At 43.8% G+C, this 72,089-nt stretch overlaps 1 protein-coding gene across 2 annotated transcripts; it reads right to left on the bottom strand.

Annotated features, from left to right (window-relative positions):
* Positions 1 to 35,930: 35,930 nt before the first annotated feature.
* LOC148022840 (glutamate receptor 3.4-like) lies at positions 35,931 to 68,405 on the bottom strand. Of its 2 annotated transcripts, none has more exons than XM_087695766.1 (5): positions 67,861 to 68,398; positions 38,255 to 38,526; positions 37,944 to 37,975; positions 37,310 to 37,698; positions 35,931 to 36,756 (listed from the first exon to the last, which is right to left on the bottom strand). In XM_087695766.1, exons 1-5 carry the CDS (start codon positions 68,362 to 68,364, stop codon positions 36,391 to 36,393), a joined length of 1,563 nt encoding a protein of 520 aa, XP_087551892.1. In that variant the 5' UTR covers positions 68,365 to 68,398; the 3' UTR covers positions 35,931 to 36,390. The 2 variants fall into 2 exon arrangements, with proteins under 2 accessions (XP_087551892.1, XP_087551893.1); XM_087695767.1 differs by lacking the exon at positions 35,931 to 36,756 and adding an exon at positions 36,763 to 37,125 and having other exon boundaries at positions 67,861 to 68,405.
* Between the last annotated feature and the right edge of the window lie 3,684 nt (positions 68,406 to 72,089).

Genomic DNA, 72,089 nt, shown 5'->3' with positions numbered 1-72,089 from the left:
CCTGGCCCCACATCACTGCTCCGCCCCCGGCGGCTGCCTCTTCACCCCCGACAAGAGTGCCATGGGACTGGCACCCATCTCGGAGGGGGGTAATGTTAACCCCAAGCCGAAAAGAAGGAAAGGCGAATGAAAAAGCAGAAGAAGATGGAAAAGGAGCAAGGACACGCAGGCGGACTCCACAACCAAGTCGGGGCCAAAAGCATAGTTTTAAATAAAAGGTGAAAGGTGAGAAGGATCAAAGCTTGCACACGAGCTATGGCGGGAGAGCAAGAGCAAGAAAGAGAGAGACAAGAAATGGGAACTCCAACAGTCACAATGTGTGACCGGGCCTTCCTTTATTTACTAGTCACTAAAAAATGAATGTAAAGAATAAAGTGACGTGACGGGCGCCCGCCACCTGCAGTGTGCAGTGGCGGGTACTGTCAATGTAGTAATACACGGGGCGGCATGGCGGAGGCGCCTTTACCCCAACAACCTCCCACTTAAAGGCGAATCTGCCCCAGTGAGAGACAAAAGAAAAGAAAAAGATAGTACAACTGTACATAGGTACAAGGGATGAGGAAAGGCAACATCTCATCCAACGCCCATCAATCTCCTGAGGAAGGCAAAGCGCTCAGTAGTGAGGCTTTTCGTGAGTAGATCTGCAGGATTCTCGTCAGTGGAGATCTTGACAAGGTCAACAGATGTGTCCTCCACGACACCACGTATGAAGTGATACCTCACCTCAATGTGTTTTGTCTTCGCATGGAAGACCAGATTCTTAGCCAACTGAATGGCACTCATAGAATCCGAATGCAGTGTAGGTATAGCATCAATCCCAAGGTCAGCAACTAGACGGCCTATGCCTTGCTCAAAAGAAGTGGGTTCTGGTTCCTGTATCACTTTGACCATATATGCATAGTGAATGGCTGTAAATCCATCATATTTCAGCCTACCCACAGGATACCTAGCTCTGGTAGACCTGCGCAAAGTAGGTTCACTCCTAGGTGCTCTCAAAACATCCCTGGTCTTCCTTACTCCAGGTGTAACAATAGAAGGAATACCCAACTCATCATCAATGCTCTGTTCTGAGCCACTGGATTCACCATCCACATAAGAGTGACCTGCATTCACATCAAACATGGGCTGATCTACCTTCTCTTTTCCTTTTCGTGATACCTGCATACCACTATCTGCATTACTTTGAGAAGATTCTCCTGATCTCAATCTGCCTGTCCATGGCGAAGAATGTGAACCACTGCTAGAGGACGCTCCAGGTTCACTAATATCTTGTGACTGCTGCTGTGAATTCTATGCAGCATTACCATTTTGTGCATCTACATTATCAATCACATTTACTGGTTTATACCAGCTACTCATCTCATCAAAAACATCTCTGCTCACTGTAAACTTACGAGTAGAAGGGTTATAGCATCTATACCCTTTCTGCTGTAAAGAGTAACCAATAAAGATGCACTTCTCAGCTTTTGGATCCAACTTGGATCTCAACTCATCTGGCACATGAACATAGGCAATGCAACCAAAAATTTTCAAATGAGAAATATCTGGTTTCCTACCAGTATATCTCTCCTCTGGAGTCATGCCATGTATTGCTACAGTGGGAGTCATGTTCATTATGTAGACTGTTGTAGCAACTGCCTCAGTCCAGTAAAAATCTGACAGGTCTTTTTCATTGAGCATGGCACGAGATACCTCTCCAATATGCATGTTTTTTCTTTCTGCAATTCCATTTTTCTGTGGGGTATGACTACATAAATATTGTTGCTTTACGCCATGCTCCTGCAAGAATCTTGCAAACTCATTTGAGAGGCACTCTCCCCCTCCATCTGACCTTAGGCATTTTATTTGCAGGCCTATTTCTTTTTCAACCATAGCTTTAAGAGTTTTGAAATGCCCAAAAACTTCACTTTTTTTTCATAAAATACACCCAAAATTTTCTGCTATATCAATAAAAGTGACAAAATAATGACAGCCTCCAAGAGATGCAGCTTTAGTAGTCCACACATCAGAGTGGATTAATTCCAATGGCTTCTTACTCTCTTGAACATGTCTAGGAAATGGTTTCCTTGCCTGTTTTCCAAACTGACAGGCTTCACATACCTTATGCATTTCTGCAACCTTGAATTTTGGCAATCCTGCAACAATATTTTGGGCCTGCATTGATTTAAGTCACTGTACATTAACATGACCAATGCGTTTATGCCAGATATCAATATCTGCAACTACACCGGTCCCATGTGCAAACATTACTGCACTCAATTCAGGCATGTCTGCATCTAATGTAAACATTATGCCATTCTTTTTTCCTTTTGCTATCAAGCGACCTTTATTTTTAATATCCTCAACAAAGCATCCATGGGAATTAAATCTGACCTACAAGCCCTGCTCAACCATTTGACCAACAGAAACCAGGTTCTTGGTGATATTCGGAACATGAAATACATCCGACAGGTATTTCTTTTTTCCATCCTGCATAGACAAAGGAATATTTTCAATCTGCACAATAGGATGTGCAGTATCATCACCAGTCTCCACAAATCCTGGTTTTTCCATTTTCCTTGCATCCTCCATCCATTCTGCATGACCTGTCATGTGGTTTGATGCACCTGAGTCAACATACCACACATCATTGCTTTCTTCTACACTTGTCACAGAATTGGTCATGTGCTGCACCATAAAAAAATGCTCATTTCTATCATCACCCTGTCTACTAGAAGATGCATAATTCCCTTATTGCAATTTTCCATTCATGATGTCATTCTGCTTTTTATAGCAGTCTTTAGCCATATGACCCATTTTACCACAGTAGTAGCATTCAACATTGCTGTTTGCATTTTGGCCTCTTTGCCATCCACCATGATCTCTTTGGCTCCCCCTGCCTCTAGAGTTACCATGTCCTCCTCCATAAGACTGGTTTTCTTGAGTTTGCTGCATATTCTGATTTCTACCACGGCCTCCAGATCGGCCTCCTCTACCTCTGCCTCTACCTCTTCCAGCATTTGAGTAGAAGACAGTTTCTTTTGAAGTTCCTCCTGAAGAAGATGCACCACCATTTCTCTGTTCCTCAGAAATTAGAAGAGCAATCAACTCCTCAAAATCAGGAAATCTTTCACGGACGGAAATGGATGTTCGGAACTGTGCATAATCCTTTCCTAGACCATTCAAGGTCACAGAAACTAAATCATCATCTTCCACTGGCGACCCAATGGAAGCAAGTGCATCTGCAATCTTCTTCACCTTCATGTGGTAGTCATTGATGCTCATATTTTCTCTTTGCACATTGTGCAACTCTTGCTTGAGCTGCATTTTCCTGGCTTGCGTAAGTGTGCTATACATTTTTGACAAAGTATCCCATGCCTCCTTTGGCGTACTTGCATCTTGAATATGCACAATCATAGAGTCTGAAATGCTGATAGACAGCGAGTACATAACTTTCCTGGCTCTCTCATGCCATGCTTTAAATGCCTGCATTTGCTGTTGATTGGGAACATCAGGAAGAACTGGTTCTTCTTCATTTCCTGCAACGAATTCCCAATATCCTTTTCCCATAAGGAAATTCGTCATTCTAAACTTCCATGCTTGGAAGTTGTTCTTGTCAAGCTTTTCAGTGACAATCTGTGAAAGAGAATCAGACACCATTACAGAACACTGCAAAAAATTCTATCACTGCAAAGAACACAGCTTCAACCTTACAAGGGCAAATCTGCAAAACTGACGAAAGTGGTATTTGACCACACAGTCACTTCCTAGTGACGATTTTGCATCAACAGGCAACAAGGATGATTCTGTAACTCCCAATGTCTATGGGCACAAGCATACGATGCAATTTTTATAGTAACTTTTCACCGACCTGTAGAACAGTGGTCGCACAGCATAAAACAGGGCATTTTCCTGAGTGCGTGCAGAAAACTTCCGCCTCCAAAATAGGCCCTGAAATGACCTCAAATCAAAAAAACAGGGTCACTGTGGGCTAAAGCCCTCGCCCCAGCATATACTATCCTCTTGCTTCACCGCGAAGGGCGTCTCAACCTGAGACAATGCACTCTTGCACTTTCTGGCTGTGCTACCTGCTGCAAAGACTTGCTCCCAAAAACAGAAAAGATGAAAGCAACACTGGTCCTCTTACCAGAACACCGCGAACTTGGTTTGCTTTCTTGAGCTCCTTACCACGAACAAGGCTCTGATACCATGTCAAGATTGTGGGAGAGAAGGAAGGAGTCTCACTTGTAGCTTTCTTGCTTGCACAATGGGGGAATACACACAAAGATGGAGGCTGAAAACAGTTTTTCTCTTCTTAGTTGTGTAAGCTAAAAAGAACTCTCGTACAAAAGAAATAAAAGAACCCTATATATGGGTCTCAAACCAAACTCAACTAACTAAGGTGGCATACTAACTGAGCCACGAACTAGAGTAGATAAGGATAGCTGTCATCTAGCTATTATTCATGGGCAGTGTACCAACCGCATCTACAGCTAACAAGTCGGTGACATAAATGCACAACGGTCACCCTAGCGTATCACGAGTAGAGCTCGATATCTCAACAGTGCCAAGGTAGGGGAATACCCATATCCGAAGCGCCAACTAGAGGCCATAGAGAAAGTGAAGGACTGGGTCAAAGAGGCCCAAGAGCACTTAAGGGATGCTAAGCCCATCCTAGATGACGAGATCGATGATCTTCCCAGCATAAGCACGCCAGTCTCACCCCCTTAACAAAAGTCAAGAGATGCGACCACACCACAAGCAACATGGCTTAGGCCAAGCCTTGATGCTGCAGGCCTGCAAATCAGTCACGGCCATTGGCCACGACAACTCGGTTTAGAAGAGAGACGAGCAGCCAACAACCTCCTTACCACGCTAGTGACCACCCTTGTGACGTTAAGCCTGGGAGACCTACTTAAGCAGCATCCCACCCTATGGCAAGACCTGAAGCAGTGGGTTGAGGGGTCACAAGAACAAGCTGTTGATCTGCACGACCATGATGCAGAAACACAAATATCGAGTCTAATGCTGCACTCTGTGCCAAAACTTGCACGTTAATGCTTTTTGGGAAGGCACCAAGATGTATGTAGTATTACCGGTCCTAGCCCTAGGTGACACAATGAGAAAGGGGATTGTAGACACGGGAGCTGGGGTTAGTGTGCTGAGCCACGCAGTACTTCAAACTTGGGAAAACCCACCTATCGAGACCGCTCAGTTTAATGTCACATTAGCAAACGACATGAGAGTGAAGCCATTCGAAGCACTTAAAAATTGGCCAGTGAAAAAATCGCAGGTGTCTAGTTCTCTGTCGACTTTATAGTCATGAAGGGAGTGGACTACGATATGCGCAATGCCAAATTTATCGAAGATTGGGATAACGGCTTGATCTTCCTAGGCAACAGAACGGAAGCTGTGAGGGTAGAGATGGACACTTGGAAGACCTCACCAGTCGACTTGGATGCCATCTCTGCGATGCTCAAAGGTAACGCTCAAGTCAAGAAGTCTTATGGGCCCTTGACCAAGTATGTCCCATGCCCAGAGGATGAGCGAGATTGGATGCATGTCCTTGCTACAATCAACCTGCCGTTCTCAGATCATGAGGCATATGAGCAAGCCATCAAGATGATGGGCAAGTCTAACGGCATGCCCTCCGTACCAGTTTGCATGATGGCAGGAACCCTTCGTGGGAGACCTAAGCCTGCCACCTTCCAAGTGCCAAACAACAAAAGAGAACTCCAGGAGATTTTGAAATACTTAACGGACAAGCTAGCTGACAATCCAGTAGCAAACTTCAAACCACTCCAGGATCTCTTAGACGAATCCAAGTGACAATGGACCAGGGTGCATGACTTAAACCTCATGTACAACTGGGCCCTAGTCCCTGATCAACGACAAGAGATATACCAAGCCCTAGGAGATGAGAAATCTGACACAGAGGACTCTAATGATGAGTACGAAGACTGCCAATCCTTCAATGACGAAAGTGAGGTGAGATAGATACCATAGAATACGACACTGAGGGACATGAAATAGAACAAATACGGGCAGGGTTCAAACCACAGAAAAAGAGTGTCTTCAGGATAAAGCGAGGAGTCATAAGCATGGATTGTGATCGCGCCTGATTAGAACACATAGGAGCCATAGACTTTGAGCAAGCAGGCCTAGCCCAACCCGGAACGACACCAGTGCTTAGGACAGAATCACCATTTGAATTGCGACCACTAGGGGAGACCACCTCTTCTAGCAAAGACAAGGAGTTCGACTCTAAGTGGGAGATAAGTTCAGATAGTGACCCAGAAATACCTAGGCCACCCAAGACAAGGGGGACCTACCCGTCCACCTGAGGCGCAGAAGATTGAAGTAGAAAAGGGCGAAACAATCCAGGGATATATGAACAGACGAACAGCGAAAACTGCGGGACCTCCCTAAAAGATTTACAAAATTCAAGAAAGGAGATAGGGTAGTGATCCTATTGGGTGCCAAACGGCAAGGGCAAACCAGCGAACCAATCAAGAGACCAGCCAGGTGAACCTAGCCCAGGAAGGGGAGACACCCCGACCAGCCTTCATTGCCGATGACTTGACTGAGGAAGAAGAAACGAGTCTTGTCACTCTCTTGCGAGAGTACATAGACGTATTCACTTGGTCCTTGGAAGAGCTCAAAGGGATAGATCCGAGTATAGTGACTCATAATATACCCATGACACCAGACGCAACGCCGGTGAAGCAACGACCGTACCTTATGAATCCAAAACACGCTCATACTATCAAGGAAGAGATTGATATGCTGATGAGAGCGGGATTCATTTACGAAATTGAGCACACAGACTGGGTATCACCCATAGTCATTGTGATGAAGAAAAATGAAAAAATCAGAGTGTGCATCAATTACAAGAAGGTGAACGCTGCTACTAAGAGGGACAATTACCCATTGCCATACACCAAGAACATGCTTGAAAGAGTGGCGGGGAAGGAGGCCTACAGTTTTTTGGATGGCTTCTCAAGATACAATCAGGTGCAAGTGCATCCTACTGACAGGAATAAGACTGCCTTCACCACTGAGTGGGGCGTCTTTGCTTACATAGTCATGCCTTTCGGGTTGACTAATGCCCCTGCCACTTTCCAATGCCTCATGTGCACCATATTTAAAGACATGCTTCGCAAAGAATTGGAAGTCTTTGTCGATGACCTCTACGTTCACTCGACCTGGATGGAACACTTAGACAAACTCCAAGAAGTCTTTGAGCGGTGTCGTCTATAACATCTCTCCTTGAACCCCTTAAAATGCCAATTTTGGGTGAAGCATGGATGCATCCTAGGCCACGTGGTGTCGAAGAACGGCATTGCCACTAACTTCTCGAAAGTTAGGGTTATTGTTGACCTTTCACCCCCAATCAACTATAAGGGAGTCCAATGCTTCTTAGGCCATACAGGATACTATCAGCGGTTTGTGCTGAATTACGTGTTGATGGCCAGACCTTTATACAAGCTGCTGATTTTCTTTGAATTGACTAAAGCATACCAACGAGCATATGAAGAGTTGAAAAAGGCTCTAACCACAGCACCAATTCTACGAGCCCCAAATTGGACCATTACCTTCCACGTGCATATCGATGCTTCTAAATTTGCTGTGGGGGCAGTGTTCTACCAACCTGTCAAACACAACCTAAACTATCCAATGAGCTTTGCTAGCAGACAACTCACTGAGACGGAAATGAACTACTCGACGAGACAGAAAGAGAGGGCTTGGCCATGGTGTTTGCTGTGAAGAAGTTCTGGCATTATCTATTGGCTATACCCTTTACCTTTTTTGTGGACCATCAAGCCTTGCTATATCTAGTGAATAAACCTTGCGCTACAGGACGCATAGCTTGGTGGCTCCTTCTGCTTTTGGAGTTTGACCTCTCCGTGGTTGTACGGAAGGGAAAATAGCACTACATGGCTGACCATATGTCATGCATCCCCATAGGAGAAGCCGCTAGAGAATGCATTGTCGATGAATTGCCAGACGCCCATCTCTTTAACCTTTCCAGTAAGAGAGATTTATTCAAGGCCGATCTAACGCCATATTGGGCAATGACATAGTCCAAGTGCTTGAGCACGGACTACCTGAGCGACCGATAGAGAAGGCAAGACTTAGGTGACTCATTCTCAAGATCCAACCCTACCAGTTGATAGCATGCCAGCTATATTGCCTAGGGCAAGATGGATTGTTGCGCAGATGCGTATGCGAGCATGAGATGCACAACGTGCTCTTAGAGGCACACAGCAGAATTGCTGGTGGACACTTTAGCCGAGACACGATAGCCCGCAAGGTGCTGCAGTCTCAACTATGGTGGCCAACGTTGTTTCGTGATGCAGCACGATTTGTTAAGCATTGTGACAAGCGTCAATGGACAAAGGTCTCGATTCGCAAGGATCAAATGGAGTTGACCCTAATCATTGCACGACAATCCTTCAAAAATGAGAAATTGACTTCATAGGACCCATCAATCCCGCTGCACAGTATTCGCAAGCCAAATACATCATTATGGCCACAGATTACCTAACGAAATGGGCAGAGGTGAGAGCAACATGAAAAAACGATGCTCGAACGACTGCCAAGTTCTTATGGGAGCACGAAATCTCACGATTCGGTTGCCCCATCGAACTAGTCAGTGACCAGGACACACACTTCATCAATGAAGTAATAGCGCATCTCCTATCCACCTTCTTAATTATCCATCGGAAATCCTCTCCATACTACCCTCAAGCAAATGGCCATGCAGAATCCATGAATAAGATTCTTGTCAACGTCTTGACCAAGATAGTCTCTGCCTCGCGAAGTGACTAGGATAACAAGCTAATGGCAGCCTTGTGGGCTTACTGCACAGCTTATAAAATGGTTGTCGGCCAGACCCCCTTTAAGTTGACCTACCGAACCGAAGCAATTCTCCCTGTAGAATTCTTCGTGCCTAGCCTGAGAATAGCACTTCAGGAACGATGGAAAGGAAAGGAGGCATGGATGCAACACCTAGTTGAACTCAAACGCCTAGTTGAACTCGAATGCCTCTCGGAGACTCGCCTTCTAGCCACTCATGAGCTCATATGTGAGAAGGCACGATGCAAGAGCTAGTTTGACAAGCACGTCAAGCAGCGCAACTTCGAACAGGATGACTTAGTGCTCCTATACTCAGGTAAGGGGCATAAGCAAAAAATGGACTTTAGAGGTCTTGGACCTTTCAAAGTTCGTGCAATCAACCAAACGGGCAACGTCGAGCTTGAGATTCTAGATGGTGAGGGAATAGGCTTCTTCAATGGCAGTTGTGTCAAGAAGTACTACCCTCCCACACATCCTCTGCATGAGCCACCAATGTTGGAACCTCCTGTCAAAGTACGAGTAGCCACAATCACTGAAATCGATGATGAGGATGAGAAAGCCGTAGAGCCCGCATACCTGCACATCAGGGTCACTGCCAAGTGAACATGCGCCTTCAATGCCTTGATCGACAAGGGAGCAGACTTCAATGTCTTGACTCACGATCATTGGACCCAACTTGGCATACCACCATTACAATCCACTAATGCCAAATCAAGCCCATATGGGGGCCGCTCATACGCACTTCTCAGCAAGTAAAGAGTTGCTATTTCTAACGAGTCTGAGACTGTACCAATGATCTTCTACGTGTTGCCAAACGCCAAAGACGTAGGCACAGAGTCGCTGCTAGGGCGAACCTTTAAAAAGCAAACTCATTGCAACGTTGATTATGAGTTGCAACGCATCCACCTCTCCATAGGCAGTGTTCTCATTGTTACAGCTTTTAGCAAGGGTTGCGTAACCTCATCACAGTCCGCAAGGCCACCGGTAGAAGTATTAGCAGCCAAATCTAAGGAGAGGGGTAATGCTCATCCACCACCCACCAATTCTCAAGAGCCATTGCTCATAGCAGCAAAAGCTAAGGCCCAACAGCCTAGGTTTTAATGGAAGCCTAAACATCCGCAACCGCCGTCTAGGAGTCGACACACACATCCTCATAAGACCCGAAACTCTAAACCTAGGAAACCAAGGCGCAATCATAGAAATTGAGGCATGATCAAGCAAAGATGGGTCCCTAAAGCTCTCTTGCACGCGCAGGGCTACTATGAGGGAAATGCTTGGATATGGATCCCTAAATCCCACACGACCAAAGGCACCACTCATACGCCACCCTCAAGCTTGATCACCCCAAGTCCCATGGAACCTCAAAACCATAAGCTGCAGAACTTTCCAAACCCACATCCATCAAGCTCATCTACACACATGCCCAAGAGAGTCGAACAAGCCTACCGGCCCAAACGACAGACATCATCACATGAGTCATCACCTGCTAGAGCCAATCCGACTACTCTGATCCATTTTGAAGGTAGCAGTCCATCGAACGTCGCTGCTACTTTCCCGGCCCTAATCCAAGAGGTCCAACTGCAATCTCAAGAACACCTGCAACCGCAACTATTCATTGTCAAAGGCTCTAGTGCTATCAAACCCCAACCACCAGCACGTCTTAAACCCTCCTATGAGCAAAAATCATTTTTGACACTGGTCTCAGATCTAGTCGAAGATACGGGAGATGACGTGGTTGATTGCATTAGATGACTAGATGCCACTTTCAGAGAGCTAGCTCTGAGCTACGACCGCTTGGACTTAGGCCTGTTGCCCGAACCCTTTGCAACCGAAGTTCATATGATGCCTTGTTCTTGGGAGACTTTTAAACTTGCCTTCACAAAAGCAGCTAACTCCACTGCTGAATTGCTCAACAGCGAGATCTCCAAAGAGCAAGCCCTCAAATAGTGCCTCATCACGTCATATGATCAGCAAACCACTTCTGCCATCACACACTGACCAGGAAATTGCAAAATTATCAAAACTTACTGATACTGAATCCCCGTTCTTGAGGCACTGGTACACTCTTAGGTTGCAATGGGAAATTGAAGGATGCCAAGTCATGACAAATGCTAAGCAGTGCTGCGCAATCAAAACAGCGGAGTACAACCCCACTTACATCGCACCGACCTCGTATAGAGTGTTAACCACTCTTCGTGGCCGAACCATGGAAGAGCATATCAAAGGACACTCTTACGTCGATCGCCTATTGGCTGAGGAAGAGTTACATATTGCTAGCCGCATCGCTTCTGGTGACTTTCTATAACAGATGTTCTCACTTACATTACACACGTGGGCATTAGACCTTTTGATCTAGACCGTGAAGCTCAGTTAGAGTACAACCCCAATTTCTACACTTGGTTCCTACGCCGGTAACTCCTAGACCCATTACAGAATGCCCTTGACCTCCTAACCTTCAATCTTAGGAAAGGATTCTTTGAGCTGGAAGGGGAGGGGGGTGAGGTGAATCAAATTAAAACCAAGGAAAACCAAGGAAAATCAAGCAAAATGCATAAACACGTAAACAACAAACGAGGTAGGAAAAATGGCACGAGAACTCTGAAATAAAGGGAAAAAAGTTAAAGTCTGAAGGGAAGATTCTACATTGGATTGGATTTTAATGCTTTCATTCAATAAACATATAGAGTCTTTCTTTTCCAGCAAATTATGACTTTTTCAGCAAATTATTATTTTCAAAGCACTAATGGAAACTTGGGATCATGACAGGAAAAAAAGATGTCGCAACAAGACCGCGCCCACCAACTTCCGTTCACAGAGGAGGAAAACCCTTGAAAACCACGCCTATAACCAGCTCAAGTTCCGAACCATTCATAACATAGAGGGTGTGGTGGCCAAGGAGGAAGTGGCCAAGAGAGTCATCGAGCAGTGCAACCTCACCAAGTACCTTGAGAAATTTGCGCAAGAGCCTGACCACAGGAAGTGTGTGGAGTTTCTCAAGACATACGACCCTGACCAAGAGTGCGGCACCGTGACGGTGGGAAGGGGAGAAAATGCTAAATAGCTGCAGGTTCACTTAAACCCAGCCTTGGTGGAGAAGGCATTGGGATTGGAGCCGAAGATAGAGAAAAAGCATAAGAGGAATGTTTATGCCATGCTGAAAATGAAAAGGGAGGATGTGCTAACTAATGAAGACATCAGCATCCAGGACATTCCTGATACGAAAGCCAGACTACAAGTGAAGCTAGTGCATGCGCTTTTCTCCATCCAGCGCTATAACTCCTTAATGCATGGAATCAGCATGCCTATGCTATAGAATGTAGCAGCTCACATCATGGATGAAGTCGACTGGAATGGATATATACGCAAAACCATTGACCAGGCAGCTAAAGCACTAGCTTTAGAAAGTACACCAACAGGTGGGGAGTCCCCAGCTTCCAAGGCCACAGAAAGAAAGAAGGCCTCGTCCAAGACCTCATTCATTGGCTATGGAAGCATTTTGACTGCACTCATCCAGGAGGCAGTGAAGGAGACACAAGGTATAGAAGAAGGAGAATGAGAAATGCCTGACAGGTCACCCCCTCACCAGGACCAAGAGAGGTCCAGTGATAGGACCGAGAATGATGAGGAAGGGCAGGAATAAGAAGAACAATCGGGGAAAAAGCAGGCCAAGAAACCCAAGAAGAAGACGGCACAAAAGAAAAAGAAGCAGGATGAAGGCGGCAAGAAGGAGAAAGAGGATTTGGAGATGGCAAAAAGAGAAACCCTCAAGGAGACCGAGGAGAGAGAGAAGAAGAAGAAACAGGAAAGGAAAAGGAAGAAGTCAATAAGGCTAAAAAGGTGTCGAAACAGGAGGCCGAGGAGAGGAAAAGGAAAGAAAATGAAGAAAAAGAGAAATTGGAGGAAGAGTGCAGGAAAACTGAAGAAGAAAGGCAAAGAAGAGCTACTAAGGAAGAAAGGCAAAGAAGAGCTACTAAGGAAGAAGAGGAACTGAGAAGGAAGGAGGAGGAGGACTTGGCCGAAGCTACATGCCGGTCAATCGAGCAGCAGAGTAGGGCCGATGATCTGGGAGCCTTGAGCCCGCTGGGGGAAGAAGGGCCTGGTTCCAGCACGCACGTACCAGAAATCACACCGCCCGATGTCTTTGAAGGCAAAGGCAAGGCCCTTATCCACCCTATCCCCTACCCTCATGGTGCCTCCCACCGAACCAACCACCCTCACCCCTAGCATCCCCACCAGTGCAGATGTCTCCAACTTCGTGGCATGGATGTAGTATTTTATTAATAAATAAATGGCCCAGGGAAAGTGCATGGAGACCACGGCCACGGGGCAAAAGAGACCAGCCACAAATGCTAAGTTGAGATAGAACCAAAAATGTCAGAAAGTGGAGGCCTCGGCCACTCCAATCCACACAACAATGATGCTACCAGCTAATTACGACGAGTACGTCGCCGAGCTACTCTCCCAACTGGAGAAGGCTAAGGAGTAAAAGAAGATAGCTGTGGCTGAGTTGGTGGTAGAAAATGTTGAGATATCGAGCTCCACTCGTGATACGCCAGGGTGACCGTTGTGTATTTATGTCACCGACTTGTCAGTTGTTGTAGACGCGGTTGGTACACCGCCCATGAATAATAGCTACATGATAGCTATCCTTATCTACTCTAGTTCGTGGCTCAGTTAGTATGCCACCTTAGTTAGTTGAGTTTGATTTGAGACCCATATATAGGGTTCTTCTATTTCTTTGTATGAGAGTTCTTTTGGCTTACACAACTAAGAAGAGGAAAACTGTTTTCAGCCTCCACCCTTGTGTGTATTCCCCCATTGTGCAAGCAAGAAAGCTACAAGTGAGACTCCTTCCTTCTCTCCCACAATCTTGACATGGTATCAGAGCCTTGTTCATGGTAAGGAGCTCAAGAAAGCAAGCCAAGCTCGCGGTGTTATGGTAAGAGGAGCAGTGTTGCTTTCATTTTTTGTTTTGGGAGCAGATCTCTGCAGGTAGCACAGCCGAAAATTGCAGGAGTGCATTGTCTCAGGTTGAGACGCCCTTCGCGGTGAAGCAAGAGGGCAGTATATGCTGAGAGAATGGGCTTTAGCCCTTGGCGACCCTGTTTTTTTTATTTGAGGCCATTTCGGGGCCTGTTTTGAAGGCGGAAGTTTTCTGCACGCACTCAGGAAAATGCCTTGTTTTATGCTGTGCGACCACAGTTCTACAAGTTGGTGAAAAGTTATTGTAGAAATTGCATCGTATGCTTGTGCGCAGAGACATTGGGAGTTTCAGAATCATCCTTGGTTCCTGTTTATGCAAAATCGTCACTAGGAAGTGACTGTGTGGTCAAATACCACTTTCGCCAGTTTTGCAGATTTGCCCTTGTGAGGGTGAAGCTGAGTTTTTGCAGTGACAGAATTTTTCGCAGTGTTCTGTAATGGCGTCTGATTCTCTTTCACAGATTGTAACTGAAAAGCTTGACAAGAACAACTTCCAGGCATGGAAGTTTAGAATGACGAATTTCCTTATGGGAAAAGGATATTGGGAATTTGTTGCAGGAAATGAAGAAGAACCAGTTCTTCCTGATGTTCCCAATCAACAGCAAATGCAGGCATTCAAAGCATGGCATGAGAGAGCCAGGAAAGTTATGTATTGGCTGTCTATCAGCATTTCAGACTCTATGATTGTGCATATTCAGGATGCAAGTACGCCAAAGGAGGCATGGGGTACTCTGTCAAAGATGTATAGCACAAATACGCAAGCCAGGAAAATGCAGCTCAAGCAAGAGTTGCACAATGTGCAAAGAGAAAATATGAGCATCAATGACTACCACATGAAGGTGAAGAAGATTGCAGATGCACTTGCTTCCATTGGGTCGCCAGTGGAAGATGATGATTTAGTTTCTGTGACCTTGAATGGTCTAGGAAAGGATTATGCACAGTTTCGGACATCCATTTCAGTTCGTGAAAGATTTCCTGATTTTGAGGAGTTGATTGCTCTTCTAATTTCTGAGGAGCAGAGAAATGGTGGTGCATCTTCTTCAGGAGGAACTTCAAAAGAAACTGTCTTCTACTCAAATGCTGGAAGAGGTAGAGGCAGAGGTAGAGGAGGCCGATTTGGAGGCCGTGGTAGAAATCAGAATATGCAGCAAACTCAAGAAAACCAGTCCTATGGAGGAGGACGTGGTAACTCTAGAGGCAGGGGGAGCCAAAGAGGTCGTGGTGGATGGCAAAGAGGCCAAAATGCAAACAGTAATGTTGAATGCTACTATTGTGGTAAAATGGGTCATATGGCTAAAGACTGCTATAAAAAGCAGAATGACATCATGAATGGAAAACTGCAACAAGGAAATTATGCATCTTCTAGTAGACAGGGTGATGACAGAAATGAGCATTTGTTTATGGTGCAGCACATGAACAATTCTATGACAAGTGCAGAAGAAAGCAACAATGTGTGGTATGTTGACTCAGGTGCATCAAACCACATGACAGGTCATGCAGAATGGATGGAGGATACAAGGAAAATGGAAAAACCAAGATTTGTGGAGACTGGTGATGATACTGCACATCCGATTGTGCAGATTGGAAAAATTCCTTTGTCTATGCAGGATGGGAAAAAGAAATATCTGTCCGATGTATTTCATGTTCCGAATATCACCAAGAATCTGGTTTCTGTTGGTCAAATGGTTGAACAGGGCTTGCAGGTCAAATTTAATCCTCATGGATGCTTTGTTGAGGATATGAAAAATAAAGGTCGCTTGATAGCAAAAGGAAAGAAGAAGGGCAGAATGTTTACGTTGGATGCAGACATGTCTGAATTGAGTGCAGCAATGTTTGCACATGGGACCGGTGTAGTTGCAGATATTGATATCTGGCATAAACGCATTGGTCATGTTAATGTACAGCGACTTAAATCAATGCAGGCCCAAAATATTGTTGTAGGATTGCCTAGATTCAAGGTTGCAGAAATGCATAAGGTATGTGAAGCCTGTCAGTTTGGAAAACAGGCAAGGAAACCATTTCCTAGACATGTTCAAGAGAGTAAGAAGCCATTGGAATTAATCCACTCTGATGTGTGGACTACTAAAGCTGCATCTCTTGGAGGCTGTCATTATTTTGTTACTTTTATTGATGACTATAGCAAAAAAGTTTGGGTGTATTTTATGAAAAAGAAAAGTGAAGTTTTTGGGCATTTTAAAACTCTTAAAGCTATGGTTGAAAAAGAAACAGGCCTGCAAATAAAATGCCTAAGGTCAGATGGAGAGGGAGAGTACGTCTCAAATGAGTTTGCAAGGTTCTTGCAGGAGCATGGCATAAAGCAGCAATATTCATGCAATCATACCCCACAGCAAAATGGAATTGCAGAAAGAAAAAACAGACATATTGGAGAGGTATCTCGTACCATGCTCAATGAAAAAGACCTGCCAGATTTTTATTGGGCTAAAGCAGTTGCTACAGCAGTCTACATAATGAACAGGACTCCCACTGCAGCAATACATGAAATGACTCCAGAGGAGAGGTATACTGGTAGGAAACCAGATATTTCTCATTTGAAAATTTTTGGTTGCATTGCCTATGGACATGTGCCAGATGAGTTGAGATCCAAGTTGGATCCAAAAGCTGAGAAGTGCATCTTTATTGGTTACTCTCTGCAGCAAAAAGGGTATAGATGCTATAACCCTTCTACTCGTAAGTTTACAGTGAGCAGAGATGTTGTTTTTGATGAGATGAGTAGCTGGTATAAACCAGTAAATGTGATTGATGATGTAGACGCACAAAATGGTAATGCTGCACAAAATTCACAGCAGCAGTCACAAAATATTAGTGGACCTGGAGCGTCCTCTAGCAGTGGTTCACATTCTTCGCCATGGACAGGAAGATTGAGATCAGGAGAATCTTCTCAAAGTAATGGAGATAGTGGTATGCAGGTATCACGAAAAGGAAAAGAGAAGGTTGATCAGCCCATGTTTGATGTGAATGCAGGTCACTCTTATGTGGATGGTGAATCCAGTGGCTCAGAACAGAGCATTGATGATGAGTTGGGTATTCCTTCTATTGTTACACCTGGAGTAAGGAAGACCAGGGATGTTTTGAGAGCACCTGGGAGTGAACCCACTTTGCGCAGGTCTACCAGAGTTAGGTATCCTGTGGATAGGCTGAAATATGATGGATTTATAGCCATTCACTATGCATATATGGTCAAGGTGATACAGGAACCAGAACCCACTTCTTTTGAGCAAGCCATGGGAAAAGAAAAATGGGAGAAAGCCATGGATGAAGAAATGGATGCCTTGGAAGCAAATGCTACATGGGAATTGGTACCTTTGCCTAAAGGTAAGAATGCAATTGGCTGTAAGTGGGTTTATAAGGTGAAGCACAATGCAGATGGTTCTGTGAACAGATACAAGGCAAGATTAGTAGTCAAGGGGTATGCACAAACATATGGCATTGACTATGAAGAAACATTCAGTCCGGTTGCAAGGATGGCAACTGTAAGAGAAGTCATTGCTATGGCTGCATCAAAGGGATGGTCTTTACATCAGATGGATGTAAAGAATGCCTTCTTGCATGGTGATTTGCAAGAAGAGGTCTATATGGAGCAGCCACCAGGTTATGTGCATGCTGTTCATCCTGAGTTTGTTTGCAGGTTGAAGAAAGCTTTGTATGGCTTGAAGCAAGCACCTAGAGCATGGTCTGACAAGATAGGACAGTATCTTGTCACTATTGGCTTTCAGATTTCCAAGGCAGATTTCTCACTTTATGTGAGAAAAACAGAGAAAGGTATTATGCTACTTGTCATTTATGTTGATGATTTGATTATGACAGGTGACAGTGATGAAGATATCCTTCATGTGAAAATGCTATTGAAGCAGAAGTTTGAGATGAAGGATTTGGGAGAGCTGTGTTATTTCTTGGGCATTGAGGTGATTAGATCACCAAGTGGGATACAGCTCTTGCAGAGGCAGTATGGATTGGACATGCTGTCCAAATATGGGATGACAGGCTGTAAGCCTATTTCAGTTCCTTTGGAGCAGAATGTGAAGCTGAGCGCAGATGCAGGTGAGCTTCTGGAAGACCCTACTATGTACAGACGCATAGTAGGAAGCTTGATTTATATGACTATTACCAGGCCAGATTTGAGCTATGCTGTTGGATTGGTAAGTCAGTTTATGCAGGCTCCAAGGAAATCGCATTTAGATGCGGCTAGATGCATACTCAGGTATGTGAAGTCCACATTACAGTATGGACTATTTTATGAGACTGGGGTTCAGATACAGCTGCATGGATACACTGATGCTGATTGGGCTGGTAGTATTTCTAATAGACGATCTACCAGTGGATATGTGTTCTCTTTTGGAGTGCTGCAGTCACTTGGAGCAGCAAGAAACAGCCTACAGTTGCCTTGTCGAGCACAGAGGCTGAGTACAGGGGTGCAGCAATGGCTGCATGTGAGGTAGCTTGGTTGCATAAGCTACTTTATGATATGCATCAGTCTACAGATGGGCCAGTTGTCATTTATTGTGACAACATGAGTAGTATACACTTGGCAAATAACCCAGTCTATCATGCTAGAACAAAGCACATTGAGGTGCATTATCACTATGTGCGGGAGAGGGTTTTACTAGGTCTTATTGATCTAGTTTATGTCAGCACAGAGGATCAGGTAGCTGACATATTTACGAAGGCATTGGGCGCAGAGAAGCTGTGCAAGTTCAGAGACCTACTTGGTGTGCAGGAATTGGGATTGAGCTCGAGGGGGAGTGTTGAGATATCGAGCTCCACTCGTGATACGCCAGGGTGACCGTTGTGTATTTATGTCACCGACTTGTCAGTTGTTGCAGACGTGGTTGGTACACCGCCCATAAATAATAGCTACATGATAGCTATCCTTATCTACTCTAGTTTGTGGCTCAGTTAGTATGCCACCTTAGTTAGTTGAGTTTGGTTTGAGACCCATATATAGGGTTCTTCTATTTCTTTGTATGAGAGTTCTTTTGGCTTACACAACTAAGAATAGGAAAACTGTTTTCAGCCTCCACCCTTGTGTGTATTCCCCCATTGTGCAAGCAAGAAAGCTACAAGTGAGACTCCTTCCTTCTCTCCCACAATCTTGACAAAAAAGGAGTCGGTAGCTGCATTCCAGCTCGAAAATACCCGCATAATAGCCATGCAATAAAGAGAGATCTCTGATCTCAAACAGGAATTGAAGACCAAGGAGGACATGGAGGAGAGCTATAACCAGTGAGACTGGAGGATGAAAATCAGGAATTGATGCAGATGCAGAGAGTATAAGCTCCTTCTGATGCAACATGGGGAATTGGAGGCGAAAATTGTCAACATCGAGCTCCTTCTGATGCCACCCCAACCTATGGAGGTTAGACTGAGCCTAGAAGAGCAACGAAAGTACCTGCTACTGGCCGACCTAACCCCCCAGGAAATTGACGCAATGGGCTTTGAAGAATGAGCACAACAAGGAGACCGGCAGGGAGAGGAGGCTGAGTTTGAATTCCATATGGGGAGATTCAGAGAAGAGGTGATCCCACAACCCCCCTCACTGCATTCCCAAGAGCAACAACAGGTTGATCCATCTGCCAAGAGACAAGCCGCGCTCAGGGAAAGATGGAGAAAGTTAGTCGAAGAAACCAGGAAGCAACCAAGGGCCAAGCCAGTTGTGCAGTCGTCCGCACCTCTCCCACTGTGCCCTGATGACATTCCCACTAGATTCCACACAGAGATAGTAGTTTGGGAGCGGCAAGAAAGAGAAAAAGACCCATTCACCTTCAGCTTCCTCATGCCCAACAGCCTACGGAGGGTCTTACCGCTCAAGGTGATGAAGGAGGTGATCGCGATTGGTAGCCAACTAGGACAGAAGTGGCTGGAGGAAAGGGAGAAGACCCCCACTCTTTGGGAAATTGAAGAAGCTAATTTTTTGTAAAACAAAGTGTTTGAAGTACCACGTACCGTACAAGGATATAACTGCCAACCCCTATGGAGGAGGCAGGTGTGCGACATCACCATGCTCACCTGGATGGCTTTTTGCAACACTTTGCCCTACGAGAGGAACAATCCCACGTTCATGGCATACCCTCGTAGGGTAGGTGTGGATTTTGATGCCACCCTCCATGGGCGTTATGATTTTCCTATCATCTACAACTCTAATGTTGTCTCCTTTGAACATGCCCTCCTCTTCAACTCAGAAAGCTTGGATGACTCCATGATGCGTTTCCTCGCAGATTTCTCTTCATGCTCAGATCCAGCTTTCGTAACTACATGTAATTATCTTAGGTTACTTAAATTATTACTTAAGCAGGACCCGACTCCACAAGAACGTGGCCTATCTCCCCTCTTCTTTGACCCTAATGCCATCGACAGCTGTGCCATGGCGCGTCTGATGATGAGGGCTAGCCTCCTCCCGTCTTTTTGCCTAGCTCTTCTGGAAGACATGAACGATAGCCAGTTCACTAGATGCAATCATCCTTTCCTCTCCACCACCTCCCTCCATGCCCGCATGAATCTGAAAGGATACATGCAAAGCTATCAATTTTTGAGCAAATCCATCCGACCCCCTTCTTCGCCTAATTCCAGATGATGAGAATTAGGCACTGGCTATCATTGTACTGGTGTAATACTATTATTTTTAAAAAAAAATAAAAGAAAAAAGAAAAAAGAAAAAAGAAAGAAAAAGAAAAGCATGAAAGGAAAAGCAAGAAGAACATTACACACAGAATGGACAAAACAACTCACTTGCAGAAGCACTTAGCACCACAAAAAGCACGATCATTGCACCTAGGGGTCCTCAAGTTAGGCATGCCCAGTGGCTTCAATTGGCTGGCTCCGCTCCTAACCCCCTAGCCCTTTTTGCTCCCCCACTTCACGCTTAGGGCCCATCAAGGGCATGACATACCTAGGGAGGTAACACTCAGACCTATCACCCTAAGCTACTTGCACCGCACCTCCCTTTGCACGAATGGGGTCCTCAAGTGTGGGACATCACCCAGGCTAGCCTGTGGTTAAACCCAACCCCCCATCCCACCAGCACAAGCACAATGCACTACACAATAATGTAGACACCCCCCTTAGGTAGAGCACCGCACCTTTTCTTTTTAGGCATCACAAAGGCGACAAACCATCGACTTCGGAGGCCCCCGTCATCCACTTGCTATCCATTTGGCTTCTCCAACAAACATCATTACCAAGCTTCCACAAGCACCCGAGTTTACATGTGGCCCTACCCTCACACGACTACTTTGCCAACTGCCTATTAAACCCCAACAGCAGCCAAAAGTGCCATGGGACTGGCACCCGTCTCGGAGGGGGTTAATGTTAATCCCAAGTCAAGAAGACGGAAAAATGAATGAAAATGTGAAAAAATGATGGAAAAAGAGCAAAGACATGCAGGCGGCCTCTAAAGCTAAGCTAGGGCCAAAAGCGTAATTTTAAATGAAAGACGCCTCAAAAAACTCCAAAAACTCGTGTAAAAGAGCGCCAGGCTCCCTCCTGTGCCAAGTGTAAAATATTAGACGGGTGTAGACTAGAGGCATAAGGCTAGAAGAGGAAATAGAGAAAGGACCTTGCCACAACGGTCTATCATGTAAAAAAGGGATGGGTGCCCATGGGATTTTAGGGCTTGTATATAAAGTTCAAAAAGTGAATGGAAGCTCATTCTTTGGTGTGTGGCTAACAAGAGTTCTCTTCTTCTTCTTTTCTTCTTCTCTTCTTCTCTTCTCATTGCTTATGTGTGCTCTTGAGAGAGGGAGTGTGAGAGTGTGAGAGAGTGAGTGTGTGAGAGTGAGGGATCAAGAGGGTGAAGCTCTTCACCGTCTCCTCTTCTCTTCTTCTCTTCTCTTCTCTTCTCTTTTCTCGCACGTGCGGCTATGGTGGATGGAGCTTGGAGATGGAGGAGGCTTAAGGATTCTTGAGCTAGCATCTAGGATCGTCGAGCTACCGGTGTGTGCGAGAGAGAAGGCAACTCATATCGGCATCAAGGTAAGCTCACTACACTCGTAGGATCGACGGCGTGTCGGCTAGGTGAGAGATAGCCATTAGAGCTCGCTTGAAACACTTAAAACAATAAGCGGTCCGTGGGTCTTGGCGGTTGAGCGTGAGCTCCCTCTACACTCACACACTCATTTCCTCACACTCTCATACTCCCTCTCTCAAGCACACTCAAGTAAGCAAGAAGGAGAGAAGAAAAAAATAAGAATAGTCCACTTTAGCCACACATCAAAGAATGAGCTTTTCATTCACTTTTTGAGTTTATATACAAAACTCTAAATCCCTTTTGGGTGGTCATCTCCTTATCCCCCTTTTCTACATGGTCGGTCGTGGCCTAGGCCCTCTTTCCCATTGTCCTCCTATCTTACTAGCTTCCTTCCTACCGCCAATCTATCTTTACGATATTTGCACAGGAGGGAGCCTGGCACTCTTTTATAAAAGTTTTAGGGGTGCCTTGCATTTAAAAATACACTTTTGCCTTTGACTTAGCTTTTAAGGCCACCCTTGTACTTTCAATTGTTTTCCTTCCTACTTCCGTTGTGTCCAATTTCTTTCTGGGCTGCCTCTTTCAGCTCTCGACTTGCACTTTCCCACTTTTTCTATTTTTTTCTTGTTCTGAGGTTAACATTACCCCCTCCTAGATGAGTGCCAATCCCATGGCACTAATGGGTAGTAGTTGGAAGGTGGGATGGGTGTAGCCAGATGGCCTTCTTGAGTTGTGCGGGATGGTGTTTGATGGATCAGCCCTTGAAATTGAAGATGAAGTTGGGACGGTTCACTCCCCATGACGTTGAAGTGGGCAAAACCCATCCTTTGAAATTGAATATGGTATTGGAGGGATCCCTCCTCTCACCTTTCAAGGTTACTATGATGCAATCTTAACATGACTTTGCCCTATTCCCTTCAAGTTGTCGTATCCTTTCACTTATGTCCATTTAGACTTTACAATTTGCACAAGAGGAAACCTGGCACTCTTATGAAATGAATTACATTATGCCTCACACTTTCTTTGCGAGAGCCCTTGGAAGTTCTCCCTCATCCTTGAGAGAGCCTTGCTAGAATATGCGGTTCTTCCCCACATCCTTTTTTAGGACCTTGCTAAAATATTAGGTGCCCTCCTTCATCCTTGAGAGCACCTTGCTAGAATCTTTGGTGCTCTTCTTCATTCTTTCTGAGCTTTCTTTTCTCTCCACTTTTCCTGCCTGGGCAAAATGAGCTTCTTCATTCACTTTTTTGACTTGGGCTTCCTTGTTCTTCCTCTTCTTTGTTTTGACTGCATGGTGACATGTCGTGCAACAACAGTCGTGTAAGTCAATGATGATAGGGTTTTGTGGGGTTGAGAGTGATTTAAGTGGATGATGGGGCCTCCAAAGTTAGTGGGTCATAGCATTTGTATTTACCTGAAAAGAAAACTATGTGGTGCATTGTGCTTGTGCTAGTGGAACTGGGAGTTGGGTTAAACCATAGGTGAGTGTGACCTCTCGAGGTATGTCATGCCCTTGATGTGTCCTAAATATGATGTGGGGAATCAAAAGAGGGGCTAGGGGGTTAGGGCCGTGACCGAGGCCACTCGACGCGCCTAACTTGAGAACCCTTAGATGCAATGACTATGACCTACGCATATTTTTTTCTTTTGCATTACATAGTCATGACAAGAGCTAATCTTCATCATCCATATTGGGAGAGGACAGAGTTGGGGGCTTACGAGATTTACTAAGGAATTGCCAACTCTACATGTACCCTCTGAGATTCAAGTGTACTTGGAGAGTGGTGGTGGAAAGAAATGGATAATTGCAACTAGTGAAGCGGCTATCATTCATATCTTCCAGGAGGACCAAGAAAAATGAAGGAAGTAGAGTAGCTCCCATCTGTGACAAAACATGGATCTAGAGCATAGCGCTAACTATGAAGGATGGAAGTCGATAACAAGACTCATAGTGACATAGACAAGAAGACCAACTATTGCTCAAGTGAATTAGGTTCCAAGATGTAGGCTTGGACTCATAAACATAATCTTGAGTTGACCATGATAGAGACACAGAATGAAGTACAAAGTACAAAATAGCATTGCATTGAAAAGTGAACCAAGTACATGCCTTTATAGCTTTTCAGCTTCTCCACGTTCCTCATTGTGCATATGGGATTCACGCCATCTCTTCCTAGAGCATACATCATTTGTTATTTCTCAACACCCCCCTCAAATGATGAGTCCCTACACTTGCTGGCTTTTTCCCCCCCTACATGATAACATGGCCCGAGAGACTAGCTCATACGCAACCTAGTCAAGTTAAAGCTTGAGACTTTATATCTTTGGCAATGGTTTTTACAAAGCAAATCCACTATGGGAAAAAATTCCTTAGAAAAATTTGTCAGAGTTGTTGATGGTAACGAAAGCTTCTTCTTCTTCTTCTTCTTCTTCTTTTTCTTCTTCTTCTTCTTCTTCATTCGTGAATTGACTTTGGTGGTAGTCATTCTGCATCTATTGTGCTCTTTTCTTGTGGAAACATTCATTGGCAATATGACTAGTCTTACCACAATAATGACATGTTATCCGACTTTTGTTGTCGGTGTTGAATCCTCGACCTCTTCCTTTGGGTCCAACAACTCCCTTGGTGTATAAGAGATTTTCCCTTGAGCTAGTCTCTTTTACATCTTTCCTTTTAAATTTACTTTCTCCATCAAGCAATGAGTGCTCAATGCCTTTGAGTGAGAGACTGGGAACATTACTTAGTGTTGAAACAAGGTTCTCATACGGTTCATGATTAACACTGGCAAGTAGCACTATTATTTCCTCGTCCTCATCAATGTTCTTTTTAAGAGTTGCTAGCTGGGTTTTAAGGCTCTTGAACTTATTGATGTGTACAGTCATAGATGAATTGTCTTTTACATCCAACTTATAAAGCTGCATAAGTAATTTTACCTTTGAGTTCTTTGCTTGTGTACCAAAGATTTTGTCAAGTTATTCCCATGCCTCCTTTGCATCCCTGATGCTAGAGATGTGGTGTAATACATCATCTGATAGACCCCATGCAATAACACCTAGAGGATTTTTGTTCATCTTCTTCCATGCCTTTGTTTTAGGCTGGGTATTCTACAACATCTTCCTCTTTAGCATCATCTTCTTCAAAGAGATCCCAGAGGTCTTTCCTCATGAGATAATACATGGTTTTCTCTTTCCATGCATGAAAGCCTTCACCATTAAAATTTTCTATGTGCTCCAATTCAGTCATCTTAGAAGGAGGTCTTACCATGAGAACACTTGGGTAGTGTCTATCCTTTTACACAAAAATCGAGACTTACAAATGGATTTGATCAATAGAGCTTTATATCATTACACATGCTAAGAATAGGCTTTTGAGTAGTTGAGGTAAAATTAGTGAATGGCTTATTCATGAGTGAGCTAAATACACAAGTGCCAAGAGACACTCTTTGAGTATCAAGAGATACTATTGATGTTGAGTCTCCTTGTTGAGCTAGATGTTGTTGACTTGATTCTTTCAAATCTTCAAAAATCCTCAAAGACTTGTGCTCCTTGTTGATTAATTAGTGGCATTGAGTACATGAGAGTTTCAAAGGGTCCCTTGAGTCTTCCAACTAGCAAGGATAAGCAAATAAGGTGAGAAATGAAGCTTAGTCACTTTTTGGCTATGGTGGACTATGATTAGGGTTCTCAACCTGATTGGTTTTTTGTCTGTAGCAGCACGTACACAAAGTCAAATGATGAAAGATTTGATCGAGAGATGGCCCATATCATAAGCTTCAATTGCCCTATGCTTGCAAGGAGAATCATAGCCTATGCGCGTAGCAGCAGGGGTATGAACAAAGGTCGGCGCAATCTAGACAAATTCAACAAATTTTCATAATGTTGGAGGTATAGTGTACCAATGTCAACAAACAGAGGTGCCAAACAGAAGCTCCAGGAGTAGGAGAAGAAGTTTGCAGCAGAGATTGTAGTGAGATATTGCCTGTATTGGGAGATCCAAGGGCTCCAAGGTGAGTGGGTGCAAATTTGGCTATGGTGGCCAAGAAGAGATGTGTGAGAATGAAGTAGGAGATGAACTCAATGTTGAGATGTGTAACGTGCCCACCTATTGACTGCCCAAGCACATTTTTAGTGGTCCATTGAGAGACGAATCTAAGTGATGCCGCCCGTGTTATAAGATCTGAGATACACTCTCAACTTTCTAATATACTTAAAATATATATGGTGAATATTATGCCGGCGTAGAGAGAGAACAAATGAGAGAAAAGAAAGATGTAGAGAGAGAGATAGAGATAGAGAAATTGACAACTGGAAGAGGGGCCAGTCCCCCCCTTGTGGAGTTATATTATTGACAAGGAGTAAGCTCCTCCCTTACACATAAACCAGTTTTACTTGTAGATCTTGGAAACAAGATCACGGTTCCTTGCACGGTATACAACCAGCTAACACTTGCACAACTTGGAAGTTGGCACCTTTTGATCCTTCTTGAGTCTCCTTCTCTCCTACACAATATGTGTAGGGCTCTCCTCTTGGCGCTTGATTTCTGTAGAGCTTCTACAGCACTTGCATCTTCTCTTTTCCCCTTGGAACTCGATTTCAACAGAGCTTGCGCAGCACTTGCACCTTCTCTTCTCCTCTTGGAACTTGATTTCAATAGAGCTTCCGCAGCACTTGATTTCAGCAGAGCTTCCACAACACTTGCACCTTCTCCTCTCCTCTTGGATGCATGCAAAGTGATGCTTCCTTCCACCTCCCTCACACCCAAGGAGAGCCTCTTATTTTATAGGCTTTCAAGAGCTTCTTTTCTTGGAGAGAGACTTGAGTTTATCTTCATGCAAGATGTGGTTATTCCAGGACCTATTCTGCATCACTAATTTTGAGATATCTCTTTGTGCGTTGTTCGGATGAAAAAACGTCCAACACAAAAGTTGTAGATCTCGTTGTTTCCGATTACCCTCGCGACCCGTTTTTAGATAGATGTAGGCCACTAGTCACCTTGAGCTTACATTGATGAGTGTGTCATGTGGCCACCCCAGCCAAAATATAACATTAAGGATCATCAATGATTTTTTCAGCAAGAAGAGAACTATCCCTCTTGCTCTATACACGCACATACATGTGTGTGTGTGTGTGTGTGTGTGTGTGTGTGTGTGTGTGTGTGTGTGTGTGTGTGTGTGTGTGTGTGTGTGTGTGTGTGTGTGTGTGTGTGTGTGTGTGTGTGTGTGTGTGTGTGTGTGTGTGTGCGCGCGCGCGCGCATGCCTCTAGACTCTCAAGTTTCTCATGTCTAACATCAAATGGCTTATAAACAACATTCAAAGCTATACTCCTTAGGGTGTGGGTGCCCAAACAAATGTGCCCAAATTGATGTCCATACCAGGGCATCCAAGCATCCCCCTTAGTCATTTTAACTTTCTTGTGTTTGCTTGTCTCAAGCAATGGATGCTCTAATATAGAGTTATTTCTTACTACCACCATCAGTCCAAGCTGTCGTGCTACTTGACTTGGGTAGAGATTGTAGTGATTTGGGCCCCTTTAGTGGTGATGATGATAGCAAGCACATTTGGGAAAACATTGGCGATGAGAATAATATTGATGAAGTGGCTACAAGAAGCAGCAATAATAGCAATGAAATAACAATACGAGATTGGATGGGGAACAAGATCCGCAAAATGTCCTCGGAGACAATGTGAAGCTGCACTACCCACGCCCCCAAAAACTGGCAGAAGTATTGATCTCTTTTCTAGCACATAAATTTGGGGATAAGCCCACGAGCCTTTGTCATACAAGGGTCATTTATTTGCTTGATGTTGCAAAGAACCTTTGGGGATGAGCTTGTGAGCCTTTGTGATGCAAGGGTCCAGCGTTTATTTGCCTACTGCTGCAGATAAACTTATCCTTGCATTACATAGATGTAGGTAGAGACCTACCTCATTCAATGTCCCTCGTCTCTTACAGGCAGCAACATCTATTGGACACCCACATAGTCCTTAGCAGCTTCTTGATCTCCTTTTCTGGTAGATTGAATAGCCTCCTTTGGCAAACACATTTGAGGATGAGCCTTTGAGCTTTTCTGATGCAAGGGCAACCATGGATTTGGATGTGGCAGAGAACCTCATACTTGTGTGTTGCAGAAATGCAGAGACAGGAATACCTTAGCTCACGCAAGATCCCTTGTCTCTTACATGCAGCAGCATTAGTTGGACACTCACATAGCTCTTGGAAACTTCCTAATCTCCATGCTGGGATGGTGTGATGCACAACATATCTTTGACAAATTGGAATAATTTTGTGGAGACTTGTGTTAATTATGTCAAATCTATTTATTGGTGTAATATTGTGATGGGATAAAACCTACATATTCATTGGCCATGCATTAGAATTGGGTGGTTCACTTAGCGACTATTGGATATTTCTACCAACCTTCAAGGTCACTCCCTCATCAAGTACATTGCTTCCACTTCTCTTACCTCTCTAAGTACTATCCTATTTCCTTACATTTGTTACTCAACATCTAGTCTTTATATAAGCTTTGCTTCAATCTCAAGCTCACATCCTAGTCCTTATCTTACACTCTCTCTATGGGCTCAATATCCTTATCTTCTTGTGGTCACACACACATCCCACTTCAATTGTGTGCCAAAATCTCTTAACCAAATGCAATTACACACACTCTTGGCTTCCTTGTACACATTCAAGCTTCTCACAATGTTTTCAAGTTCGCATAAAATTCATATCTCATTGAGTTCCTCATTATCACATCACTGCTTCTCAAAGTGTAATCCTAAATCCCTACACATGATCCTTTTCTAGTATTACATTTCATCCATATTATATTTATTTATCTCCCATGACCACCAATCTATCAAATTGTCATTTCTTTCTATCCTACCTTATCCAATCACCCACACAATTACCTTTCTCCTACAATCATCTTACTCTAATTGTAGACCTAAATCTCAACCATCAATCTACCTTACATGGAAACAATCTCATCAATTATCACAAGGACTCTCTCTTCCAATTTTCTCTCAGTATCATCATGAAATGATCTACCTCCTACCTTACCCAAATCATCATCTACAAATTGTATATTTCTCAAATTGACCAACTATCTTGGTCTTCCAAAGGAGGGGAAAGGGAACGGATAAAGTACAAAGAAATGTGTGAGCACATTGGTACAAACTACTTTGAAGATATTATGCCCAAGTCTTGGAGTTCTCTTAAAGACAATATGCTTTAAATGCCTCATCAATCACTTGCAATTTTACACTTCGGTGTTCATCAACAACCCTCCTAAAGATCATATTGTAAGCACTTATCAATCTCTATCTTACTATGGTATCTCATGACATTGGGATCATATTTCCATCCACAAACATACTCTCACCGTTGTTTCACTCCACAACTATCAAGTTCCAATTACAATACATCATCTATCTACATGATGAGCCCATCTCTTATCAAGTCTACAAACTATGGTGATCAACTCTTCATCAAGGTATCCATGAACCAAAGCCCAAAGATCTTCATCATCAACTTACATCCCTTAAATCATTGCAAGCAAAGATTGATGTATATCTTCTACAACAACAAGGACAAGGTCTCATGCTATAGTCATCATTGTAATCTTACTTCTCTTGTAGCCAAGATGATTGGAAAAAAGCCTTTGTATTGCAAAAGAAAATCCTATTTTCTTTTGAGAAGGGATGAATAAGGTTTGAAGATATTGTTAAATTTGTTTAAAGATAAAAAATGTTAGAATATTATAATGTACTCATATGAGCATGTATTTAGAGAATATCTAGGAAGACAATATCTAGATATTTAGGAGAACTAGATAAAATGAATCCAGAACATGTGGAGGATACTTCACTAAGAGAACCTACCATATCTACACCTTTATTGTATATATATGTGTACTCTCAGCTATTGCAATGTAAGTGTGTAAGCAAGTGTGCATTACAAGTGTCTGGTTCATTCTCCATCGCATTGTCTCGTTATCTCTCTCTCTTTCACTCACCATCATTTTCACTATAGGCGCAAACTGGTGACTTGCATGGAGAGCATTCGTTTTGTAACAATCCTTTTACGTAATCTGAATTCAAGGATTGTGTAGGTCCCACAACAGGGCCTTAGAACCATCAGTTGTGGATGGAGGACGTGCCTCAACGGCTTCTCCTTTGAAGGTTATATGCAGTCTTCTAAATGTGATTGGTTTTCATGATGCAAGCTTGTTTTACTAGTTAAAGCTCACAGTTTTTAACATCTACGATTACCAAGCGTCATAGGGAAGGAGGTGTTGCGGAGAGATGAGTTCACGAGAGAGAGATTGCAAAGGAGGTGTGCGTAGGAACAAGAGCAAGTAAGGGCTTTGGAAGAGGCGACAGATGCCGTACGAGGTCATTAAGAGGCCATGTAAGAAGTTCGTCAATGGGTTGAATTGAGACAAGCTGTAGAGAGCGGGTCACAAGTAGTGGAGAGGGAACTACAAACATTGTAAGCTCTTTGGTGTAATATGGAGGAAGCACGTCAACCTTGCCAGCCCAAGCCACAACCTCCCCCCCCCCCCCCCCCAATCCCAACGACAACCCTTAGAACAACCTCGCGGCCCTCGCGGACAAACTAGCCACACTTGCGGCCAAGCGCGCTCTTGAAGATTCAGCCCCTCCCCTTGAGGAGACCCTTAAACCTAGCCTTCATCAAGGCCTTTGCATTGTAATTTTTCAGTGCTCGTTCGCCACTTTGTAAAGGGAAATGGAAATGCAACAAGAAAAAAAAAGAAAAGATTCTCATATGTATTGCTATACTTGTTAAGATTTATGTAATAGTATGGTCTTTCTTGAAAACAAAAGCCCCATTAAACATTTACCTTTCTTTTGAGGAAAATGCATGTCTATAGTTACAAAAAGGCTAGATCATTTTGATTATAGTTGGCTTGATTGAAGCGTTTATCATGTGCGATGAACCCCACAAGGGTCACCACCAAGTGGAGGAGGCCCCTCCCTAAGCTGAAGGGCCCCCACTTCGCTTGATGTTGACCCTCATGTGCACTAAACAATGTATGGGTTACCACCGAGCAAGTGAGGCACCTCCCTGGGGCAATGGTCCCCCCTATCGCTAGGTCGTGACCCTCTAAGTTTATGCTATTCAAATTTGGTGCCATTATCAATGGCAATTAGCTCTAATGTAATGTCCTTCACCACCCAAAGTAGACCAATACACACTAATATGAGAGATTACTCAAATGAGACACAATGAACCTACATATATGAACCTATTTATCATGTACAAAAAGTACCTAGATGCCACAAAAAGGTACTATGGGACTACCAAATTTGGTATCTGAAAGTACCAAGACTACCAATAATGGTACAGTGACACAGACAGTAATGGTACTAAGGTGGTACCAAAAACTACCAATTGTGGTACCCTAGGATAGAGAATAGTCATGGACAGAAGTATGGAATGATTCCAAATACAAAACAAGTGTTGAGAGCTAGGGAATGTGCCATCCAAATGCAAATTGTGATGCTTAAACTTTAGCATATTCTACTTTATGTTTCTACAAGTTCTCATTCTCTGTCTTTGTCTACCTCTGCCACTATCATTACAACTATTGTATCTCTTTATAGGAGTGAGACTAGCTTCATTTTTTGATTGCTAAGTGTAGATAGACTTCTTAGGCAATGATGACATGTATCTTTCTTTCATAGTCCATGACTCGATTTTAGATGTGTCTCCTTGAAACTTGCAAGTAGGCGCATGTTGTCCTGTAAATGTGCAGTCCTCAAAGGGGTAGCCCTATCATGCTGCTAATGGCAATGCATATGCACAACATTGTTTGCTATCTAAATACACGTGAAGCTCTTTTCTTTTCTTATTGGGACCTGGCTGACGTCAAGAGAGTAGTTAGACATAAAGTGATGCAAACTATTCCTTTGATCATGTGAATGTAAAGCAAGATAAGCAATGCACTTTTTTATCATCAACATAGAAGCTAAATGCAATAGAAAGTTGGATGTCTTCATTGTTCAAGTCTATCCTCAATTGTTGTAATGTGCACATTGACCCTACCTTCATAATCATCAAAAGTTCACCATCCAGCCAAACACCAATATATTGTAATGAATATTCAAAAACTCCCACATGGCTTGGTTTAGTGGCACTTGTTTCCCACAAACATGGTGCCATCTTCTATACAAAAATGTCACGATGAAGTTTTGAGTGGCAATCATGTACTTGCAGAAAACAGAATCTAGTTGCACCTTACAAGTGATTTCATCTTGTACCTTTGTATCCTAGCTTGCATCCACAAACTCTAGGATATTGTTTGCATCTGGGCAGTTCACTAGGAACAAGGTTCTTGAGGTCCGAACTTCATTGCTAGAGAAGGTCCATGAAAATGACTATAGACATAAAAGCGGATATTTTGCTGACTACTTGAAATGTTGGGCTTTAGGCATGTTTGCACCTCGTGAAACATTTTGCACCTGTAACTCTTGCTTATTCTAAAATCTGGCAACAACCACTTCTTGCTCTTGAAATGTAGAAGGGGAAAGCTCGACAAGGCTCCCCATTGCCCATTGGAGGGAGACAGTATGTAAAAATGGTGGTAACAGAATATGCCTCTCTCAACCAGTGCTACTTTGGTCCTCCCCTTGTAAAGCTCTTCGCCACAATAGAGCCATGGATGATATCCAAAATATCTACCACACATTCTACTATGTTATGGTCAAGAAAACCCACCTATCCTACTCATCGAGTGTATTAAAAGTGACTATGGACTCAATAGAAGCACTAGGTCTTCTACATCGAGAAGACGCCTCCATGGAGTAGGAAGATGGAAGCTGAAAATGTGTGGCTAGGTGGAGAGAAAACAAACAGAAAATCCAAAGGGTGCTGGAGGCAAGAGAGAGGGAATGAACATTGAGCACTCAAAGATTTCAAATGAGGAGATGCTTTTGCCACCTTTTTTTACCTCCGTAAGAGAAACCGCTAAAATATAACGGCAAAACATTAATATTGGAAAACAACAGTACTCTGCTTTACTGCTGGAAAGCAACAATTACTCTAATCATTTCAATAAAACTAACAATATCAAAAATGCCAAATTTATTTTTCGAGAATACGAAAAAGATTTTCGAAAAAAAAGCTCTATCACAAAAGCCTTCTCCTCATTGGTGGAGTACACTCTCTCTCTACATGCTAAAATGCTCAAAAGTGACCTCAAAATCCCACTAATGCCATCATGAAGGCGGTTTTGCAATCACAACATTCGAAGAAGGCTATAGAGCAAGAGTTAGATACTATTGAGTGGAATGGCACTCCGGATCTTGTGCCTCAACCCATTCATAGGAAGGTGATTGGTGTCAAATAAGTCTTCAAGACCAAATATCACAATGATGGTACTCTGGATAAACACAAGGCGCAGCTCATTGCAAAGGGCTTCGCACAATGGCCAAGGATGGATTTCCATGATACCTTTGTACTTACATCTCGGATGGCTACCATTGAAGTTGTTCTTTCCTTAGCCGGCCCCAAAAGATGGTTGATTTATCAACTTGATGTAAATTCTACCTTCCTCAATGGTGATTTGAAAAATGAAATCTATGTTGAGCAACCTCCTAGCTTTTTCTCATCATATGGATAGGTATATAGATTGAAGAAGGCCCTCTATGGTCTCAAACAGGCTTCACATGCTTGGAACGAGAAGATAGACTCATTCCTCCAACAAAGATTGGGGTAACGACGCTCCACAGCCAATCCATATCTTTATGCCCACATTCTGGAGCGGGCACGTGCTTTGTTTGTGCTTTATGTGGATGATTAGATTTTGACAAGTGATCATCTACAAATGGTCAAGGCAACCAAGTTAGCACTTCACGAGAAGTTTGAGATGATGGACATGAAAGTTCTCCATTTTGTCATAGGACATGAGATCTATCAAATTCTATTGGGGATCTTTCTCGATACGGTATGTGCAAGAGCTCTTGACTACATTTAAGATGGATGGATGCAAGTCTATCGACTCCTATGGATCCAAACTAAAAGGCCACAACACATGTTGATTCTCCTTTAGCGGATGCTACCCATTACAAGTAGCTTATTAGGTCCCTAATTTGGCTTCAACACTCATCTTGATTTGTATTATGTTGTAGGTTTGTTGGTTGTCCAAACCTAAAGAGGTACATTGGCAAGCTACTTTGGATATTTTGCGATTCCTGAGGGGGGATCCCCGATCTAGGGATCTTGTATCCAACATGTACATATGGTTCAAATATTGTGCTTATAGGTTGAAGTGATTCAGATTGGGCTAGCAATGTGGACCACTGACAGTCCACAATAGATTATTGATTTACCTTGTGTGCCAATGTTGTTTCATGGAGCAGTAAGAAGCAACCCCCGATTGCCTTATCTTCAACAAAGATGAAGTATCAAGCGATGTCTTCTACCACATACGAGACGCTGTGGCTTCAAAGGTTGTTGGAGGAGGTTGGCTGTGCAACCAATTGGTCCTACTACACTTCATTGCAACAATGAAAGTTGCATTGCCTTGGCCCAAAACCTCATGTTTCATGTTGAGACAAAGCACATTGAGATATAGTACCACTTCATTCAAGAGAAACTTGTTGTTGGGACTATTGATATGGTTTACTACAAGATCGAGGACAACTTAGCAAATTTGTTTACAAAGGTGCTTCCCCAAGTTTAACTTCATCAACATTCCACATCCCTCACTCTCCTACCGTGTCCAAGATCTGAGAGGGGATATTAGACATATGGTTATTTGGTCATCCCTTGGACAAGTAGCCACGTCAACAGCCACATCAACAATCACCACATTGACAATCACAATAGCCACATCAAGAGTGCCACATCAACAATCAAATAACTGTGCAATTGGCCAACTTTACTACACAATCTTGTACTAATAAAGAATAGCTTGGCTATAATAAGTATGAATGAACTATCTATAGAACTCCTTAGCAAAAACACGTTCCATAAAGTAGTGCATCCCAATTCACATACCTTTGTTTAATGCACTACAACAAGGCACATGTGTTGGAAAAGATTCTAGCACTATTCTTCAAGGCAACTTGCTTCCTTTTATAATTGAATGACTTCAAATTTTCTCTAACCTACTCCCCAACTCCATATCCATGGAGTCTTGCTTCGTGGCTACAAGGTAGACGAGTTACATAGCCTTCCCATTGAAGGAGAGCTTTCTGCTCATCCCCCTACGCCTACATCTTCTACTTGACACTTCCCTCCTATGGCTTGCATGGAGAATGGTGGCCCTTATCTTATGTGGCCGCAACCTTCCTAAGTGAGTATCAAAGCCTTAAATGCCCTTTGGTTACTAAATGCACAAGATATCCTAGTGCACTAAGCCTTTCCTTTCACCTCACTCATGCTTTCTTGAAACCAAAGACCTTGAAAAGCATATACCCTTTGAGATAGCTATCTATGGTAGTTTCTCCTGTGTTCTTATTTCTCCTTTGAAGTGCAATCCTTTCCTTTCATGCCAAAAGAACTACATTGCCTTGTTGCACATGGCCTTTCCATGTCAAACACACAAAAAGAAGATATATAAGCTCTTCATCTTGTGATTATTTTTCTTCTTAGATTTACTCAAAAGCATGTGTAAGCACCTCCTAAACACCAATTCCTATATCTCTGCCTCTACATTCTTTTCATCTTGGAGTTACTTAATAGCACTCCTAAACACCACTTTGTATCTCTAAGCCTTGGCATGTTTGCGCTCCTCATAATTAAGATCATGACCAAAACACAAAGTGAAAATTTAATGCCCACGTAGGCCTTCAAGTTCACGTTGTTAATGTTTTGTGCATAGATACAATATCAAAGAACTAAGTAGACAATCTAGAGCATGAAAGCCATTATTTCTAGGTGATGGGTGTCTCTAAAAACCAAAAGAAAAAACTAATTGCTTCCACATGTGTGCCCACATGTGTGCAAATATTTCTTAAATTTGATATTTCCACAGCAGTGGGTAGTTAGGATATCTAAATACTCCATAAACAAGATTGGATATTTTCTTAACACAAAATCGAGAAAATTGTTTCAAAAAATCGATTTGTAAAATAAAATTGAAAAGAAAAACGAGAGTTTCTAGCCAAAACACTTATTCTTTTAACTAGAAAAAAAAAATTAAACCTCCTTTAGCCACACGTGCAAAAGCGGCTAGAGAGAATACTTCATTGTTGTTTGCTTGGTAGTGTTTACTTCTACAGCAAGAGATGGGTCTAGCGTGTACATCACGTGAAGATAAGTTCGATTAAATGCACATGGTTTAGTAATAAGAACCATGAATGATTTCAATCATGTATCCCCTCCTCTTTTCCGGATGGCCAAAATAGTCTGGATCACAACAGCTCTTATCACTGCCCATGTCTTTAGAGAAACATCGTTCATGTTGCCTCTATCACCTAGCAACATCTGCCTGTGGGGTGCAGTCTAACTCAAGTGTACTAGAACTAGAGGAAACATTACAATCTTTTGTAGTCATTGATATTTTGAGAGAGAGAGAGAGAGAGAGAGAGAGCACTCTCGCACACATCAGACCACACTATTGTAGTTGGCTGGTGGGAGTTAGTTGCACTTGCTGCTGCTGCTGTGGTGGCAGTGGCAACGATGGAGCAGCTAAAGCATTGCTAGTAGTAGTCCTAGATATCAGCACTGGCTCACTGTGGACTCGGTCGTGCTGTCTCACCCACTTGACTAGATATACAATAATGGAAATAAATAATGCCACTGCAAGGAAAATAAAAAGCTCCTTTGTGTTCTGTAGATCCAATTTACTCGATTGAACTTGAGAGGGGCACCTGTAATCACTCAGTTTAGAGCCATCTTGCAGCTTTTGCATCTGCCCATTCTCCGATAAATTGAGGACAGCCACTGAAAATGCAGAAGCCAGGACATTGTCCCGAAAAGCCTGAAAGATTATGAAGGTCAGGACCAGAATTGGTAATGAATGGTCAAGATTTGTTTGTTTAGATTTTGTGCTATATCTGTCATGATCAATGCAAGAGGAAAAGCTCCCAATGACAAGGCTCTATGTGTGGGCTTCCTTGCCACCACCGCCTGATGGTTGGCCAGATTATTGGCAATGGATGGTCGTGATTTGTTTGTTTAGTTTTTGCGCTATGTCTGTCATGATCAATGCAAGGTAAAAAGCTCACATCATGATCAATGCACGAAAAAAAGCTCACAATGACAAGCCTCTGTACATGTGCTTCCTTGCCACTACAAGCTCATGCTTGGCCAGATTAAGGCCTGTGTGTGCTCACTCTCAGTCGGTTCCCTGCATGAAATGGAAAGGTTGAATGTTTTCTTTCCATGGATTACGATGACTAACATTTGCATAAGCTTCCAAAATACTTAGAAAACCAAACACAGTCACTTCCCTGCATGAAATCGGAAGGATGCATGTTTTCTTTCCATGGATTATGATGACTAACATTTATATAAGCTTCCCAAATACTTACAAAACCAAATCCTCCAGTGGTCAGCTTGGAACTGACTGAATATGTGCAGCTTGAGGATGATTGACCCGCTAGAAACACGCTTACATAGGGAGCTTCCTCAATAATAGTTATGCCGTGAGACAGCATGGTTGAGTAGTCATCCGATGCATTCAATGCCACAATGTTGTTGATGCCATTCTCTTTAAGGAAGTTCTCTGTGATAGACCCCACTTGATACCCAACTGAAAGATTTTTTTCAGTCAATTCTTTCACGGTTATGGTTTGCTGGGAGAGATTCGTCACTGTAAGAATAGAGGTCAAGCTTGCAGTGTACCCAGAACCAATGAGAATGATGAAGAAGAACCAAGCAGTCAAACAGACTTTTGCTAGCGGATTTGTTAAGGACTCTCCTGCAATCAAAAACAGTCTCTGAGATAAAGATAACCAACATCTAACACAGCTGTATAGGCATTGATGAGACAAGAATCAATGTTAAGGATGTGGGCCCCCACAACCCAACCTAGGCTTTGCCACATCCATATAAAATGGTAGCACTTGCCATGTTTGGTAGCATGGCCAAAGCCTAAGCAAGGGCTCAGCGTGATTGCACAAGTCCCCCTATTTCTAGTGATTAACCAACTAATGAAGCACTTACGCTTCTGAAGTAGCAGCCATGATGTAATCAGCCTGCAATATTTTCAAACACAGGATGAGAGAGGCAGCACATCAAAACTCATCCTACTACTCTTCTAATCTGAGGGACTTGAATTATTTAAAACTCACCTAAATAATCTGACATTTAGTTGTGTGCAGTTCTACTGTAGAATATTAAACTGGTTAGAGTTCTTTTGCAAAAGACTTGCCTAATTTCAAGTTTTTTACATCAAACCTAACCCATTACAAGGAATACATTTTCACCAAACATAGCAATTTTTGGAATATGAAGGAAAGTCTGGAGGAAAATACCCGACTTGTTTGAAAGCCTTCTCTTTCAACTGAAGTTGTGCATCCGTATGTTTATCTCTCTCTAGATACCACAAGGTCGCCCCAGTCAGTACCAACGCTGTAATTAGTAGTCCCCATGTTCCTCCTGTAAATGGTTTGAACAATACGCCAGAAAAACTCCGCTCTCTGGCATTTGATAAAATTACTATGCCAGACTCCAGAAATGGCTGTGTGAAGTTGGCAAGTTGTGAACGGTATGCTGAGATCGTGATGTCCCCTACTAATGCATCAAACTGTGTTTACCAACTCATGTTAGTAGGTCATGTGGGAGGGAGCCCTCACAAGGTCTGATAAAGTATTCCCCATTGCCTTAAATATTCATTAAACATTGAAGACTTGAAACATTAGAACATCACAAAATGCTGAACACAGAGTTGCACATTGTCCCAAATTGGTAGCCTCCTCAACAGGAAGGTTTGGGAGGTTGTCAGCTGTCCGAAGATAGAGACATCCTTTCTTCCTTAAGTAGGACGCTCTCACCCATAGTCCTCACATGCTTGCAGTTATCTTTAAGAACTATTTCTAGCCCTTCCACAAGTTTGCTTAAAGCATGAATACAAGGTCTTGATAGAAAGAACTCATTTTAGTGCTCTGGGATCTAGTGCCACACACACAGCATCATGTACTCAAAAGCACCTGCAAGCTGATTCTCCTACCATTCACAGGAAAATAGGAGAGAGTGCCATCACTTGGAGTTTCAAGCACAAATGTTTGGAGGTGATTACGTGAGACAGCAAATGGACAAAATTCAAGCTGTGAGTTGTTAACTGAAAATATCTTGCTTTGACCTATGATCTTTTTGATTTTGAAACAAGCAAAAAAGAACCAATCATTCAAAACACCAAACGATCACACTCACCCAAAGAATTGGACCTCTTCAAAAGAAAACTATCATATCCAAAGAAGTTCTGCATGAGCTGATATTAAAAACAACTGAAACAACCTGGACTCTCCTACTCTACAAAGTAGCAGCCTGCTGCAACCAGATAATGGTCCACACATGCAGCAGCAATGAAACAATCCACTTACATATACTCTACCTCAAGGTAACTAAACATGTGGAGCATCACTAGGAAACGATCTCTTCATCCAATTGCTCTAACAGAAAATATTATTACCTGGTTGACTCAAAAAATGAATTTTTTTAAATAATCGTTGATAAATAGCCAAAGCATTGGCACACATTGTAGGCCTATTGATACACCTCGGACATCCAACTTGCATTGGTCATAGTGATCATAAAGTGGCCTACTATGAATGCACTAGGAGGCACTTTAGGGTTAATGTCAAGAGACAGAACGGTATGCTTTGATACCATGTCAAGAAATGGTAAGATTTGCAAGAAGAGACACAAAGCGTTATCGAATCGTGTAGGGTTGAAGGTCTACCCCAAGGTTAAGAGACAGAAGGATGTAGGAACATTGAGAGATGAAACAAGAAGAAAGAAATAGAGTTGAGAATTTAGAAGATTTAATAGAGACAAATAGAGGTGAAACCCAATAATTTCATTTCATGTGGCTCAGCAGAGCAAGCAATCTACAATACATCTGATAGATATGCCCAAAACAAAGGCACATGCACACACTTACGAAGATAGCCCGACACAAACTGAGACTATGGCTCAGTATATACATCGATACATGAATAATCTCTGCTTAACATAATCCAAAAGCTATAGGTAACACCTCAAAATCTCATGCATACATCAATCTACTGATGGCAGATGATAGATAACATCCACCGTAGACAAGACACATGAATGTATAAATCCCTGCCAATACCCTATATGGGCCTTCAAAAGCACTTCAGCCCTATAATTACAGTTTTATTACAGAAACAAAACATGGTACTGATGCTACCCCGAATCCATGAAAAATCCAAGCTTTATTGTCTAGACTATGTCTATCACTGTTAGAGAGCATAATCCAATTGATAGACCACCAAAGAGACCCTGTTGGAGCATCAAAACTCCAATTACAGCATGCAGCCCTGTTCTTGACTGTTATTCACAACCCAAAACAGTTCACATAAAGAGCATAAACCCTTCAAAACTCCTCTTTGATGATCAAGGAAGGTTTCCTTGAACTTCTGGACCAAGGATCAAGTGAAGAATCACATCTAAGATCCTATAAGAGGTGAAGAAGTTAAAGGACAGCTTGTTATCTTGTTTCTTGCTGCTGTACACAGTCAAAAACAGCCCACATGTAGCTCTCAATCCACTCAAATCACTCCTTTGATGTTCAATGAAGGTTTTCCTAATGATAAGAGACCAAGAATCAATTGATAGACCAAGAGAAAAACTCAATAGAAGATGATGTTCATCAAGGACTGCTTGCTACCCTCTTTTTCCCTATTCTTCCCTATTCAAAACAGCCCACACTCTCCCCTCTCCTCTTCCAATGCATGAGCATCCAACCCACTTACTTTCTTTGGCTCTTCCCCCCACCTTTCCTCTATGTCCTCTCCCAATTAGCATGCCATCTCCTTCACCTTTGTGGCCACGTTGGACAGCAATCATCCAATTAGTCCTGTTGGCCCTCCTAAATCTGCATTGACTGGTCGTCTTGATCTTCAAGATTCACTTTATACCACTAGCTCTAAAACAAGTCCCTTAAGTGACTATACAGCCACTATACCAAGCCACATGATCATGACCTTCCAAGACTTCTCTCACTATCACTGACTATATCTTATTACCATGGCAATGAGCAAGTTTGAGAAGTGTATTAAGCAAGGAGCCTGTCACTTACTAGTTTGTAGCCAAAGCATGTATTCATCCATATGATAGTACATCTCCCGCTTTCACAATCTATGCCAAACATCCCATGATAGCATACAGCAAACACTCGGATAAAGAAACTTCGAACCATTGAAGAGGATGATGAATAAATAATGATGAACACTGAATTTGATACAATGGAGCGGAGCTCAAAGATTACTACATTGTCCTAGCTGATTAGGCAATAGCACCTAGAAGGAATTTGCACTATGAAGGGAGTGAAACATAATCCTTCAAGAAAAGAGCTGCTCTATGGAGGGAGCCAAATGTAGTGCTCCAGGCAGTGCAATGTCAAAGTAGACACTGGAAAACAAAGGACAATAGTAGAGGGAGCAAGATGCACTCCTCAAGAGCTGTTGGAGATGAAGGATTTGCTGGAAACTCTCCGAGATGAGATGATGATTGCTGTCAAGACAACTACTGCACAGCCCTTCACAAGAGGAGAAAACACAGAATGCTAGTGAGGATCTCTCTGCAGGGAGAGAAATGCAGAGTCCTCTAGGTACTATAGTATCAAAGTAGACACTGAAAGACACAGGAGAGCAATAAAGGGAGAGAAACACAATCCTTAGGAGTTGTTAGAGATGAAGGATATGCTGAAATCTCTCCAGGATGATGACTGTCAAGACGACTTTTGGGCAGCCCTTAGGAGAGGAGAATACGCAAGAATGTTGGTGAAGATCTCTCTGTGTAAGTGGCTGTAAATAGGTGACTAACGATCAACTCTTCAAGTGTAAAGAAAACTCAAAAATGCAAGTATCTAATGTATGCCTGATAAAGAGGGTGTATCCTACTATAGATGGCATGAGTCTGTTGCAAACACAGCCTTCATAAAGTGGTTGATGTCTGTGGACAGTTGCGTGGGTACTAGGGTGGCAGCAAGAGCTGAAAACACACAATAATTATGAAGATGATCTACTATACCAGTCCAGGGATGAGTGAAACCAGCAAACGCAGCAGTGGAAATGATTATGAACATGTTGCCAGGCTGAAAACGGAGGTTGTGCAGCTCCTCTAACAGGGCAGCAAGCTAGGCAACAGCTAGTGAATCAAGGCGACAATAAATCAGCTAGAGAAGATAGTACATGAGCCACTCCGCCAGAAGCATCCACCAAGTGTTGGAGAGGTGCAGGTGATCAATAGTCAATGAAGGGGGAGATTGGCTAAAGAATGAGGGTGAAGTGTATCAATCGATGAATGCCCATGCCCTATTTATAAGCATACGAGTCACTAAATTATTTAGGGTGGTGCCCTGACTTTCTCGGATGGTGCCTATGTGCTAATTAGTGATACAAATAAAGCCTTTTTGGGGATGTAATTGAAACCAAAATAGGAATCAATGGAATACAATGAATTTAATGACTTTGGTATCTCAACTATTAGGACAACCAAGTCCTATTTATAAGACTCAAGGCCCATTGTGCACATCATTGTGTGATTAACACTCTTGAACTTTAGGCCCATTGGGCAACACATCCATATACTAAAACAATGTGGACTAGTGGTATGGGATGCGGTCGTGACCAAGTATACTACTAAGTCCCAAGCTCAGGAGTAAGCCCATTTGGCTCTAATGGTAGGGAGATAAGACTAATGTCCATTCCCTCTATTATCTATGTCATGGGTACGACTTGCATCATGTCACATGTGCAAGCTCGATCATAGGGGATGTAATGGAGGAGGTTGAGAGGAGAGGGAGAATGAGCAGAAGAGGGAGAAAGAGAGAGGAAGACTAGGAGACAAGAGAGAGAGACAAAAAAGGAGGGAGAGAGAGGAAGGAAGCCATGGAAGCTAAAGGAGAAGGTAAAGAGTCAATTCTTGATTAAACGTGGATGCCCTAAATTGGATCTCTTATACCTTTTATATCCTAGTCAATATGACTAGGTATCTAACCCCTTCCATGCATCTCGCTCGTTATACTCCATCCCGACCCTGAAATCTTTTGCCCTTAAAAACAAAAGACAACTGGAGGGACTTGTCGGAGTGACTACTGAGTGGGGCTTACAATGAGAAGATTTGATGGGTGAGGGACGCGTATCCAAGGAGAATTGGGGGATAAGGCAAGGTATAGCTGACATGCATGCCATGGGCATGGTCGCAAGGGAATAGTGCCACCAATTCATTGTAACTAAGGGCATGAAGACGATGGACAGCATGCTGTCCACCACAAGCCTGCCGAGGTAAATCTACCATAACTTTTGATGGGCTGCTCCAAATGCAGGGATAAAACTGTTCTAAAACAATGTGCAGTTTGTAGGTAGTGTGGGGTCAAAACGGGGCATATCCATCTAATCTTCGGCCCCTTGGGCCTCTCAAAGGTAAGGAAACTCTTCCAAGATAGTGGCTGAGCACCAAGAGGCTTCTTCTAGGGGTAGACCTTGCCATTTGATAAGGTATTCCTTGATGGATCGAGATCTCCAATGTTTATCTCGCTACCTAATGATTGCCTCACAAATATACTAAATGATGCCTTCTTTGTCTATGGAAGGTAGCTCTTCCATAGTCCACTGAGGTGCCATTGAAGGGCTTCAGCTAGTTGACATGAAACACATTATGGATCTTAGTGGGGGAGGGAAGCTCTAATCAATTAGCCAAGTCACCAATTCTCTTGAGGATCCGATAAGGGCCATAGAAACAATGGGCCAACTTGTTAGAGATCACAGCCTGATCAGGGGCAGCAGGGCAGGTTCGGTGGCAGCAGTGCAGTCGGACTGCTGCAGCAGTGTGCAGTCGGACTGCACAGTCGGACTGCCACGTGGCAGTCCGACCAGTGCAGTCAGTCCAGCCGACAGGGTATTTCTGGCGCCCTGTTTTTGGCAGATTCTGGCTATAAATAGCCGACATCCTCAGCAGTCTCAGACACTTCTCTGCTCGCAGATTACAGACCGGTGACACGCGCAGATTCTGTCTCTGTTCGCAGATTTCAGACAGGAGACAGTGCAGACTGCAGCGGACTTCGAGGTGAACAGCAGGTTGCATCGTCGAGGTGGAGACACGCAGTCCAGCGCACTGCGCCCGTGTATATATCTGCATATCTTTGTATTCAGCACACTTTATACAGCAGATCTTCATCTTCCACTGTCTCTTTCTCTCTCTTCTCTCTTTGCGTTCTCTCTCTCTCAATCCTACGCTTCCTCACCGCTGCACTCTGACATGGTATCAGAGCAGTGTTTGAGGGCTGACTGAGCACAGAATCAACCTGAAGAGGAGTTTCTATCGCGACACAAATTTGCGTTTTTTGCGTTTGAGGGCAGACAGGAGGGCTGCGCCTTGGAACAAGGCTGAAGCGAGTGTGGGCGCGCAGGAAAGGAGTCCAGGTGGTGGATTTGCTGCTGTTTACTGCTGTTTGACGCGGAGGAAGTTTGAGTTTTCAGCCTACAAGTGCAGGTTTTGCTTTTTCATCGCCTCCGGCGGGTAAAGAAGTTTCAGGACGCGGAAGAGCCTTAGCAGGCTGAGTTTTCGCAGTCAGAGGGGGCTGCTTTTGCGTTTTTGAAGGCATTACAGGTGAAGATGTCTACAGAGATTGACTTGGAGTTCCAGTCGATTATGGACCGGAAGGTGCCTGTCTTACCGGCTCTTCCTGCAGATCAGAAGCTCGACGGCGACAACTACCGCATTTGGCGCATCATGATGTTGGCCATTCTTGAGTCCTATGATTTGGCGGAGCTGGTACAGGAGGAGATCGACCGGCCCTCGGTAAGAGATGAGTCCAAACTCTCTTCCGATGCTCGGGCAGAGTTGGCCAAGGCTCAGTCTCATTGGGACAAACTGAATACAAGGATTCGTTCCTTTCTGTTTCTATCATGTACTACAGCCATGATCGCTCACATCGAGCACTTGACGGTGGCTCGGGAGATATGGCTGGAGCTTGATCAGATGTACAATCAGATGACCCTTATGAAGAGGGTTTCTTTAGAGGTTCAGATGCGGACTCTGTCCGTAAACAAGTCTTCTTCGCTGCGGGAGCACATCAACAAGCTAAGGCAGCTTCAGATGCAGGTTTAGAATGCGGGGAAGCCGATTTCCTCCGAAGACATGGCGATCACACTTTTGTCCCAGTTGCCGCCACGATTCGGTACATTTTACTCTGCCCTTATTGCTTCGGGGCGAGAGTCTACTCTTCGGTGGGAAGAGTTGGTTCCTATGGTCTTGGACCAAGAGGAACAGTTAAAGGGACAGAATGCTTCCAAGTCGGAGGCGCTGACAGGTCAAGCCTCTTAGAAGAAGGGGAAGGACCAAAAGAAGAAGAAGGGGGGGATAACAAATCCAAGAAGGACAAGGAGAAGGACAAGGACAAAGACTCTACATGCCATATTTGTGGAAAGACTGGCCATTGGAAGAAGGATTGCCCTGACAATGACAAGAAGAACACCAACAAGAATAACACCAAGGATTCTAGAGCGGTGGCTGCACCCTCATCAGCTGCATTTCTTCATCTGGCTGTCATTGAGGACGCTTCACCGAATGCTTCTGATGCTGCGATGACGGCTCCCCAGGCTCGAGAGTGGATCGTTGATAGTGGTGCCTCCCGGCACATGACTCCTTCATCAGATGGTGTTGCCCAGTTGCGACCCTCGCGTGGGCAGATTCTCATTGGAGATAGCTCTTCACTATCTATCGCAGGTCGGGGTAAGATGCAACTTATTCCAGATGGACGAGGTGGTACCCATACCTCAGAGGTTTTGCATGTACCAGGCTTAGGGTACCATCTCCTGTCAGTTCATAAGATTTGCTCCCTTGGCCTTTTGGTGTTGTTTGACAGTACTACGGTGCGCGTCCTTGATCGTGGATCGAGGAAGGTTCTATCATCCGGATATGAGGAGAACGGCATTTATAAATTGAAGTCTTCCACCGCCCTCTCTACTCTTCTTCTTACCTCTCAGTCGTAGTCAGAGTTATGGCATGCTCGGTTTGGTCACCTGAACTATGATTATCTTCGGAGGGCATCACATGGACAGCTTGTTCGAGGGTTGCCGGATATAGTGGTGAGCCAGCATCCATGTGTCTCCTGCATTCGGGGGAAGCAGCATAGGGATGCCATTCCCCACACAGCTTCGCGGCGGTCTACTTCACCGATGGAGCTTGTATCTACGGATCTATGTGGCCCTATGAGGAATGAGTCCTTACGTGGGAGCTCCTACTTCATGCTGATCGTAGATGACTACAACAGGATGACATGGGCCTATTTTTTGGCATTAAAGTCAGAAGCTTTCTCCCACTTCAAGGATTGGCTTCTCTTTAAGGAGAACCGATCGGGCCGGAAGTTGAAGACCTTGCGATCCGACAAGGGTGGTGAATTTGTTTCTAATGAGTTTGCTCGGTTTTGTGCAGATAAAGGAATTCACCAGGAGTTTGCCACTACCAATACTCCTCCAGAAAATGGCATTCTTGAACGGAAGAACCGCAGTGTGATTGAGATGGCGCGCACCATGATGGAGCACCGACAGACCCCTCAGGTTCTGTGGGCCGAGGCTGTGGCTACTGCAGTCCACATTCTTAATCGATCCCCTACTTCGGCCATGGAAGGGATGACCCCGTTTGAGGCTTATTTTGGGACGAAGCCAGATGTTTCTTACTTCCGGGTCTTTGGGTGTGATGCCTATGTTCACATTCCCAAGGCTCACCGTGATAAATTTGAAGCAGCTTCCCGAAGACAGTTTTTTGTTAGCTACAGCTCCCAGTCCCAAGGCTATCGCTTGTATGATCCCGTCAAGCGGGATGTGTACACTAGCCGCGATGTGCGGTTTGTGGCGGTTCCGGCTATCTCAACAGGTGAGGAGCATCCCATTCTTGGAGATCCAGGGGAGAGTTGGGCTCCTTCTACAGTTCCATTGGAGCCCGTGCCTTTTGATTATGATTTTGTTTCTGACACAGAGTCTACTATTCCACCAGACACCCCTGAGGAGTTACCACCGGTGGATATTCCGGAGTCTTCCGCTGATGGAGAAAGACGAGGGGAGGTTCGGCCTCCTCCTCGCTGGGCCCGTGACACACTCCGTGATTCAGGGATCGAGGGGGTTCCTGAGGAGTGGGGACCGCAGGATGGTCCGCGACGGTCACGTAGACACCGGGCACATTCTACGAAGCTTGTTTGCTCTAACTATTGTTTGATGACCCGTGTTATGCAGGATCGAGAGCCCACCTCCGTGAAGGAGGCTTTACACCCATGGAAGAAAGCTATGGAAGCCGAGTTGGAGGCTATTGAGAGGAATGGCACTTGGTCACTCGTGCCCCGCCCCCCACATAAGCAGGTGATTGGCGTCAAGTGGGTCTTCAAGACCAAATACCTCCGCGATGGTTCTTTGGATAAGCACAAGGCTCGCCTTGTTGCTAAAGGTTTTGCACAGCGCCCAGGGATTGATTGTCATGATACGTTTGCCCCCATAGCTCGTATGGCGACCATTAGAGCTGTTCTTGCTTTGGCTGGTCATAGGAGATGGCCTGTTTACCAGTTGGATGTGAAGTCGGCCTTCCTCAATGGTGATTTGAAGGAGGAGATCTATGTTAAGCAACCTCCTGGCTTTGGATCTTCAGATGGGCAAGTCTACATGTTGAAGAAGGCCTTGTATGGCCTCAAGCAGGCTCCACGTGCATGGAACGAGAAGATTGATTCGTTCCTCTAGTCTCGGTTGGGTTATCGGCGTTCCAAGGCCGATCCGCAGCTGTATGTTCACACTTCCGAGGATGGTTGTGTGCTTTTTGTGTTGTATGTTGCTGATTTAATTGTCATTGGCGGATGCTTCCCGCTATCGTCAGTTGATTGGGTCCTTGATTTGGCTTCTCAACACTAGGGTTGATCTTTGTTTTCCTGTTGGGCTCTTGGCAGGGTTCATGAGTGAACCTAAGACGGTGCATTGGCAAGCTGCTCAGAGGATACTTCGGTATTTGAGGGGGACGTCTGATTTAGGGATTCATTACCCCGCAGGGAGCGATGGTTCAGATCTTGTACTTGCAGGTTGGAGCGACTCGGATTGGGCCGGTGATGTGGACCACAGGCGGTCTACTACAGGCTACTGTTTTACCTTGGGTGCTGGTGTTATCTCATGGAGTAGCAAGAAGCAGCCCACAGTAGCCCTTTCGTCTACTAAGGCGGAGTATTGGGCCGCGTCTTCCACCACATGTGAGGCTGTGTGGCTTCGGAGATTATTGGAGGAGCTTGGGTGCCCCCAGACTCGTCCTACTTTGCTGCAATGTGACAATGAGAGTTGCATTGCCTTGGCACGGAACCCTGTTTTTCATGCCCGGACGAAGCACATAGAGATCCAGTACCACTTCATCAGAGAGAAGCTTCTGGATGAGACCATCACTGTGGAGTACTACAAGACGGAGGACAATCTTGTGGATTTGTTTACGAAGGCACTTCCCCAGGCTCTACTTCGGAGACATTCTAGATCCCTCAGGCTTCTGCCCTGCCCAGGCTCTGAGAGGGGGTGTTAGAGATCACAACTTGATCAGGGGCAGCAGGGCAGGTTCGGTGGCAGCAGTGCAGTCGGACTGCTGCAGCAGTGTGCAATCGGACTGCACAGTCGGACTGCCACGTGGCAGTCCGACCAGTGCAGTCAGTCGGCTGCATTTAATGCAGCCGACAGGGTATTTCTGGCGCCCTGTTTTTGGCAGATTCTGGCTATAAATAGCCGACATCCCCAGCAGTCTCAGACACTTCTCTGCTCGCAGATTACAGACCGGTGACACGCGCAGATTCCGTCTCTGTTCGCAGATTTCAGACAGGAGACAGTGCAGACTGCAGCGGACTTCGAGGTGAACAGCAGGTTGCATCGTCAAGGTGGAGACACGCAGTCCAGCGCACTGCGCCCGTGTATATATCTGCATATCTTTGTATTCAGCACACTTTATACAGCAGATCTTCATCTTCCACTGTCTCTTTCTCTCTCTTCTCTCTCTGCGTTCTCTCTCTCTCAGTCCTACGCTTCCGCACCGCTGCACTCTGACACAACTTATTACTGCTACCCTCCTTAAGAGTGGAGTAATGAGACTTGAGCACTTTCAATAGAACCAACTCTCCCTCTTGGAATTCCAAATGCCATCTTCTCTCATCAGCATAAAGTTTCATATGATCTTATGCTTTCCGAAGATTCACTTGGCGTTGCTAAAGCACAGCCTACATGCGCTCTAACTCCTCTTTACTCTTAAGGATTGATCTTGTCGTTGAACAAGACCGTAGGGAGGGGACCCTTATACCCGTATAGTGCCTCGAAAAAAGAAACCCAATGCTAGAGTGAGTGGAGTTGTATGCAAATTCAGCCCAACTAGAGCCACATATCCCAACTCTGTTATACATCATGAAAAAAGTACCTTCGGTAGGTCTCAATCCATTTATTGACCCTCTTAGTCGAATAGTCAATTTGTGGGTGGTATGTGATGGATGGAGCAAGCTTGGTACCCATAGATGTAAAAACCGCCTGCCAAAAGTTGCTCATAAACTTAGCATCCCTATCATGCACTATGACTTGTAGTAACCCATGCAATTTCAATTTGAACACATGCTCCATAAACTAAGTGGCCACCTGAGATGCAGTATAGTAAGTTTTAGTGGGGATAAAGTGGGCAGCCTTGGTGGGTCTGTCAACCACCACATATATACTGTTCCATTCTTTCTTGGTGATAGGAAAGCCAATAACGAAATCCATAGTGATATGTGTTTATTTCCCTTCAAGAAAAGGCAGGGGCTGCAAGAGACCAACTGGTCTAAGAGTGCTATCCTTATTCTATTGGCATGGGATACAACTAGCCACAAAATCCTTGACATTCCTCCAAAGGCCCTTCCAATGAAAGCTCTTGGCAATCCGATCATATGTTTTAAAGATACCCAAATGACCAGCAATGGCGCAAGAATGCATCTCTTCCATGATCTTCCGTGTAAAGGGAGAAATGTGGGGGATAATGATCTTGCCATGGGACCATATAAGGCCATCTTTAAGCTGATATTGGGAGTTTTTGTCCATTACACCATGCTATGACATTTGAAATATGTGGCTAAATTCCTCATTCAACAAATAGGCCTCGTAAAGTTCCTCAATCCAATCACTGTGTAACTCTAAAATGGAAGACACTCTTCATAACCACATCCATGATAGTGAATCAACCACTATATTGTCTTTGCCCTTAGTACGAGAGATGCCAAAATCATAATTTTGCAAAGTTGCCACCCACCTCCTCTGCTTAGGAGTCAAGGTAGACTAAGTCAGGAAGTACTAGAGAACTCGATGGTCATTCACTCTAAACCGGCTGTCATATAGGTAATGGTGTCATTTCTTAATAGCATGAAAGATGGCTAACATCTCCTGGTCATAAACATTCATTTGTATCTCCTTTCCATCAAGCTTACGACTCTCAAAAGAAATCACATCATGCTCTTGCAACAAGACAGCACCAATACCTCGACCACTAGCATCACATTGAATGGTACTCTTTCAAGAAGTCAGAGCATACAAGGATGGGGGCTAAGGTAAGCATGTTGTCCTTACTTTGTTGGCATGGGACTTAACTGGTTAAAGCCAAGATCACAAGGTGGGCAACCACCTGGGTCAAAGGGAAACCCATCCTCCGAATCATAGAACTGCTCTTGGTCCAAGTCCTTTGCATACCCCTCATTTTCAGCATGTGTAGAGTTATTTGCAATATGCAAGGCATGTAATCCCTCCCCATCATTGTGCCAATCTTCCATGACATACATGGCTTTGCTATCATATAGGGGCATTTTGAGGTATGGTTTGCCATGTACTTATCACCACACTTAAAACATAAGCCTTTTCCTTTCTGCTCCATGACATCTGGAAAAATGAATTTTTGACCACTTGGACCACTAGGGGCTGATGCAGATCGAGGCCTGTTTTCAGCATATTTGCCCTCACCATTAGAGCTAAATGATATCCCAAAAGTGCCCTATTTTCTTTCAATATGGAAGGGGAGATAAGTAGGTATTTTGGGGGTGCTACTAGGCTTGGGGTTGCCTCTAAAAACACCACCATAGGGGCCTAGCCTCATTGGGGTGCAGGGCATCCAAAGCCTTACTAAAAATTCTCATTTTTACAATGCTTCCTTACATATCTTTCAGCCAATTCAATTGAATCAAATAAGGTAGAAGGCTTTTGAGCCATGACATCTGCCGACAAGCTAGGCTCTAACCTATAGATGTACTCGTGCAATTTTGCATCATCACTAACACTCTCAACATATATGGTCAAGTTCATAAACTAATTTATGTACTCCATCACTGGGAGATTACGTTGGTCAAGCTGATACCATCATCTTGCTAACCACTCTTTTTCCACCAAGGATACAAAGACAATATGCATCTTAAAGTCTTCCCAATCGATAAACTGATGACTCTCATGACTAAAGTAGCACCACCATATGTAGGTAAATCCCTCTAGATGAAGAGAGGCGAAAAGAATTTTCCAATCATCAGTGCGCGAGTAAATATTAAAGTAAGAAAACAATTTAGAAGTCCATTCTTCCAAGTCCAATGGGGATGGTGATTGCCCATTGTAATTGGTAAGAATGATCTTGTCACGGAGCTCCTTGCTGTCCATGTAAGAATGATCTTGTCACGGAGCTCCTTGCTGTCCATGTATACCATGCTGTCCATACATGCCATGTTGTGCATCGAGCCCATGATCACCTTGATAACCATGATGCCCTTGGGTACCATGATGCCCATTGCTGCCATGTTGCCCATTTATACCATGCTATCCATTATTGGGCTAAGCTAGATAAATGCCATTGGAGCTCCTAAAGAGAGTGGGGGAGCTTTTGCCCGTGCTGGGTGGGAGTCTCACGGGGGGGGTTTGGGTTGCATGGATGATGGGAGAGCTCAAGAGAGGCTCATCATGAAAGTGAGAGGGCTCGCCAACCTCATATGTGAAAGTAGGGGAAATGCCTTTAGCTCCAAGCATACCCTATGGACCATGTAGTTCCAATGGTGGGGGCCATTGTGATTCGCACTTGGACTCGTTTGCCTTATCTTGTGCCAAGGTCATGGCTGACTAGGCTACAAGAGTGGTGAGGTGCTCTAAGGTCTGTTGAGTTCAAGAGTTGGATAGGGCCATTTGCTCGATTGCAAAATCGATTTTTGATAGTATCTAACAATGATTAGCAACCATGCCGTTGTACCTTTCCACATGAAGGAGCTCATGTTGACAAAGGGTGTGACCGAGTATATGTAGGGGTCCATATCGAGCACCTCCTTATGCATGTCACCATTATAAGCCGCGCTAGGTTCCTCGTTCATTGAGGCCTTGGAATCTCTAATCTCCCTCTAAATCTCATCATGGGCCTTGCCTTGCCTTTCTGCCTTGCCATGGGAGTGCAATCCATAAGTCCCATTGTTAGTAAAATGAGCATAACCTTCTAGTAGGGAACTCCAATCGAGGATATTTTTTATTCAAATTGAAGGGGACAAAGCTTTCTTCAACATATTAATCTTTGCGACAGAAAATGATCAGAGAATTCTACAATTGAATCTCTATGCCTATCTTAGAGCAATTTGCACCCTATCCACAATGATCTTAGCGCACAAAATGGCCATATCTTTTAGACCGTAACTCCGATTGGGGAAATTTTTTATTCAAATCGAATGGGACAATACCCTCTTTGAGATGAGCTATAATGTTCCCTCCCAGATTCAATACAGAATTTACTGCAACAAGCTTTCTTTGACTGTCCCTGAGAATCTACAACTAAAACACTACTTGTTCTGATCCAAATTCACATTGTATGAGTGCCTCAAGGACTCCCCTTATTGCTGTTGCTAGCTCTCCACTATTGCTCAAACTTTGCGTTTATTGCTAGCCTCAATTTGGATGTTGCATTTACTGCTCGAGAGGCTTTGTTTGCTGCTACTGACCATCCCTAGGACATGTTCGCTACTCAAAACACTCCGTCTTTAATACTCGTATCACCTCCTCAGGTTGTATTTTGTTAGATAAGTTGCCACGTGTCATTGGAGAACCACTTAGAGGCTGTTTTTTGACCCCTAGTGCTGCGGCCTTGACTGCTAGATACTTTCCTTAGTTGCATTTGTAGATTTTCTCTCTTCTTTGCTAGTCTATCACTAATCCAGCTGTGCCTACAGTTGTAGTTGCTGTTGTGAGACATCTATGGAGGCTGCCTTGTTGTGCTTCGGGATCGTCAGGAGTATGATACACTCTCTAGCTCATACTCTTTGCCCATGTCCTCCAAACACGAGTTTGAGGGTCAGTATTCCTTCATTGCATAGTGTGTTTGTTCCATGAGCATTGTATTCTATTTAGATTCATTCAGTTTCTTATTCTCTGTGTTCATTGTCTCCGAGTTACCCTAACCCTAGCTATGTTCTATTATCAGTTTGTGCTTTGTGATACGATGGTGTTTGAGTTTTTGTGTTAGGGCATTTCTCCATAAGAGGGTTCATGCTGATTGTTATCCACTCTAGTGCTCTAAACTTTGCATCATTTCTTTAAAGTTTAACTCTAGTCATTGTACCAATTCTCTAAAAGTAAAGAATATTAAATATTCATTTGGGAAGTTTGTTTGTTTGTTTGTGTTTTTTTAAAAGGGAGGGGGGGAAGTTTGTTTCTTTGTGTTTTTTAAAAAAGGGGGGAGGTGGCGGGGAGGAAGGGGAGGGAAGGAGGTGAGAGGATATTGAGCTAAAAATGCATTAGCTTTAGTAAAATAGGCCCAAAAATTAACTAATTAATGAGAAAACCTTTTATTAAAAAGAAATGTGTTCCTAAAGAGTGTCTGTGTCCCATAAGCACAAACCCTAATTGGGAGGGCCCAAACTTTCTATAAATAGACATGTTGCCCTCTACTCAGTCACAATCTTGTTTTTGCAACTTGCGGGTGCTTTCTCTTTGCTGTCCGCACCTATTCATAGAGGATATCTTAGCTAGAGCTGACCATCACTGCTACGTAACATTTGGCGCTTGCTGTCTAGCCCTTGTTGCAGGCCAAAGGGTCTATCAGCCTGCGTTTTCGGTTTCAACCTTCAAATGTTGTCACCTAGCTTGGACATATCGCCCTGCCTGGGAAAGTTGCTGTAGATCTGCGTTTTTGCTGTTTAGCCGTCTATACAGCTATCATGTCATCATCATCATTTGCGTTTGCTGATTCTACCTTGTTTTCTACCCGTCTGTCTCACTGATCCAACATCCACTGCTGCATTTGTTGCTGCCAAAAATTCAGGAGGCTGACTTGTTGCACTTTGGGGTCCATTAGAGTCATAGTTGAGGGAAACTGTGGAATAGGAATGGAAATAGGATCGGTGACAGGAACCATAATGGGAATGTTCAAAGGGGTGGAACGGGAACAGGAATGCCACATTATCAAGGGAAGGCAAGGGGTATATGGTATCCTAGTTAATAAGCTTTAAAGACTTACACTTTAAAAACTTAAATTTATCATATGCAAGAACGTAGAGTTATAAGTCTCCAACTATAGAAGGGAAGATGACATCAAACACTTCCATGCCTACTTAGTCTCCAAAGGAGCCTATGTCAAGAAGTGAGTGGGAGTGGCATTCACTGCCAACTCCATAAGGTTTTGACACAGCTGAATATCCTTTTGACCATGTTGGAGACATGCATCATTATTCCATCACAAATGAGGAGTTGCAGCTAATCTTGGCTCACAAAGCCAGGAAGTCTGAGGAGCTACATTGATAAGTCTTTAAACAAAAGTTGCGTGAAGAAGGTATACTTAATTCTTTCTTTTTAGATGTTGTGCATAAATCTGATGATGTTGTAGGGTTGTCAAGATCTTCATTAGGGATGGGCCCTCCTCTTGGAGAGAGAGCTTTGCCGATTGGGGCGAGTACTTTTCTTTACAACGACCATAGTCAAGCTCATAGACTCTCAGACTGGTTTAGTGATTGCGAGCGGTGAGAGACAACCTAGTGGCCTCTATGAGATGACTTGGTTTCTTTCCCAGCCGATAGTTGAGGACTCAATGTTCCATTACTTCCAGGTTTTAGCCACCACATGGGTGTCTACGAACAGTGAGTGCCATTAGTACTATCTTTTAGGACACCTTGGATATGACTCGCTTTGTGAGCTATCACGCCATCAAATGATCAAGGGCCTTCCCCCCGTCTAAAACTGTCCAAGGACATTTGCCTAGCTTGTCAGCTTGAGAAGCCATTTCTTCAGCAAACTACACATAGAGCTAAGGTGCCTCTTTGATTGATCCATGTTGATCTTCATGAGCCAACATCCATTGTCACTTTTAATGGTGCACTGTACTTCTTTTTGATTGTGGATGATTTCTCTAGATACATGTGGATGCATTTTTTAAAGAATAAATTTGATACATTCATCTACTTTTCTTAATGGATGTTGCTTGTACATAATCAGATTGGTCGTCAAGTAGGATGTATGAGGAGTGATTTTGGTGGCGAGTTTAACTCCCGCAAGTTCACGAAGTTTTTATAGGAGCACGACGTCTCACACCAACTCATCTCTACCAACTCCCCTTCTTAGAGTAATATTGTAAAGCGTAGGAACCGGACTATGATGAACATGGCACAGTCTGTGCTATTCGTAACATAGCTTCTTGAGCATCTTTGGATCAAGGCTATTAACACTTTGATACACATTCTCAATCGGTGCTTGACTGTGACGGTTCCTTAGAGAACTCCCTTTGAGGTATTCTTTAGCACTTGGCTTGTTATTTTCCATTTTAGAATCTTCGGATGTTGTGCGTATACACACACTCTTGATGATAAGTTGGAAAGCTCACTCCCTAGGCCGATCTCTTTATTTTTGTAGGCTACTCTTTTGAGGTAAAAGCCTATGGTTTGTTTGATTTTCAAACAAACAAGGTGATTGTTTGGAGAGATGTCGTTTTTTATGAGAGGAATATTGTACATAGCATAGTACTAGCCTTTGAGCCGCTTCCTCCTTCCACTTTGGAGATAGTGTTGTCTAAGCTAGGTCTACTACCCACTCCTAACACACCTGCAAAGTCTTTAGCATGTTGGTCTCCTACACAAGGCACGTTACCTCATTGGTATTAGCAGACCATGCGGGTTTTGGAGCTCTATTGAATTCCACTCTAGAGGGCCCTAGAAGATCTGCTCGGCTTGTACCTAGTGTTTCATTCATGTCTATCTTTATAGCAGATTATATAGCACATTTTGAGCCAAAGATTTGACATAAGGCTCTAAAGTATTCTCAATGGCAAGAGACCATAGGAGAGGAGCTTGTGAGCATTGACCGAAATGAGACTTGGACCTTGGTGGATCATTCAAGCCACAAGAAAGTCATCGGAACCAAGTGGACCTTTAGGACCAAACTGAAAGCTAATGAAACTTTGGATAAATACAAGGCTTGCCTTGTAGTGCAAGGTTTTTGATTGAAACATGGCATACATTATGAGGAGACCTTTACACCCACTATGTTGTTGTCATCATTCCATTTGTTGGTTGCACTTGTTGCTCATCACGATTGGCCGATCTATCATATGGATGTCAAAAGTGCCTTATTGAACGGTTATTTGGAGAAGGAAGTCTATTTGGAGTAATGTCTCGGATTTATTAATGTTGACTATAAAGATAAGGTCTTTCATTTGTAGAGAGTTCTTCATAGGTTGAAGCAAGTACCACGTTTTCGGTTTCATAGAATGGAGGAGCTCCTTAGAACTCATGGCTTCCATTCTACCATGTATGACCCGAATTTATATGTGAAAACCACCTTAGCGAGACGCATGGGAACTAGGGGTTAGATATCTAGTCACATTGATCGGGTTATAAAAGGTGTAAGAGACCCAGTTTGGGGTATCCATGTATAATCAAAAACTAACTCTTTACCTTCTCCTTTAGCTTCCATGGTTTTCTTCCTCTCTCTCCCTCCTTTCTTATCTCTCTCTTCCCTCTCCTAGTCTTTCTCTCTCTTCTACCCATTCTCCCTCTCCTTTTAGCCTCCTTCATTACAATTGGTATCAGAGCATCACACTTTGGTCCTTTCTTCCTTTCCCCTTTCCCAATTTAGCTCCCTTTTCAAATTTGGAAACCCTAGTTACTCAGGCAGCAAGTACAGGTACAACGAGTACTACAGTTAGTGGCAGCTTTCTTAAAGATAAGTAGGAGCTATGGTAGGAGTTTTTGGCACATTTGGAGGTGAAATGGTTAATTTAGGAGATTGTCTGTGACCTTAATGTGACATTAAATGTCACTTTAATGTCACATTCCATATTTATGACCTATGGAATGTGACATTAAAGTGACATTTAATGTCACATTAAGGTCACATTGTCACTCTTTTCTATGCAACTTTTAGGGGTTCTAGGACAAATTTAGAGTCTTAGGAGTTAGAGAAGAAGCAAATCCCAGTTACTTTTTGCTTCAGACCTTCGCTCTCCCTTCCTATGCAAGTTGCCATGGTTGCCCAAAGCAAGAAATCTCAAGATCTTGCTTCAGCCTTCTCCAAGACATCGGTAACCATTAGGACTTGATCCCTTGCATCCCATGCAACACATAGAGCAACATAATGGTGGAGTTTGACCCGAGGAGTGGTCCAGGAACTAGCATGTAATTTGCGGTGCAAATTGGGCGGAGCAGGTTGGTCCCCTCCAGCTCCGCTTCAGCCACCACCACCACTCCTGGAGCTCCCCAGGGCATTAGGTAACTACTTAAAGCCCAAGCTTCCAAATCAATCTAAATCTCTTTAATCTCAACCTCTAGGAGCTTCTTCAACCACTCTTGGCCACACCGATCAAGCTTGAAGACATGGAGTTCGACATGCAAGGATTTCTCATGGACAGCCATGAAAGCTCTACATAAAGCTGTCAACTTTTGAAGAGCAAGCACGAGATCAAGTATGGGAGCTTCCATCATTAGAGTATGCATCAATTACTTGAAGATTCCAACCCATTGAAGGTGCCTTGCTTTCCGGGGCTGAACTAATGGAGGACTTGAGCTTCATTGATCGGTCAAGTCTCATTCATCTACTTCAATCATTAACAAGAGAGTAATAAGCCATTGTAAAAGGGTAAGTGGCAACTAGTGAGTCACTAGACTGCAAAGGTAAGTCCTCCATCTAAGCTCTTGTCCAATTCTTGCATTTCATGAAAATGTCCAATGTTTATTTTCCCACATGCATCTCGTGTTGGTTGAGTAATTAAAAATGTCTGCAATGTAGACTCGGGCTGAGAAAAAAGGCCGATGCCAGGCGAGGTGGTAAGCCAAAAGAGAAGTGACCCTCCCTTACCACTTAAGACCTTGAAGGGCTGCATAACCTGGCTCGGGGGGAACTTTACCCACCTCTCGGTGATCCGGAGCTTAATACTTGTATGCAAGTGCAAGTACAGTCCATGATCACCCCATTCCCGATAATATACGCCCTGATATGAGGCACATTCATTGATAAAGACACCCATGTATGGTATTTGACATGTACGTAGTCAATGTGAGATGTATGGCATTGAGGCTTCCATATGCAATGTTGGCAAAGCAAACTAATGCTTACATGTGCTTGCGATCATGTAATATGCTATGTATGTTGGTTACTATGATGCTTAGACATTAGCTACTAAGTCCTACAAAGGCGGATGGAAACATAATGGTGGACTATCTTTTTTTTAAAGGAATTTTGTTTTATTTTTCAAAAGATTTATCATTAAGTGAGGGTTTTCAATGAGTTTTCAGTCTATTGAGTAACATTGCCCCAAAGGAAGAAAGGGATGGTCAGTCCCAAGACCTCCATAAAACAAACAAGACTATCCCTACCACTACTAGATGTCAATAACAAAGAGTAGGAAAATGTGGGGAATATGTAGTAGAGGCAAAAAAGAAAGACAAAAGGCAAGCTAAGCACGCAAAGCCAACAAAGAAGACTGCCACGTGCAATGTTACAAATATGATGGACCTAAAGTCAACCGCTCGAACATGTGAAAAGAGATAAATGCACACAAATGCATGTTTATAAGAACAAAATACCAATGCATTGGAGTTATGCAAGAGGCAATGCAAGTAGCCATGCTTGTGCAAAATGCAATGCAACAGTGCCACTTGGACAGTGCCCTCACAAGAGAATTATTCACTTGCCCAAGCGTCCTTTTACAATCATGGTCATCTTGAAGATACGGATGAAGTTACAAACTAAATACATAAATGCCTGAAGCAACACCTTGTCACCATCAAGAGAAAAGCCTTCTTCTCTCGAAGTGGAAGGAGTCACCCTCTCCCCATCAGTCTGAAGCGGTAGAGGAGCCCACCCAAGCCAATCCAAGGAAGTAGGTACTATAAAACCGGCTAATTGACTGCCTTGTACTCACATGGTATTATTATCACCAAGTGTGTTGTCATTGTGAGAGATCTTGTCATTTTTCATGTGGTACCTGTCAGAGTGCAGCGGTGCGGAAGCGTAGGACTGAGAGAGAGAGAACGCAGAGAGAGAAGGGAGAGAAAGAGACAGTGTACACTGAAGATCTGCTGTATAAAGAATGCTGAATACAAAGATATACACGGGCGCAGTGCGCTGGACTGCGTGTCTCCACCTCGACGATGCGACCTGCTGTCCACCTCGAAGTCTGCTGCAGTCTGCACTGTCTGCTGTCTGAAATCTGTGAACAGAGACAGAAATCTGCACGGCACCGGTCTGTAATCTGCGACAAAGAATAGTGGCCAGACTGCTGAAAACGTCAGCAATAAATAGGCGAAAAATCACCTAGAACGGGGCTCAAAAATGGGGCGCAGCCTGATAAAAATGGCTGCAGGCAGTCGGACTGCCACGTGGCAGTCCGACTGCACAGTCCGACTGTGCAGCTGGTCCGACTGCTGGACCGACTGTGCTACTGCCTAAAAAACAGGCTATGAACTCTAACACCCCCTCTCAGAGCCTGGACAGGGCAGAAGCCTGAGGGATCTGGAATGTTGCCGAAGTAGAGCCTGAGGAAGCGCCTTCGTAAACAAATCCGCAAGATTATCCTCCGTCTTGCAATACTCCACAGTGATGGTCTCATCCAGAAGCTTTTCTCGGATGAAGTGGTACTGAATCTCAATGTGCTTCGTCCGGGCATGAAAAGCAGGATTCCTTGCCAAGGCAATGCAACTTTCATTGTCACATCGCAGCAATGTAGGACGAGTCTGGGGGCACCCAAGCTCTTCCAACAATCTCCGAAGCCACACAACCTCGCATGTGGTGGAAGACGCGGCCCGATACTCCGCCTCAGTAGACGAAAGGGCTACCGTGGGCTGCTTCTTGCTACTCCATGAAATAACACCTGCACCCAAAGTAAAGCAGTAACCTGTTGTAGACCGCCTGTGGTCCACGTCACCGGCCCAATCCGAGTCGCTCCAACCTGCAAGTACAAGATCTGACCCATTTGTCCCTGCGGGGTAATGAATCCCCAAATCAGACGTCCCCCTCAAATACCGAAGTATCCTCTGAGCAGCCTGCCAATGCACCGTCTTAGGTTCACTCATGAACCCTGCCAAGAGCCCAACAGCAAAACATAGATCAACCCTGGTGTTGAGAAGCCAAATCAAGGACCCTATCAACTGTCGATAGCGGGAAGCATCCGCCAAAGGAGAAGCTGAGTGGGAAGTGGCCTTCCAGTTCGGATCCATAGGAGTAGAGAGGGCCCGACAATCGTCCATCTCAAAAGACACCAAGAGCTCCTGTACATATCTCTGTTGGGAGAGAAAGATCCCCCTCTCAGACTGATAAATCTCATGGCCTAAAAAGAAATGGAGTAGCCCCAAATCCGTCATCTCGAACGTCCGATGTAAAGCTGACTTTGTCTCCTGGACCTGCTGTGCATCATCACCTGTGACAATCAAATCATCAACATATAATACAAACAGCACACAACCATCCTCGGAAGTGTGAACATACAGCTGCGGATCGGCCTTGGACCGCCGATATCCCAACTGAGACTGGAGGAACGAATCAATCTTCTCGTTCCAAGCTCGCGGGGCCTGCTTGAGACCATACAGGGCCTTCTTCAACCTGTCCCATCTGAAGAACCGAAGCCAGGAGGCTGCTCAATGTAGATCTCCTCCTTCAAATCACCATTCAGGAAGGCCGACTTCACATCCAACTGATAAACAGGCCATCTCCTATGGCCAGCCAAAGCAAGAACAGCTCTAATGGTTGCCATACGAGCTGTAGGGGCAAAGGTGTCATGACAGTCAATACCTGGGCGCTGGGCAAAACCCTTAGCAACAAGGCGAGCCTTGTGCTTATCCAAAGTACCATCACTGAGATATTTGGTCTTGAAGACCCACTTGACTCCAATCACCTTCTTCTTCGGGGGGCGTGGCACAAGTGACCAAGTGCCATTCCTCTCAATAGCCTCCAACTCAGCTTCCATAGCTTTCTTCCATGGGGCGGACTGTAAAGCCTCCTTCACGGAGGTGGGCTCTCGATCCTGCATAACACGGGACATCAAACAATAATTGGAGCAAACAAGCTCCGAAGAATGCGCCTGGTGCCTCCGTGACCGCCGCGGACCATCCTGCGGTCCCCACTCCTCAGGAACCCCCTCGATCCCTGAATCACGGAGTGTGTCACGGGCCCAGCGAGGAGGAGGCCGAACCTCCCCTCGTCGTTCTCCATCAGTAGAAGACTCTGGAACGTCCACCGGTGGTAACTCCGCAGAAGGATCCGGTGGAACAGTAGACTCTGTGTCAGAAACAGAATCATAATTAAACGGCACAGGCTCCAGTGGAACTGTAGAAGGAGCCAAACTCTCCCCTGGATCTCCAAGAACGGGGTGCTCCTCACCCGTTGAAGAAGCCGGAACCTCCACAAACCGCACATCACGGCTAGTATATACATCCCGCTTGACGGGATCATACAGTCGGTAGCCTTGGGACTGGGAGCTGTAGCCAACAAATACCTGTTTTCGGGAAGCCGCTTCAAATTTATCACGGTGAGTCTTGGGAATGTGAACATAGGCATCACACCCAAAGACTCGGAAGTAAGAAACATCTGGCTTCGTCCCAAAATAAGCCTCAAATGGAGTCATCCCTTCCACGGCCGAAGTAGGGGATCGATTAAGGATGTGGACGGCAGTAGCCACAGCCTCGGCCCACAGAACCTGGGAGGTCTGTCGGTGCTCCATCATGGTGCGCGCCATCTCGATCACACTGCGGTTCTTCCGTTCGAGAATACCATTTTCTTGTGGAGTATTCGTATTGGCAAACTCCTGGTGAATTCCTCTATCTGCACAAAACCGAGCAAATTCATTAGAGACAAATTCACCTCCCTTGTCGGATCGCAAGGTCGTCAACTTCCGGCCTGATCGGTTCTCCTCAAAGAGAAGCCAATCCTTGAAGTGCGAGAAAGCTTCTGACTTTAGTGCCAAAAAATAGACCCATATCATCCTGCTATAGTCATCCACGATCAGCATGAAGTACGAGCTCCCACGCAGGGACTCAGTCCTCATAGGGCCACATAGATCCGTAGATACTAACTCCATCGGTGAAGTAGACCGCCGCGAAGCAGTGTGGGGAATGGCATCTCTATGCTGCTTCCCCCGTATGCAGGAGACACATGGCTACTGGCTCACCACTATATCCGGCAACCCTCGAACAAGCTGTCCACGTGATGCCCTTCGAAGATAGTCATAGTTCAGGTGACCAAACCGAGCATGCCATAATGCAGACTGTGACTGTGAGGTAAGAAGAAGGGTAGAGAGGGCAGTGGAAGACTTCAGTTTGTAAATGCCGTTCTCCTCATATCCTGATGATAGAACCTTCCTCGATTCACGATCAAGGACTCGCACAGTAGAACTGTCAAACTCCACCAAAAGACCAAGGGAGCAAAGCTTATGAACTGAAAGGAGATGGTACCCTAATCCTGGTACATGCAAAACCTCTGAGGTATGGGTGCCACCTCGTCCATCCGGAATAAGCTGCATCTTACCCCGACCTGCAATAGAAACTGAAGAGCTGTCTCCAATGAGAACCTGCCCACGTGAAGGGCGCAGCTGGGCAACACCATCTGATGAAGGAGTCATGTGCCGTGAGGCACCACTATCAACAATCCACTCTCGAGCTTGGGGAGCCGCCAACGCAGCATCAGAAGCATTCGGTGAAGCGTCCTCAATGACAACTAGATGTAGAAATGCAGCTGATGAGGGTGCAGCCACCGCTCCAGAATCCTTAGTATCCTTCTTCTTGGTGTCCTTCGAGTCTTTGTCAGGGCAATCCTTCTTCCAATGGCCAGTCTTTCCACAAATATGACATGTGGAGTCTTTGTCCTTGTCCTTCTCCTTGTCCTTCTTGGACTTGTTATCCCCCTTCTTCTTCTTTTGGTCCTTCCCCTTCTTCTGAGAGGCTTGACCTGTCAACGCCTCCGTCTTGGAAGCATTCTGTCCCTTTAACTGTTCCTCTTGGTCCAAGACCATAGGAACCAACTCTTCCCACCGAAGAGTAGACTCTCGCCCCGAAGCAATAAGGGCAGAGTAAAATGTACCGAATCGTGTTGGCAACTGGGACAATAGTGTGATTGCCATGTCTTCGGAGGAAATCGGCTTCCCCGCATTCTGAACCTGCATCTGTAGCTGCCTTAGCTTGTTAATGTGTTCTCTGAGCGAAGAAGACTTATTGACGGACAAGGTCCGCATCTGTACCTCCAAAGAAACCCTCTTCATCAGGGTCATCCGATTGTACATTTGATCAAGCTCCAGCCATATCTCACGAGCCACCGTCAAGTGCTCGATGTGAGCGATCACGGCTGTAGTGCATGATAGAAAGAGAAAGGATCGAATCCTGGCATTCAGTTTGTCCCAATGAGACTGGGCCCTGGCCAATTCCGCACGAGCATCGGAAGAGAGTTTGGACTCATCTCTTACCGAAGGCCGGTCAATATTCTCCTGTACCAACTCCGCCAAATCATAGGACTCAAGGATGGCCAACATCATAACGCGCCATATGCGGTAATTGTCGCCGTCGAGCTTCTGATCTGTAGGAAGAACCGGTAAGACAGGCACCTTCCGGTCCATAATCGCCTGGAACTCCAAGTCCATCTCTGTAGACATCTTCACCTGCAATGCCTTCTCAAACGCAAAAGCAGCCCCCTCTGACTGAGTAAACTCAGCCTGCTAAGGCTCTTCAGCGTCCCGAAGCTCCTTCACCCGCCGGAGGCGATGAAAAAGCAAAACCTGCACTTTTAGGTTGAAAACTCAAACTTTCTCCGCGTCAAACAGCAGTAAACAGCAGCAAATCCACCACCTGTACTCCTTTCCTGTGCGCCCACACTCGTTTCAGCCTTGTTCCAAGGCGCAGCCCTCCTGTCTGCCCTTAAACGCAAAAAACGCAAATTTGTGTCGCAATGGAAACTCCTCTTCAGGTTGATTCTGCGCTCAGTCAGCCCTCAAACACTGCTCTGATACCATGTCAGAGTGCAACGGTGCGGAAGCGTAGGACTGAGAGAGAGAGAACGCAGAGAGAGAAGGGAGAGAAAGAGACAGTGTACACTGAAGATCTGCTGTATAAAGAATGCTGAATACAAAGATATACACGGGCGCAGTGCGCTGGACTGCGTGTCTCCACCTCGACGATGCGACCTGCTGTCCACCTCGAAGTCTGCTGCAGTCTGCACTATCTGCTGTCTGAAATCTGTGAACAGAGACAGAAATCTGCACGGCACCGGTCTGTAATCTGCGACAGAGAATAGTGGCCAGACTGCTGAAAACGTCAGCAATAAATAGGCGAAAAATCACCTAGAACGGGGCTCAAAAATGGGGCGCAGCCTGATAAAAATGGCTGCAGGCAGTCGGACTGCCACGTGGCAGTCCGACTGCACAGTCCGACTGTGCAGCTGGTCCGACTGCTGGACCGACTGTGCTGCTGCCTAAAAAACAGGCTATGAACTCTAACAGTACCTCCTATGTTTCCTCCTCCAGATGTCACATTTTCAGCCTTGTGAAGCTTTTATATTTGGTTGCAACCAATTATACCTCAAAGCTCCTGGTCGGGATCCTTTCTTCCTTGCAACATTCTCAATAAGCTTCGGGCCACCGACCTCTGCATCTTTAGCTGCTTGCCATCCCTTCCACAAAAATCACCATCATGATGAATAGCCAACATGGACAACCTTCTCCCCCCAAATATCATTCTCCTTTTTGTCTCCTCCCTCCTTTGAGGACATCTATTCCTCGCCTCTCTCACGGCATTGTCCCATCCAAGTGACCATCCTTCCCAACCTTCTCCACATCCAAAAGCTAGATGAGACCAACCATTCACAGCTTCAAGTTGAGGCCATTCCCAACACATTCAACTTTTTGGAAGTTTGTTACTCTCCCCATTCCACTACCCATAGTGGACAGCAAGAGAGACACTTCCATCGATCAAACATTTCTCTTTGGGATCGGCTCAATTGCCATGCCCAATCATTCTTCCTAATGTGATTCTCATGCACAATCAACATACTAGTGAAGCCTCTTGAGATTTGGATCCACTTGTCAAAGCTCTATATCACCAAAAGAATAAATAAACTTAATGATTTAATTAAACTAAGTTATAATTCCAGTACCTCTTGTAAAGAAATCATCAAACAAAGAATGAGGACTCAAAGTACACAACAAGAACACAATGAACACAATAAAACGCAAAGTGAAGAGAACTCAAAATGAATGGAGAACAAATGAATAAAACAAACTATGCTAACATGACACAATGTGCCTCAAACCTTCATGTCTTGGGTAGCCTAGAGATGAGTTGAGTTGGAAGAGAAGTCAAAGACATGGATGACAGCTTCAAGAGTGCGTCATACCTTGAACCAATCCCAAAACATGGCAAACAGTCTCTAATGATATCAATGAAGGTGTGGCAACATAGTGTCAACCCAAACTACTGAAAATACAAGTCTAGCTAGTCTAATGATAACTTAACTAATTGTGACAATAGAGAAGGAGAGGGTGGCAACATGGTGACTTCCTTGGCTGGTAAGCACAGTGCACAGCAGCATTTGAGGAGTGCTGGTAGCAAAACACAGGTTGCAAAAAGATAGTGAGTACTGGAGATCAGATGCTAGCTTCTATGCAATTGGAAAATGTTTAAAAGTTAGCTTATAGATGAGACAACAGCTGCAATAGACTCCAAAGGAGGTGGCACCTAGATGTGACCAGCAAATGCAGCCTGTAGACAGGTCTAGACGAGGCACCTAGCCAATGGAGGGCTGGGCAGCACACCACGAACTCAAGTATTTGTCAGTAGGGTTGTGGACAGTAGGGATAAGTGGGCACCGTAGTCTAATCAAGTATGGCAAGTGACTATGTAGCACATCTATATAGATGAGGAACTAGGTGTTTGCTTATGGGACATAGAAATGTTGTAGCATTTTGAGTTTTGGGGCTGTTCAAATAAGCTTGTTAACGTTTAATGTGTAATGCACCTATTTTAGCTTGATACCCCTAGCTCTTGCCATGGTGACAAGTGTACTAATAGTGAAGGATTTAACATCAAGCATGCAATGGACAAGTGTGCAGGCTTTGTGGTATTAGCACAACATGAAAGGAACAAGGTGCAATGTGAGCAGCTCATTTATGAGTACTCGGCCATTGATTAATTAGCCTTCAATCAAATTTGAATTTTGATTAAGGAGCAGCTAGTTAATTATATTGAAAGTTGATCGTGGCTATTTGGAGTCTCTTTTTCTCTTACTTAAGCAGCAATGTTTGAAGATGACCATTTTTCTCTTCTTTGCTACGAAAATTGCCAAGTTTTGGCCATGAAGCCTGCATTGATAGCATGTACAAAGTCAGGATAATAGCCAATCTTCTCCTCTAAGCATAGTGAGTCCATTTGGAAGCTCTATAACTCATTCATAGCTATTGCTTTACCAAATTCTCATCAAAACACTCTCTCCACTTTGAGGTTTGGATAGTGTAAAGAGGCTATAACTCCATCAGTTAAAACTCGTCTATGTGAGGCCATCTCCATTAGCAATCTCAAGTTGCTGTTGACATGAACTTGACTTGCCAAAGCAATGAGCTCCTACTTTGATACTGTAGACGCTCCCAACCAAGCATACAACAAGCTATTAACTAGTTTATCGAAAATATATTGCTGTGTTTTATACTTCAAAAGAGGAAGAATCGTCACTCGTTCCACAATTCTATCCAACCACAAATGTATAATGATCTATGTAGGCACCAATCAGAGACCTGCCTGTCTATACTCCACCCTTACAGTAACTAACTAAGAGGAGCACAATCACAGTGCAAAAGGCACATCTTCTATATGAAGTAGATATTTAACAATAGCTACAGTATTCGACTAACTGATTGTAATGAGATACAATTGCTATTTGATCCAGCGCTTTGATAGAAAAATTAAGTGCATGAGTTGCCCCAAAAGAGGACATCCCTAATAGAAACCAACCAGGATAATGGATGTCGTTTGTGGGCAGGGCAGTTCGTGGCACTTTCAAAATCAAAAACTGCACATACTAAATTGTGGTGCTTTCTATCTATCGTAAGTCAACAACACAACCAACAAGTCATGAAACATCTTCACTAGGATGCATCAGTCCTCGGCTATCTAGGTTTCTAATTACTAATTTGTCCACTTTACTTAACCCATTTGGAGCCTCTTTTAGTACGCTTTAATTCTTGAATTCTTCTTGGCAAGTCTCATCTTTTACGTCTTCTTCATCTCAGTGCTATGGAGCCTAGTCGATTGAGCTGCATATGTCGTAAGATCGATGCGATCTCCTATGCACAAGTCTATTGCCCTTCAAAGGAACTGACGGCTATGACAAAAGAAGAAAAACGAGCAAGCAGGAAGACCTTAACTGCATAGCTGAATCCACAAAAAAGGGAAAGTTTGTAAGAGCCTTACCTTTTCAGAAGAGAGAGTTTCAAATAAACTGTCATAGGTCTCGTTTAAGGAGATATTATGGCATTCGTAATGGACAGGGGAAGAGAGGACTAAGCTCGGGATGAGGATGGAGATGGCGCTCTCGAACACGTCGATGCAGAAGCCCCTCACATTGTCCGGGTTCGAGCAATCCACAAAGTTTGGGAAGAGGGGCTTGCGGGGAACCAGAACTTTGAGAGTGCAGTTCCCGTTCACGAGGGAGTAGTTACAAGAGTACACGCAAAGACTGGAGGTAGAAGCAAAGATCAGGAGGAGGAGGACGAGGCCAGAAGCAAATGCTCTGCAATGAAATGGCTGCGTTTGGTGGAGCATCATGCCACAGAGGCGCACAGAGAAACGGACACACACACACACACACACACACACACGCACGCACGTCTGAAGGCGTAGCTGGAGAGAGAGCCGCCTTTCTACGCTTGCACGTCTCGTTCGCGAGCCAGAAGTCTCCCAGTCTTTTTCTTGCATGGCCCTGTTCTCCTTCACGAAACAATGTTTTTATTACACCACAACTTTGACTTTCTCGTAAGACTAAGGCTCGAGCATTTTTATATTTATTAGCCTCTATCATGAAACATTACAAAAATCATATTACATTTGTATAAATGCCAACCTCTTCTCACAACACCTCCCAAAAACTAGGAGATATCTAGAAGAACCAGAAATTCTCCTGAGCCAAAATATAAGTTCATGATTGACAACCGCCTCTCACAGCACCTTTGAAAAACTAGGAGATGTCTAGAACAATAGGAAAATCTCCGGTGTGAAAAATGTAAGGGAGATACCAAAGTATAAATAGTTGCACTCAGCCAAGAAAGTATATCCCAAGAAAAAGAGGATAAGAATTCAAGGGCTATGAGAGGAAATGAGAAAATGCCATGTAGATTTGACCTTAAGACAGGTCAAGCAAAAGGAAAGGTTGACATGTAAATTAGTAATAGGGACTTTCATAAATACAAAAAATAGCGGGGAGGGAGGGGTCAAGTAGAAGGTTTTCTAAAAAGCAGGGAGGACCTACGAGAGGAAAATCCACTCTTTGAAAAAGGGAGGTGCATACTTTGTAGACCAAAGTAGAGGTTAAACAAGACATCTCAATTATCAATTGACCTTGGATCTTTGATGATCCAAAAAACTCTCCTAAGAAAGCTTGCCAAAACATTTTCCTCTACAAAAGCTCACCAAAATTTCAATCAATTTGTAAAGGTTCACTCAATAAAGCTTTCAAAAAATTTCCCTATCATGGTAGGCTAGGTGACTCTCTTAGGACCCTTGTCCTCTTTTTGTGTGGCCCTTCTCTCCATACTATTGCCACTTAAATGCCTTTTCTAGCCTTAGAGGATACTATTCTTCCACATGCACATAAAACACAATGCAAAAGCACAAGCAAATCACATGATTCACAACATACTAAAAGACATGCAACCACAATTATAAATAAACGTGCACACATTATAATGCACATAAGCCTTGACCCAACAACCTTTAGTATTTACATAGCCCACACCAAATCACAAAAAGGCCATAAAAGCCTTAGATAATATGCCCAAAACATAAATACAAAAATATATATACACACATAGGTAAGAAATAGTTTTAATACATAGATACCAAAATCACTCATGTCTTCTTACCTATCATGATAGACTGCCCTTTTCTCACCCATCATCCCTCTCAATAGACTCATTGATTGATTGAAGGAGGATAGTTCCAACCCATGCCTCACAACCAAAACCCACATGATGGTAATCTCCCAACTCTCGTCATTGAGATTCTAAGTCAAAAGTGTATGCTTTTGATGAATTACATGCTTTGTGATATGTATACCTTTGAAATCCATTTATATAAAACAATATATCTATGCAAAAAAGATGAAATTGGATGGAAAAGTGTAGTGGTGCACAATGCACAACATTGATAGAAGTCCTCCTTCATATAAATTGGTCATTTAGTGCAGTTCCTCACCTCTCATTTTGATAGAAAATACGCTCCTCCTTGAGCTCACAAGTCTCATTTATACCTTTATGGCCTGCATTTCACCAATTGTCTCTCACAGTCAACCCATGATTCTCAACTTGATGATGGGAAATAACAATGTCCAAGTGAAGAAAATATATGTGATAATTAGGGGTGCTCTGATTGGAGTATTCAATCATATATTTAGTGCTACTTGGGCCTCATACCATGCAACAAATATAGATGTACTCATATGTAAGCTTCCATTAACAGTCAAGTATTGAGAGGATAGGAGAAAGGGGCTTGGTGCAATGCCAAAATAGCAACCACCTAACATAGTTTTTGGTCCATCCAAAGGCCAAAGTCTTCCGAAAACAAAGAACTTATGTCACCCAAACAAAAACAAAAATGTGAATAGCAATAGCCTAGTGCAGCCACTCAATCCAAGAAAAAGAATCCACAAGAATAGCCTTGAAGATGTCAAGGATCACCAATCTCCTTCTGAGAGTGTTGTTAAAAACATGACTGGAAATTCTAAGATCAAGACTACTTCCAATCAATCCTCAATTATTACAAGCACATTGTCATCATTGACTATCATGATTGACCAATCCACTAAATCAAAAGTTCCTATTTCCAAGGTGGAACCTAGATAGTCATAGCCCTTAGTCGCAATCAAACCTATCACTCATGTCGTGTTATGGGCCTCTTATTCTTTTGACTCATAAAAGGATATGAACTTTAGAACTAAGAGTACAATAAATCCATTGATTTACAATTCTTGTTTTTCTTGACCAAAAGCTCCAAAGCATTTGAAGCCTAAGCCGATCAAGCAATCTATCAAGTTGAAGTTAGAAAATATGGAGCAACAAGAACTTCAATCAGTAACTAAGAGCCCCAAGGAACTGGATGTAACATTGACAAACCATTAAAATATCAAGCTACTAAGGTTATTTGAGAGACTTCAAGAAGATTCAAATACATAAAAAAGCCATCAATAATGACATTCTAATTCCTTCAACCATGACATATATTGATGACAATTTCAAATTGTTATCTACTTCCACAAGAAAACTTAAAATTGGCACCTAAGTATTCATCAATAGTTTGGTTCTTCTTCAATAATAGCTTCAACAATAATGAGGCATTATTGTGCTTTTAATCTCCAAGCTCAATATTCAATCTTCAACATGCATACTTCAGTACACAACTTCACTCTTTGAGCCAAACTTATAATTTGTAGTTAGCCTTTAGATATTTCATGATCCATTTCTCTTTGTGATTATTGATAGCAAGAGGGAAAAAAGAAGAGAAAAAACAAGGAAACATGTTAAATTTAAATGATTAAAAAAGATAAAAATTTCCAAAAGAAATAATGAACAATAAAGCAAAAGTGAAAAAAAGGAAAAAAAAGTGCACTCACACACACAGCACCATGCCTAGAGATCTTGAAGTTGGATGTGTTTAGTGACCTTGATCGACTAGCTCCATCTCTAATTCCCTAGCCCTCTTCCATTTTCCCCTATATTTACTTAGGGCACATCAAGCTTAGGACTTACCTAGGGAGTATCGACTGCCTCCTTGAGTCACCTACATTTTTTACCTCTTCATCTTATTTTTCCTATACCATCACACTACAACATGATGGAACAAATCCTTCAACTAAAGGATAGCAATTATATCAATTGGAACATGTGACTGATCTATGAGAATCATGTGCTTCAAAAGCTACTTGGATTGGACTCCATGTGATAGCAATTATATCAATTGGAACATGTGATTGATCTATGAGAATCATGTGCTTCAAAAGCTACTTGGATTGGATTCCATCTTTTCTCCATCCTACCTTTCAAAAATTTACAAAATCTACTTTAACAACTCCCTTTTCCCTCACCAAGCAACAATTCTTCTCATCTTCTTCAATTCATGATACCTTGCCAGAAATTGAACATTTGTGTATCTACTCAGTTTTATGTGAATAAGGTGTGTCACCTACCAACATGTTTATATTGATTGTGTTTACTCTTGAACATATTGAAGGTGACTTGATAACTGTAAAAAACTCTAGCAAGATTTCAAAATTCCTTGATAGGCCCATTGGGCCTGAGAAAAATCTCAATGGCCTCTCCAAAAATATATATAAAGGCCGCATTGGCAAATGAATGTGGCCTAAGACAAAACCATAGGACAAAATCCAAGAATCTCTCTTAACAAAGTATTTGAATTAAAACCATACAAAA

The sequence above is a fragment of the Lygodium microphyllum genome, chromosome 16 (genome assembly GCF_053477565.2).
Source record: "Lygodium microphyllum isolate KBCC chromosome 16, Lygodium_microphyllum_v1.1.10, whole genome shotgun sequence".
Lineage (NCBI taxonomy): Eukaryota > Viridiplantae > Streptophyta > Polypodiopsida > Schizaeales > Lygodiaceae > Lygodium > Lygodium microphyllum.
This window is presented reverse-complemented; position numbering and strand designations above follow the sequence as displayed.

What these genes read in the sequence shown, in the direction of transcription:
- LOC148022840 (XM_087695766.1), bottom strand. Translation starts at nt 68,364, where the DNA reads ATGCAAGAAAAAGACTGGGAGACTTCTGGCTCGCGAACGAGACGTGCA. An exon ending in AAGGCTTTCAAACAAGTCGG is followed by an intron (nt 37,976 to 38,254) that starts GTATTTTCCTCC and finishes AAAATATTGCAG; the next exon opens with GCTGATTACATCATGGCTGC. An exon ending in ATGGCTGCTACTTCAGAAGC is followed by an intron (nt 37,699 to 37,943) that starts GTAAGTGCTTCA and finishes TTTTGATTGCAG; the next exon opens with GAGAGTCCTTAACAAATCCG.